This window comes from Carcharhinus amblyrhynchos, chromosome 9 (assembly GCF_965287045.1).
Source record: "Carcharhinus amblyrhynchos chromosome 9, sCarAmb.v2.hapA, whole genome shotgun sequence".
Classification (NCBI taxonomy): Eukaryota; Metazoa; Chordata; class Chondrichthyes; order Carcharhiniformes; family Carcharhinidae; genus Carcharhinus; species Carcharhinus amblyrhynchos.
The window spans coordinates 18,185,330-18,257,418 of NC_137332.1; positions in this window are offsets into that span (position 1 = coordinate 18,185,330).

Sequence of the window (72,089 nt, forward strand, 5' to 3'; positions counted from 1 at the left end):
GGTCCAGAGGGGCAATTTTTTCATACAGAAGGCGGTGAGTGTCTGGAATGAGCTGCCAGAAGCAGTAATAGAGGTGGATATAATTTTGTCTTTTAAAAAGCATTTAGATAGTTAAATGGGTAAGATTGGTGTAGAGGGATATGGGCCAAACGTGGGCAATTGGGACTAGCATAGTGGTTAAAAGAAAAGGGCGGCATGGATAAGTTGGCCGAAGGGCCTGTTTCCATGCTGTAAACTTCTATGACTCTATGACCCTCTCCTTTTCTTCTCCCCAACGTACTCTATGTTTTGTCTGTATAATAAGAAATAAGAAATAGTACATTTCATGTACACCAATCCATGTGACAATAATAATTCAAATCAAATCAAAAATAGTGTTGGTGGGATTCACATGAAACTTAATGGACTGATGCTCATGACATGGACCTCTCTTCCATTGCTATAATTATCTTCACTCCTACCTGCTGAAAAAATGGTTAATCCTTTACAGTGGGAGAGCCATATAGGCCTCCAACAACCCACATGAGGAAAGGTTACCGACACTCAGGGGAAGCAAGTGTAGTTGTACTGGGTGTTAACCCAGAATTCAGAGTTGACATTTTCCCCATTCTCGATTCTGGATTCAATCAGGTCGGACACCTTGACTCGCACTGAGTTCTTCATCATCATCACAGGCACTTCACAAATGTCCTTTTCACTTAGTGCCAGAGCTGTGGGAACTTGTTCCTTTTTGAGTTCCTTTGCGTGGGCCATGTGAGCGCTGATGAGTCTACATTTTTGGATAAAGGACCTCAATGAGCTGACCTGGGGCTGAGGTTTTGCTTGTTGAGAGCCAAGCTGCAGCACAACATCAATGTGATTATTAACACCTGAATAGAAAACAGGTATCTGCTAACTTCATAATCAAACAGTGGAGCAAAGGTCAGCTTGTAAGGGGCAATCAGAACGAGATTGCCTTTGCACCTCTTAATTAGAGATCAAAAACTGTTTAAAATGAATGAGAGCATAAGGTAAGCAGCTCAGCCATCAGACAAAGAGTTATTAATATCATATGTGACAAACTGTATGAACTGAGGTCTGCAGTAGAACACATGCACACATACACCCACACATAAACACATGCATGCCCGCAGACACATGCACACAAACTGTTCAAGAAAGACTGAGTTGATTTTGAATTGCAACGCGTGGTTGGGTGTTGAAATTTGTTATCTTCACCATAATTCTAGGGCCACGAGCTGAATAATTTCCCTACAATTATCAACACAGTTGAAGTCAATGATTAGGCTGAGCCAGGGATGTGCGGTTTATTGCTCCTCTGAATCTGGAGTCTGTTTGTTCTCTGCTCTGCATGTCTGCATTATCTAAAGGACAATCTTTTCGTCATGAGTTTGCTTTTTATTTGAAATTCCACCCCCAAAGACACTACACTTCTCTCTCGATCTTTCATGCCTCCTATTCAATTGCCTAGTCAGATGCCCTCCCTATCCAATCCCCGTCCTTTTCCTTCCTCTCTGCCATCCTTCACTCAACATCCTCGCTGTTAAAAAGTGCCGATTCATAAAGAATGTTCCCCTTCAACATTGCAAATTCAGACTTGGAAGTAAATCAACATTCATCTGGGTTAATGAAAACCAGACACACTATTGGAGACTGTAAATCACTGTTCCTTAGTGACTACCTCCTGGCAGACAGGAACATGGTTTATGTGGTCCCAGCGCTCAGGCAAAGAAAACACAAAAGCCGAAAGTTACAATGAAAGAGGGAAAAAGATGTTGGATACTATCAACTTGACAGTAAGAGCACGTCTCCACTTAGGCCATCTTTTCATTCCAAAGCATCTTAAATCATGTGGCACACTTAATTACTTCAATGGATTACAATGTTCTATAGCCAAATTCAGCATTTCCACAGCAGGAGCATCCACACTCATCAGAGATATGAAAACCCATGCCTTTTTAGTGCATTTGTTATACTTTATAATGGAAAATAAACCAATTTTTGATTATATAAATAAATGTTATGGATTAACTTGCTAAGTGGGGTTCACATTTTAGTGACGTTTCTAAAGTGGTTAAGTAACAGAATGTCAAAAGTTTGCATCTGATTCGGGGCATCCCAAACTGGGGTGGGGAGGATGGGGAGAGGGGGGTGGTGGTGGTGGGGTTGCTGGTGGTGAGGAGGGGTGGGGTGGTGAGCGGGGGGGAGGTGGAGGGAGGGTGGGGGATGTGTGGGTGGTCGGGATGAGGGGGTGGAGGGGAAGTGGGGGGCGGGGGGGGAGTGGGCGGCATATGGGGGTGGAGTGAAAAGGTGGGAAGAGGCGGGGGAGTGGAGGGTTGGGAGTAGGGGGCTGTGAGGCTGGGGGGAATGGGGAGGTGGGGGGAGTGGGGGGCTGTGTGGGGGTGGGGGGGGGTGAGGGTGCAGGACTGGGGGGGTGGGATGTGTGGGGGGGGTGGGGGTGAGAGGGGGTGGGGGTGGAGGAAGGTGGGGGTGAAGGGGTGGAAGTGGGGGTGGAGGAAGGTGGGGGTAAAGGGGTGGAAGTGAGGGGGAGGCGATGGGAGTGGGGGGTGTGTGGGCAGTGGGGGGAGGTGGGGGGTGGGGGGAGTGGGGAGGAGGTGGGGGAGGGGGGGTAAGATGGGGGTGGGGGGTGGGGTGAGGGGAGTGGGGAGGTGAAGTGTGGGGGGGATGTGGGGGGTAAATAGGTGGGGTTACAGGGATAGAGCTTGGGTGGGACTGTCATCAGAGCAGACTGGATGAGTCAAGTGGCCTCCTTAAAGTAAATTTTAAAGTTTATTTATTAGTCACCAGTCAGCTTACATTCACACTGCAAGGAAGCTTACATTCACACTGCAGTGAATCCCTACAGAATCCCTTCTGCATTAATAATCATAATTCTACAACATTAATCATCAGAATCCTATTGGATTAATAATGAGGATTCAATTATATTAGCGCTCAGAGTGCTATAATATTAATAAACAGCTTCCTAATACACTCATAATGAGACTTCAATTATTTAAAGATTCAAGTAACTTCCACATTAATAATCTGGACCTAATGACATTATTTACAAAGTTTCCATTGCAATAATAACCAGCTGTCTATCGGATCAATAATCAAAATGCTTATATATTAATAATCAGAATTTAGCTGCTGGTCATCAATTAAAGGCATGTTGATGAAATAATTTGAAGTAAAATTGATACATTATATTGAAAAAGTGTTAATTTGGTTAAATCGATGAGGAAAGAAACATTCAGTTAATAATCATATTCCTGATTTTTAACGCAGGAAAATTGGTTTGGAATAATTTTTGCATTGTGAAGATTTAAAGGAATAATTTGATTGTCTTTTGCACTGTGAAAGGTAAATTCAATCCATGGATTGTATTTCAATTTAGGATAATTGAAGTTTTGCTTCAATGAGAAAGAGGCGCTCCACATTGCAACCTCTGCAGCAATTATTCGAGTCAGATTAATGAATCATTGTCTTACAGTATTGTCTAAATATTTACAGCATCTGCCGTCAATCCAAATATAAACTTCATATGGAATAGAACTGATCTTTTTGATTCATGCCGCAATTGCTTGTGCTGGGATTAGCAACTGAAGAAATCCCCCCCCACCCGTCTTCTTCCACTCCTGATGGTTATGGGCCATCTTCTCCTATGGGAGTCCACAGGAGGCTATCACCGGCATGAGGTGAGGGTCTGATACCAATGATTGGGGGCGGGGGGAGGGGGGGCAATGTTGGTGGTGTGGGGTGGGCAGCAGTACACCTCCTAGTATGCCTCACTGCTGGCGAGTATCACATCCTGGCTCTTTATTTGCACTAAGTGTCATAAGGCAGCGTTTTTAAACACGCCCAAAAAATGAGTCTGAAGTTCTCCTGTTTTCTCACTCGCTCAGCACTGAGAATTTGTTTTGTAAGATCACTCAAAATGTTCACATATCGGACCTTTGCATGAGCTTGGAGCACCTCCTCCTTTCAGACCTCTCTTATGTCTTACTCATGTGATCTGACACCTTTACATCAACATCATGGATGCTCTTAATGTTAACTCTTTACTCTATATCTCCCCCTGCCCCAAGACTTTATCCCCCTCATGTTTATATCCTCTGACTGGAGGAGTTCATAAAAGCCCCAGCCAATTATTGAATTACTGCTTGGGATGGGGGCTGTGCTCAGCTTCTCTTTACAAAGCCCAGGCTGTGGAGAGGAGAAGGCAGGCATGAGGCTGGTAAGTGGAACTTTATTCTGTTTTCAAAGGTGTCTTGGTCTAATCAATGAGGAGCGCCAATGTAGCTCTGGGTTTAATTTCTATTGGAAATGAATCAACACAATTCCTATAGTGATAGTCCGTAAACTGTGGACACAATGGGGTTGGGGCACTGCCCCAGGATGGGACTGGGGCTTTGCACCAGGCTAAAATGGGAGTAGGGGAGTTTGTACTTGGCTGGGACAGGGTTGCTCCTGGGGGCTCCAGATGTTCTGTTTTCAGAAGGGGAAATCCAGCCTATAATTGTTGTAGTTACACCCAAGGACCCTTCTCTTGGTTTAAATGGATCTCATGCACTGTTTCTGACCACAGGACAATGACTGGCCTTGTGATAATTAAAATGGAATGTGAGGGATGATGTAATGTCAGGGAATATGGCTACCCTTATTCCCATAGTGCATCAAAGTGACACATGATTGTGTTGACTCTTGGCTGAATCGGTCAAGATCCGAGGCATTGCCCCTCTCCCATGGACCATGGTTGAAGTGGTGGAGGCTGCCTCGCTAAATATTTTTAAGACGCGGGTTGATGGGTTTTTGATAGGAGAGGGGATTAAGGGTTATGGGGAGAGGGCGGGAAAGTGGAACTGAGCAGCGACAGATCAGCCATGATCTTATTGAATGGCGGGGCAGGCTCGAAGGGCTGGATGGCCTACTCCTGCTCCTATTTCTTATGTTCTTATGTTCTTATGACCTCAGACCCTCTTCTCATGCTGCCAGTTGCTTCCTCCCGGACATCATGAGCCCCTCCCTTCATACCACCGATCATCCCTTATACATCAGGACGCCACAAGCCGCCCTCTGTGTCAGTCTCCCTCCCCCCACTACCTGCCCCATGGATGTCAGCCCCCTCATCCGTCAATCGCCCCTGTCCTCATTTGGCCCATATCCCTCTATACTCATCTTAACCAAGTGACTATCAAAGTGCTTTTTAAAAGTCAGAATTGTACCCGCTTCTACTACTACCTCTGGCAGCTTGTTCCAGACACTCACCACCGTCTGTGTGAAAAAATTGCCCCTCTGGACATTTTTGTATCTCTCCCCACTCACCTTAAATCTAGGTGAGAGGGGAGAGTTTTAGACTCCCCTATCTTTGGGAAAAGATATTGACTATCTAGCTGATCTGTACCCCTCATTATTTTATAGACCTCTATAAGGTCACTCCTCAACCTCCTACGTTCCAGAGAAAAAAGTCCCAATCTATCCAGCCTCTCCTTATAACCCAAACCATCAAGTCCCACTAGCATTCTAGTAAGTCTTTTCTGCACTCTTTCTAGTTTAATAATATCCTTTCCATCATAGGCTGACCAGAACTGCATACAGTTATCCAAGTGTGGCCTTACCAATGTCTTGTACAACTTCAACAAGACATCCCAACTCCTGTATTCAATATTCTGACCATTGAAACCGAATGCCTTCTTCACCATTCTGTCCACCTGTGACTCCGCTTTCAAGGAGCTATGGACATGTACCCCTACATCTCTTTGTTCTGTAGCTCTCCCCAGTGCCCTGCCATTAACTGAGTAAGTCCTGCCCTGGTTCAATCTACCAAAATGCAACACCTCGCATTTGTCCAAATTAAACACCATCTGCTACTTGTCAATTGATCAAGTGCCCAAGAGCCTCCTTCTGCATTAGGGATTCTATGATTCTATGATCAGTCCATTCAGCGGAGAGGAGCAATTGAATCTGGGAATTTCCTAACTGATGAGACTAGTGCCTTTGGATCTTGATAATTACTTATCAGTGAATAAAACTGTGGTGCTAACGGCTATAGGAGGTGATGACAAATGATGAACAACTCAGAAATTTATTTGGCCTGTTCCTAGCTGATATAAACTGTTACTTACGCCTGTCAGCTTCTCCTTCATTGTGTCAAGCAATTGGAATTTGAGACTAATCTTTCTCATGTAAGCTGGAAATTATATCTAGAATCCAAATGTGAGAGAAAACACCAAGAAAATAAGGAAGTGTGGTATCCTAACTCATAACTGCTTTGAAATGACAGAGATTGAAACACCTTGTCTTCATAGGAGATGAACAGAGACATTTCAGATGGTTCATCGATGGTGACACCTATCCCCTTTATTAAACCTTCCCTGTCTGCAATATATATAATTCAGCAAGGTCATGTTATGTTATTAGTGCAGACTTCATCCTGTATTACATGTATTAAATACATGGGAAGGCTAAAATATTGAAACACTGAGGTCACTTGGTTAATTTTACACAAATGCATCAGTCCACAGTCCTGCCTCTAATCAAAGATAAACAAATGGAAAATTAACTTTTCCACCCACTTAAGTTTGAATAATTCCCCCTGTGGAAGTCTCACAACACCAGGTTAAAGTCCAACAGGTTTATTTGGGATCACGGACTCTTGAAGCGCTTCATCACTGATCTAATGAAGGAGCAGTGCTCTGAAAGCTTGTGATTCCAGCTAAACCTGTTGGACTTTAACCTGGTGTTGCAAGACTTCTTACTGTGCCCACCCCAGTCCAATAAAGGCATCTCCACACCCTGTGGAAATGGTTGAGAAGTATTTTCATTTCACTATATGGATTATATAACGTGCTATAAGTTTATAGGGAATGTGCTGCTTTGAGCTCTCATATCTGGATGATTAGTTATCAGAATTTTTTGTTTTGACCTTTTTGTCTTTGTCCACTCGCAACCTGAATTAATAATCAAAATTCAAAATCCACAATCCAGAGTTCAAAGATGTTCAGGTTAGATGGATTCGCCACACTAAATTGCCCTTTAGCGTCCAAAGATGTGTAGGCTAGGTGAATTAGCCATGGTAAATGTGTGGGGTTACGGGGATAGGGCAGAAGGGGGTGGCCTGGTTGGGATGCTGTTTTGGAGAGCCTGTGTAGACTCAATGGGCCAAATGGCCTCCTTCAGCACTGTAGGGATTCTATGATTTAATGAACGGGTCCTTTGTTTGAATAGAGGGGAGTATGGTAGGATGAGAGAAGAATTGGCGAATGTGGACTGGGGGAGCACGTTGGAAGGTAGGTCTGCTGAGGAGCAGTGGAGGATCTTTAAGGAGATCTTTCTTGGTGCTCAGCAGAAATTTATTCCGATGGTCAAAAAGGACCGTAGGAAGAGAGGTAATAAGCCGTGGATAACGAAGGAGGTGAAGGAAAGTGTTAAATTAAAAGCGGAGGAATTTAGAGTAGCTAAGAGCAGTGGGCGAGAAGAGGATTGGGAAAGGTTTAAATGTCAACAAAGATTGACAAAGAAGTTGATAAAGGAGGGTAGGAGAAGCTATGAAGCTGGGCTAGCGCTTAATATAAAAAAGGATAGCAAGAGTTTTTATAAATATATAAAAAGGAAGAGGCTGGCTAGGGTGAACGTTGGTCCTTTAGAGGATGAGAAGGGGGACTTAGTGGTAGGGGATGGGGATATGGCTAAGGTCTTGAATAACTTTTTTGTTTCTGTCTTCACGGAGGAGGACGTGAATAATTTGCCGGGTGTTAGAGATGGAAAGGTGGTAGGACTGGAGGGTCTTAATGACATTACTGTTACTAGAGAGGTGGTGCTCGACAGACTGGAGGGGCTGATTGTGGACAAGTCCCCAGGACTGGATGGAATGCATCCGAGGGTTCTGAAAGAAATGGCGGAGGTGATAGTGGATGCCTTGGTGGTTATTTTCCAGACGTCGCTGGATTCCGGGGAAGTGCCGGAAGATTGGAAAACGGCTAATGTTACGCTGTTGTTTAAGAAGGGTGCCAGGCAAAAGGCGGGGAATTATAGGCCGGTTAGTTTAACGTCTGTGGTAGGTAAAATGTTAGAATCCGTCATTAAGGAGGAAATTGCGAGGCATCTTGAAGGGAATTGCTTGATAGGGCAGACGCAACATGGTTTCATTAAAGGGAAGTCGTGTCTGACAAATTTACTGGAGTTCTTTGAGGATGTGTCTAGGGCAGTGGATAGAGGAGAGCCGGTGGATGTGGTCTTTCTGGATTTTCAGAAGGCGTTTGACAAGGTACCTCACAAGAGGTTATTGCAGAAGGTCAGGGGACTTGGAGTTGGGGGTAGGGTGTTAGCGTGGATAGAGGATTGGTTGTCAAATAGGAGACAGAGTGGGGGTCAATGGGTGCTATTCGGATTGGCGGTTGGTGACTAGTGGGGTGCCCCAGGGGTCGGTGCTGGGGCCTTAGCTATTTACCATTTATATAGATGATCTGGAGGAGGGAACCGAGTGTAGGGTGTCAAAATTTGCTGATGACACCAAGATTGGGGGAAAGGCAAATTGTGCGGAGGGTGTGGAGAGTATGCAGAAGGATCTAGATAGGCTGGGCAAATGGGCCAATAAATGGCAAATGGAATTTAATGTTGGCAAGTGTGAGGTGGTCCACTTTGGTAGGAAGAATGGTAGGAAGGACTATTACTTACGTGGCGAAAAACTGCAGCAGGCGACGGTGCAGAGGGACCTCGGGGTCCTTGTGCATGAGTCGCAAAAACCCAGCTTGCAGGTGCAGCAGGTGGTCAGGAAGGCAAATGGGATGCTGGCCTTCATAGCGAGGGGGATTGAATATAAAAGTAGGGAGGTCTTGCTGCAGCTGTATCGGGCATTGGTGAGGCCACAGCTGGAGTACTGTGTGCAGTTTTGGGCGCCGCACCTGCGCAAGGATATTTTGGCCTTGGAGGGAGTGCAGAGGAGGTTTACTAGGCTGATACCGGAGTTGAGGGGGTTGAGCTATGAGGAGAGGCTGAATAAACTAGGCTTGTACTCGTTAGAGTTTAGAAGAATGAGGGGAGATCTCATTGAGACGTATAAGATGATGAATGGGATGGATAGGATAGAGGTGGAGAGACTCTTCCCGCTCAAAAAAGACAGTAGGACTAGGGGGCACAGCCTCAAGATAAAGGGGAGGCGGTTTAGAACGGAGTTGAGGAGGAACTTCTTCACTCAAAGGGTGGTGAATCTCTGGAATTCTCTGCCCGTTGAAGTGGTGGAGGCTGCCTCGCTAAATATTTTTAAGAAGCTGGTTGATGGATTTTTGATAAGAGAGGGGATTAAGGGTTATGGGGAGAGGGCGGGAAAGTGGAACTGAGCCACGACAGATCAGCCATGATCTTATTGAATGGCGGGGCAGGCTCGAAAGGCTAGATGGCCTACTCCTGCTCCTATTTCTTATGTTCTTATGTTCTTATGAACACTATTACATTAATAATCAAGATCCTATTACCTTAAATAGCCCCATAGTGTCCCAAGATGTGTAGGTTAGGGAGATTGGTGGAGTAAATACCCCAGGTCTACAGGGATAGGGCCTGGGTGGGATGATCTGATGGAAAGCTGGTGCAGATTCGATGGGCTGAATAGCCTCCTTTTGCACTGTGAGGATTCTATGGATTCTAGCCCAAGGATACTGAATCCAATTGTGTTACGGTTGAGGGAAGGTATAGACTGGGGATGTAGTTTAGGGGTTGGGTCTGCTGCTGCATCAACTGTTGCCCATTGAGTGAAATAACGATTTTTCAATGACGAACAGAAGAGTGACCGAGTGAGCAGTATTCACTACATGTTAGATCTTGGAAACCTGTCTCGTCCATTTTCTATAGTAATGCAAGCGAGAAAAGATCGCAGTCCCAGTAAGAACACTGTACAAATGAAACCAAACAGCACTGAAGTGGTCAGGAATCAGGAGAACCTGACCTCTAGGGCAAAATGAAGTGTTTATACTCCCCGTAAGGAGGAAAAAAGCCAGACAGGATATTATAGAGAAAATTAATAGTATGTTATTAAAATTGAACAAAGGGAGGATTCAAAATTAATGGCACTAACTAGAAAACAAAACATAACTCCTGGTGTTCTAGGAATATTAGAAACTAACATCAGAAGAGAGAATGGCTTGACCTTGACTCTGAGGCCTTCAAGAAGACCGGAAGGGATGAGAGGACCAAAATTTTTCCTTGTCTGATTCCCAGGGTTAAAATCTGATGGGGGTGTGAGAATTGTCGAGTGGAGAGGGGAAGGCTTCAGTCATTGAGGAGGGGGAGGGGACTTTATACCTTGACCAGTGTGAGAGGGGGAACAGGAGTTAGCATGTGGGCTTTTGAAGAAAAGACATGTAATAGTAACTTGAATTATAAAGTAACAGGGCCCTTATAATGAGTCACACCTGGAGTGAAACATCTTATCCTCAGACTAAAGCCGAGATACAGAAATTACTGGCATTTAATCAGGCTTCATAACACAATTTGGGGTTTCTGACCCATACCTTAAGGGTCAAAAAAGACAAATCAAAGGATAACTGCATAAAAGCAATTTACTGCAGATGTTGGATGCTGGAAGCAATTTACTGTGAGTGCTTTGGCAAAGGGCATCTGGACTCGAAACATCAGCTCTTTTCCCTCCTCAGAGATGCAGCCAGACCTGCTGAGATTTTCCAGGATAACTGCATTCTCTACAATATCGATAATCTTCATATCAAAACAAAATTGTTAGTGAAAACATGAATCCTGTGTAAGTTTGCTAGGCATTGTTTTATCGGCTGATAGATCATTTTTGAATAGACATCATGCCCAATGTAGTGACAGTAAATACATAGAGTCTATAACGCAAAAGGAGGCCATTCAGTCCATCGATTCTGCACCAACTCCAAACCCACCCAGACCCTATCCCTGTAACCCCATGCATTTACCCTAGCTGGTCCCCCTGACACTAAGGGACAATTTAGTATGGCCAATCCACCTAACCTGCACATCTTTGAACTGTGGGAGGAAGCCGGAGCAGCCGGAGGGAACCCATGCAGACACAGGGAGAATGTGCAAACTCCACATAGAGAATGACCCGAATCGGGAATCGAACGCAGATCCCTGATGCTGGGAGGCAGCAATGTTGACCACTATGCCACCGTGCCACCCCGTGGCACAGAATGCAAAGCACATGGTGAAGTAGACAGTGTCGGCAGTTCAATAAGAAACTGAATAATTATTTTTCCCCCCTGAAATCGTCCACTGAGGGGAATAAGAATAACAGCATAATATATAATTCTTGCATTCTTCAGCAAGACTGCAACTATTTTTTTCAGCCCAGTGCATTCTCATTTTTCTGCAGTTATAACATGTACTTGCTATGGCAAGTGAGAGGCCAATATTGAGATGCAATGTGTTTTATGTTTTGATTTGATTTGATTTATTATTGTCACATATATTAGTACACAGTGAAAAGTATTGTTTCTTGCGCACTATACAGCCTAAGCACACCGTTCATAGAATGTGTAGGGGAGAAGGAAAGGAGAGGGTGCACAATATAGTGTTACAGTCATAGCTAGGGTGTAGAGAAAGATCAACTTAGTACGAGATAGGTCCATTCAAAGGTCTGACAGCAGCAGGGAAGGTGCTGTTCTTGAGTCAGTTGGTACGTGACCTCAAACTTTTGTTATCTTTTTCCCAATAGAAGAAGGTGGGAGAGGGAATGTCCGGGGTGCATGGGATCCTTAATTATGCTGGCTGCTTTGTCAAGGCAGTGGGATGTGCAGACAGTCAAAGGATGGGAGGCTGGTTTGAGTGATGGACTGGGCTTGGTTCATAACCGTTTGTAGTTTCGTTAGTGTCTTATGGAATCAATGCTCGTTGCAAATGACATGAGTTAACTAAGTGCAAATGGGTTCAGTAAAATCAACTTTGTGTCATTAAAGTATACACAATGAATAGTGATTCTGGAGAAATATTTTCTTCTTGTTATGAATTCTTAATGTTTACTCGTAATGTTATATTTGTAGCAGTTATGGACAGGAATATATTTGTCTTGTGTGTAAACTTAAATTTTTTCTCAGTGGTTCTTGGCCACAGTACTGTGGATGATAAGTTTAGAACCCCATCAACCTGACTTCACATTTATTTATTTATGGTTTGAGGCGATCCCTCTGGAGATGGACGAAGCTGCATTTCTACTAAAATAACTAAATGACTGAACAAAATCTTGGAGATCATGGTTTCTCTGAAGTACACAGATGATGTCCCTTGTTTGCGCATTTGATGGTATTTCAATCCCCCTCTTTAACTCAGTCTCGCAGGGCTTGGCAGCCTGGCGCCCTCCCCCCCAACACACACACACACACATACACACACACACATGCACACGGAAGCACACACATGCACATGCCTGTACACACACACATGCATGCACACACACGTACACACACACACACGCATACACACACATATACATGTGCATGCACACACACATAGACGCACACACATACATGCACACATGCATGCACATATACACTTGCATGCATACACACATGCAGACACATGCACGCACATGCACATGCACACATGCGCACACACACATACGTGCACACAAGCACATGTACACATACACACACACACTCCCTGTGTTATCCACTGCTCCAGCAGTGCTGATGGGAACAAAAAGCTGCTGTGCCACCTGATTGGCTGACGGCTCCTGACAGTAGGACGTCCTCCCCAGATAGGGTCTCAAGGTGATTAGTTTCCTAATGGAGCTTAAATCTCTGCGTGGTCAGAGGACTGGGCAGGAACAAAAGATATGTTTTGCTTCTGTATCCATCCATGGTACCTTCTTACTGGACATTAAAAACAGCATTATGATTGAATTATCGTTAGCTGTGACTCGCTAAACCATCTGACACCAAGCAGCTCCAATTGTGTTTTCTGTGAATAACAACCCATCAGCATTTCCAATTGTTAGAATCATCAGATAACACCAAATCATGAACAACAATTGTTGATTAATCTCAAAATTATGAATTGCAGCACTGAGCTTTAAGCACAGAGTGGATAAATAATAAGTAGTTCAAGGAAATGAGCCATAGTCCACACTGGAACCAGAGTCATATTTCTCCATTTGAGAAACAATTGATTACATAGCTTGAGGGATACCAGTCTGTATGCATGGAGTAAGGTAAGGAGATAGGCATCTGTGAACTTCCACAACCAGTATGGGAATTGTAACCACGCCACTGGCATCATAGTGTAGCCAACTGAGCTAACTGATCCTCACTGGTAAATGTGCAGATAAGATTAACTGATGAACAACGTTACAGAGGCAATTTGATCCTATCACAATAATTAAGCTTTAACTACTCAATTATTTTAAATTTACAAGTGAGATCAAGACTTGAGATTGTTGGTAAGATTTATTTGGCACTAGAATTTTTACAGCATTAAACAGCTGGTCTATTGACTAGTTTAAAATCTGTAGACTTCCCATCGGGGAACTATCTTTTGGGGCAGCACAGTGTCACAGTGGTTGGCATTGCTTCCTCACAGCTCCAGGGACAGAGTTCAATTCCAGCCTTGGGTGACCACCTGTGTGGTTTTCCTTCGGGTGTTCTGGTTTCCTCCCACAGTTCAAAGATGTGCAGGTTGGGCAGATTGGCCATAATAAATTCCTGCTTAGTGTCCTGAGATGGATTAGCTATGGTATATGTGTGTGGGGTTACGGGGAGAGGGTTTGGGTAAGATACTCTGTCAGAGAGTCAATGCACACTCAATGGGGCGAATGGTCTCTTCTGCTCTGTAGGGATTCTATGATGATTCTGTGTAGTTGGTAATATTTCCAGAACATATATAACCTTGCCTACAGTGGATGAATTAGTTGCCTCCTCTTTCTTTGGGAGGATAGCTTTCTAAGGTGTCAGAGTGATCTATAAGGTGCTATAACTTCCTCCTGGATCCTCTATTCCTGGGAACATCTGTCTTACCTGCTCATAGCTGTATTTGGACTAACTGGCTTCAACACCACTTCCCTTCATCCCAAGGAAATGTCTGCATTTAAACAATACACATTCAGCTGCCTGTACCTAGTCAGTGCAGTTGGAAAAGCAGCCAGCATAATCAAGGACCCCATGCACCCTGGGGCATACTGTCTTCCATCGTCTTCCATCAGGAAAAAGATACAAAAGTTGGAGGTCATGTCCCAACCGACTCAAGAACAGCTTCTAATCTGCTGCCATCAGACTTTTGAATGGACCTACCTCGCATTAAGTTGATCTTTCTCTACACTCTAGCTATGACTGTAACATTACATTCTGCACTCTCTCCTTTCCTTCCCTATGTACAGTATGCTTTGTCGGTATAGCGTGCAAGAAACAACACTTTTCACTGCATGGCAATACATGTGACAATAATAAATCAAATCAAGTCAAAGCTGCACAATTTTAATTCTATATCCTCCCTCTGACTGTCAGTCAGCGATGAATGTTTCACCCTTTACTGAAACACCCTTTTACATATACCAGACAGGAAACTCCGACTGCCAAAGTCTGACAAAGATGACTGGAATTATGAACTAAAATAATAAACACGAGAACAGGGAAGAAATAACCAGTAAGATATTCATCATGTCAAAACACCAGCGTGTGAGTGGACCAGAGATCACCTGATTCAAGAGGTTGGTATCCTTTGGAACGAATGAGTTGGATTTTATTGCCTTTGGTTGGGCTATTTGAAGGTGGAGGAGCGGGGTGGGACTAATAAAATGGCCTTCCCACCACCCGCCCCACCATTGATCGATCTCCCATATCATAATGAGCAGGGAAGACATAAGGCAGCCCGCCAGCCCTTGGGCCTATCAAGACTCTTACATGGCCAATTAATCACAGCCTGGCAGAGGGTGCAAAACACAACAACTGCAGGTTCAGGAACCACTTTCTGTCCTGGCTCTGCAGACCCTTTGTAAAATTCATCTTATGATCCAAACGACCATGGCTGTCAACTTTCTTCATTCTTCTCTCATCCTTTACTTTGCCCCTGATATCATGGCCAGAATTTTACTGCCTCGCCAGACCCCAATTCTGGGGTGGGCAAGGCTTGTAGAACAGCATTTTCTGTTGGCCTCGGGCGGGATCTTGCGAGCCCTCGGGTGGGCGAGGTGGTAAAATTCTGGCCCACATGTAGAATGCTGCTCTAGGAAATTGACCCAATTGCATTGATCCATTGTGCAACTGATGTGAGTTAATTAACACACTCCCACAGGCTCCAGTCAGATTAACTGGGGGAAAGTTGCAAAACCCTGAAAATATAGATGACAGACAGGCAGTACATAGCAACTCACATTGTTTCCTCTTGCCCAGATGCAGACTGACCAAAAAGAGAAATTGCTTACCTTTGTTGTGGGAAATTAAGAGTCAGACTGGGGGCGCAACAATATTTAATAAAGCCTTGTGGAGAAAAGGTACTGGCACCCCGCAGTACTGGGCAGCTACCTTCTTTACAATCAGAACTCCCAGCCACCTGACAAAGGGACAGGCTGTCCCGAAAGCTTAAGGCTTTTGCTACAAATAAACCTGTTTGGACTTTAAACTGGTGTTGTGGGATTTCTTTGTGTTTTACCCCAGTCCAACACTGGCATCTCCACATCATCAGCTACCTTCTCTCAACGATGCAATAGGAGCGGTCCATCTTTATACCTTTTACACAATAGATGGACCAGACACCATTAACACATCGTTGTATCAAGTAGGTGAATGATTGTTTTACACATCATTATGGACAGATTCAGACATGAGCATTTTAACATCGCATTGTTCACATTTCCTCTTTATCAATGACTTAGTCTCACTCTATTCATACAGTAATTGGTTTTCCTGCATTTATGTATTCCCGTTCCCACTTGTGGCTAATCTCTCTATCAGAGCCCATTGTCCCAGGACTATCTTTATCTTTTAAGGTGCCTGGCTTCCTGCAGTATTTGTTCCCTGTATGTTTAATTCAAATAACTGTCTGTCGTGTATGTTTAAATTTCAAGTAGCTGTCTGCATTAAAAGTCAGTGCCTGCTTAATGTCTTTTAACCCTTCATGTGCCGGGCAGCTATTTTATGCCAGGTATCCATCTTTATGGTTTTTCCCCACCACACCTTACAGATATTCCTACAGCATAGAGTGAGGGGGTAGGGGTGGCATTCAGCCCATCATGTCAGTGTCAACCCTTGGAAAGAGTGATCCAATTATACCCATCCCTTTCCTCACAGGCCCACTATTTTAATGGAACACTGGTTAATGGATGTCCTAACATGTTTCGCATCCGATAAACGACACCACAAAGCATTTGCAGCACTTTTTGTCGGCACGGTAGCACAGTGGTTAGCACTGGCGCTTCACAGCTCCGGGGACCTGAGTTCGATTCCCGGTTTGGGTCACTGTCAGTGTGGAGTTTCTCCCCGTGTCTGCGTGGGTTTCCTCCGGGTGCTCCGGTTTTCTCCCACAGTCCGAAAGACGTGCGTGTTAGGTTGATTGGCCATGCTAAAATTGTCCCTTAGTGTCCTGAGATCCGTAGGTTAGAGGAGTTAGCGGGTAAATATGTAGGTATATGGGGGTAGGGCCTGGGTGGGATTGTGGTCGGCGCAGACTCGATGGGCCAAATGGCTTCTTTCTGCATTGTAGGGTTTCTATGATTCTGCCCTAAAGAATTATTCGTACAAATGCAAGTTTTAGAACATAAGAACGTAAGAACATAAGAAATAGGAGCAGGAGTAGGCCATCTAGCCCTTCGAGCCTGCCCCGCCATTCAATAAGATCATGGCTGATCTGTCGTGGCTCATTTCCACATTCCCGCCCTCTCCCCATTACCCTTAATCCCCTCTCTTATCAAAAACCCATCAACCCGCGTCTTAAAAATATTTAGCGAGGCAGCCTCCACCACTTCAACGGGCAGAGAATTCCAGAGATTAACCACCCTTTGAGTGAAGAAGTTCCTCCTCAACTCCATTCTAAACCGCACCCCCATTTATCTTGAGGCTGTGCCCCCTAGTCCTACTGTCCTTTCTGAGCGGGAAGAGTCTCTCCACCTCTATCCTATCCATCCCATTCATCATCTTATACGTCTCAATGAGATCTCCCCTCATTCTTCTAAACTCTAACGAGTACAAGCCTAGTTTATTCAGCCTCTCCTCATAGCTCAACCCCCTCAACTCCGGTATCAGCCTAGTAAACCTCCTCTGCACTCCCTCCAAGGCCAAAATATCCTTGCGTAAGTTTTGACATTGCCTACTAGTTAAGATGCTCTGATTACATTGTTATGTTGCAGAAAATGTTAGTGAGGGTTATGTGTGGATCCTACTGCAGATAGTCATTGCAAATTTGGCTGCCTGGTTGTTTTTCTGTTTTAAGTCTCTGGCCACCCACTGTGCTTTGTTTTGCCTTGAGAGTGGTTTAGAACATAGGGTGTGGGATGGAGGGGAGGGGGTCAGTGTGGGAAGCCAGTACTCAGTACTGCCCACTATTAATAGTGCTAGCTACAAAGTATTATCTGTGGTGTAAGAAGAGCATCAGACCATGAGTAAAGGCAGGGGGAAAAAAGAAGCATTTTTGACTTCGCAATACCGTACTGAGTATTCTTCCTTCTTCCTTTTTTCATTGAGAAAAAGAATCAAAAGTCTGTGGTCACGTACCAACCGACTCAAGAACAGCTTCTTCTCTGCTGCCATCAGACTTTGGAATGGACCTACCTCGCATTAAGCTGATCTTTTTCTACACCCTAGCTATGAATTTAACACTACATTCTGCACTCTCTTCTTTCCTTCACTATGAATGGTATGCTTTGTCTGTATAGCACACAAGAAACAATAGTTTTCATTGTATGTTAATACATGTGACAATAAAAAATTAAATCAAATCAAATCAAATGTCTCTGGTCTGTATAATCGTACATGTATGTCTGATGTTTTGAAAATTGGAGTAAATTATTTCATAAAGTCTAATATCCATTGACAGGGTAATAGGGTCATTTGAAATCCCAGGGTGCGGTTGAGTCTGGCCTTTTACGACTCACCTCAGGCCCAGTTAAAGGTCCCATTGCTCAGGGTTACAAGTCATTGCTATAGATGGAGTCAGCTAATTTTTGGTGGTGATGGTAGAGGACTAAAACCTCGAGAGAGACCATGGCTGCTTAAAGGCAGAGGACTCTCTGGAATGCTCTCCATTTGCCTGGATGAGTGCAGCTTCAAAAGCTCCCATCTACCGCCGTCACCATTCAGTCCCTCTACCACCATCACAGAGTGGCAGGAATGTGTACCTACCATCCACCAGACAGATTGCATCAACTCACCAAGATTCCTTCCACAACATCTTCCAAACATACAACCTCTGCCATCTTAATAGACAAAGGTAGCAGATGCCTGGGAACATCACCACTTCCTGGCTTCCCTCCAAGCCACTCAGCATCCTGACTTAATGCTGCCATCAGACTTCTGAATGGACCTACCTCACACTAAGTTGATCATTCCGGGGAGGTGCCGGAAGATTGGAAAACGGCTAATGTTACTCCATTGTTTAAGAAGGGTGCCAGACAAAAGGCGGGGAATTATAGGCCGGTTAGTTTAACGTCTGTGGTAGGTAAAATGTTAGAATCCGTCATTAAGGAGGAAATAGCGAGGCATCTTGAAGGGAATTGCTTGATAGAGCAGACGCAGCACGGTTTCATTAAAGGGAAGTCGTGTCTGACAAATTTACTGGAGTTCTATGAGGATGTGTCTAGGGCGGTGGATAGAGGAGAGAACATAAGAACATAAGAAATAGGAGCAGGAGTAGGCCATCTGGCCCTTCGAGCCTGCCCCGCCATTCAATAAGATCATGGCTGATCTGTCGTGGCTCAGTTCCACTTTCCCGCCCTCTCCCCATAACCCTTAATCCCTTCTCTTATCAAAAACCCATCAACCCGCTTCTTAAAAATATTTAGCGAGGCAGCCTCCACCACTTCAACGGGCAGAGAATTCCAGAGAGCCGGTGGATGTGGTCTTTCTGGATTTTCAGAAGGCGTTTGACAAAGTACCTCACAAGAGGTTATTGCAGAAGGTCGAGGGACATGGAGTTGGGGGTAGGGTGTTAGCGTGGATAGAGGATTGGTTGTCAAATAGGAGGCAGAGAGTGGGGGTCAACGGGTGCTATTTGGATTGGTGGATGGTGACTAGTGGAGTGCCCCAGGGGTCGGTGCTGGGGCCTTTTACCATTTATATAGATGATCTGGAGGAGGGAACCGAGTGTAGGGTGTTGAAATTTGCTGATGACACCAAGATTGGGGGAATGGCAAATTGTGCGGAGGGCGTGGAGAGTCTGCAGAAGGATCTAGATAGGCTGGGCGAATGGGCCAGGAAATGGCAAATGGAATTTAATGTTGGCAAGTGTGAGATGGTCCACTTTGGAAGGAAGAATGGTAGGAAGGACTATTACTTACGGGGCGAAAAACTGCAGCAGGCGACGGTGCAGAGGGACCTCGGGGTCCTTGTGCATGAGTCGCAAAAACCCAGCTTGCAGGTGCAGCAGGTGGTCAGGAAGGCGAATGGGATGCTGGCCTTCATAGCGAGGGGGATTGAATATAAAAGTAGGGAGGTCTTGCTGCAGCTGTATAGAGCATTGGTGAGGCCGCAGCTGGAGTACTGTGTGCAGTTTTGGGCGCCGCACCTGCGCAAAGATATTTTGGCCTTGGAGGGAGTGCAGAGGAGGTTTACTAGGCTGATACCGGAGTTGAGGGGGTTGAGCTATGAGGAGAGGCTGAATAAACTAGGCTTGTACTCGTTAGAGTTGAGAAGAATGAGGGGAGATCTCATTGAGACGTATAAGATGATGAATGGGATGGATAGGATAGAGGTGGAGAGACTCTTCCCGCTCAAAAAAGACAGTAGGACTAGGGGGCACAGCCTCAAGATAAAGGGGAGGTGGTTTAGAACGGAGTTGAGGAGGAACTTCTTCACTCAAAGGGTGGTGAATCTCTGGAATTCTCTGCCCGTTGAAGTGGTGGAGGCTGCCTCGCTAAATATTTTTAAGAAGCTGGTTGATGGGTTCTTGATAAGAGAGGGGATTAAGGGTTATGGGGAGAGGGCGGGAAAGTGGAACTGAGCCACGACAGATCAGCCATGATCTTATTGAATGGCGGGGCAGGCTCGAAGGGCTAGATGGCCTACTCCTGCTCCTATTTCTTATGTTCTTTCTCTACACCCTAGCTATGACTGTAACACGACATTCTGCACTGTCTCGTTTCCTTCTTTATGAACGGTATGCTTCGTCTGTATAACATTGCAAGAAACAATACTTTTCACTGTATACTAATACACATGACAATAATAAATCAAATCAAATCAAACTTGGAACAATATTATAGGGTTCCATCCCTGTCGCTGAATTTAAGAACTCCCTCAAAACAGCACTCTGGGTGTACCTAAAGCACATGGGTTGCAATGGTTCAAGAAGGCAGCTCATCACCACCTTCCAAGGGGCAATTAGTGATGGGTAATAAATGCTGGCCTAGCCAGCGATACCCACAGCCCATAAATGAATGAATTGTAAAAAGAGGATTTGTGTTTTCTGTAAGTATTTGTGAGAAAACTATCCTCTTTTTTCTAACATAAAAGCAAAATACCGAGGATGTTGGAAACCTAAAGTAAAAGCAGGAAATTCTGGGAAAACTCAACAGGTCTGCCAACTAGAGATGGGCAATCAATGCTGATGTGGGAATGTCGGCGTTGGACTGGCGTAAACACAGTAAAAAGTCTGACAACACCAGGTTTTATCTAAAACCTGGTGTTGTCAGACTTTTTACAATCAATACTGGCCAGCCAGTGACACCCATGTCCCACAAATGAATTTAAAAAAATCTTTAACCATTTTAGAATTTATTTTTCATGGGGTGTGGGGGTCACAGACAAAGCCAGCATTTGTTACCTGTCCGTAATTTCCCTAAACCTGGGTGAATTACTAAGCCATTTCAAATGGCATTGCTGTGGGTTGAGAGTCACATGTAGGCCAGACCAGGTAAGGATGGCAGATTTCCTTCCCTTAAGGACATTTGTTGTTAACCAGCTGGGCTTTTAAAACAATCAATAACAGTCTAGTGGTCACCATTACTGAAACTAGCTTCCTATTCCAGATTTTATTGACTGAATTTAAATTTCACCAGCTGCCATATTGGGATTTGAACCCAGGTCCCTGGGGCATTAGCCTGGGCCTCTAGATTACAAACCCGGTGACAATACCGTTACACCACTTTTCCATTATACTGTGTGCCAATCTTTCTTCAGAACTCCTTGGTCTTTCTAAGCATTTTGGTTGTTACTTGGTAGCACAGTGGCACAGTGGTTAGCCTTACAGTGCGAGGGACTGGATTCAATTCCAGGCTCAGGCCATGTGTGGAGTTTGCACATTCTCCCCGTATCTGCATGTGTTTCCTCCGGGTACTCCAGTTTCCTCCCACAGTCCAAACATGTGCTGGTTAGATGCATTGGTCATGTTAAATTACCCCACAGTGCACCCAAACAGACACAGGAGTGTGGTGATGAGGGGATTTTCACAGTGTTATGTAAGTCCACTTGTGGCACTAATAAATAAACTTCAATCATCCTTTATATTTTCTGCATTCTGCATGACTTTCTTGTGCTATTAGTCATGATTTGTCATCTCTGTTTTTTTTAAGGCTGATTTTTATTGGACTTGCTTGACTCATCCAAGAAAGTCCAGTCTTTGCTACACTTTTATTTATTTTATGCGGGAATACCTTTTTAGTTTATACACTAAACAACTCATCCTAGAATCATAGCCCAAACGTCACAAGTGGAGGCCACTCAGTCACTCGTGCCTGTGGCGAATCCTTGGAAATAACTAGCCAATTTGTCACATCCCTGCTCTTTCCCATAACTCTGTAAACATTTCCTGTTCAGGTGGAAGTAGTAGCTTTTGAAAGCTACTACTGAATCTGCTTCACTCAGGCAGTGCACTCTTAATCATACCAACTCATTAAACATGTTCAACTTGTCTACCCCTGGTTATTTTACCAAGCATCTTCAATCTCTGCCCTCTGTTTATTAATCCTCCGCAATTTCTCTGCATTTACTCAATTAACCTCCCTCACGAGAATTTGAATGCATCTTACTAAATTTGATTCAGAAAGGAACTTAACCTCAAATTTCAGTTTGTTTCATTTCCTCAGTGTTTTCTATTCATATTTTCATTCTCATGTCATGGTTCAGGTCAGAAACTCCAAAGTGTTTTACGGAGCCTGCCTGAATTGTACATTTTGCATCTTGAATTTTGCTAGGGTAATCATGATAGATTTCACTTCATGTATGATACAAATGAGCCACTAGGGCGCTTTTATCAAACAAAGTTTATTTAAGGACATAGTTAACATATATAGTAAGACTATTAGCAATAACTTCTATCAATCACAAATACCAAATCAAGCACAATAATGTATAAGCTTTAATAAAGAAAGGAGCTGTCCCAATCAAACCAATCCCATAAACAAGACCCTTCAAGCAGGGTCAATACAACATAGACTAATGCTCACATGATACTAGAATTGAGACCTTTGGGTGAAGTCTGTAGTTCTCTGGATAGACTCAAAACAGTTTGAAGTTAGAACAGCTTTCCAAAACACCAGGGACTCTAGGCAAGCCAGATTCCCCCCTTCAGGCAGGCAAGACCTTAATTTCAGATGACCAGCAGAATTTCCAAAACCAGGGAGAGAGAGAGGGAGGGAGAGAGACTCTTCAGCTTGATGCCCTTCTAAAACCAAATCTCAAACTGCTGCTCCAAGCTGAAAATGAAAAAACTCCAATCACCCAACCTGCCAATCAGTTTTTTCTCCCACCAATGTAGAGTCATAAATATCCTAGTAAAAATAAACAAACCCCCATTTAAGCAGCAATTAAAGGACATCTCCAGTCAAAACAGTGTCATAATAAAAAAAATCAACTAGAATCAGAGATGTAGAAGGAAGCCATTGATCCATCAAGCCTCCACTGACTACAATCCCACCCAGGTCCTATTCCCACAATCCTATTTACCCTGCTAGTTCCCCGACACTAAGGAACAATTTAGCATGGCCAATCAACCTAACATGAATATCTTTGAACTGTGTGAGGAAACCTGAGCACCTGGAGGAAACTCACACAGACACAGGGAGAATGTGCAAACTCCACACAGACAGTGACCCAAGTCGGGAATTGAACCCGGGTCCCTAGTGCTGTGAGGCAGCAGTGCTAACCACTGTGCCACCTTGCTGCCCCTGAAGCCAAAAAGGCTTGCTTACAAATGCGGAAAAGATGATTTAGAAAATAAATCTCTTAAAGGCGCACTAACGTCACACCCGTTTATTTGTGCTGTTTCCTTTTGTCACCTCACTGGTGCTATTTTCCAGTTCAGTAAGGGACATTTCCTTTCTAGTTTACCAGATCTTCCCCAACATTGCACACTTATCCCACTTAATTTCCCAAAGCTACTTCACTAGTGCCATCTAGACTGATACCTGGAATGAGCAAGTTGCCTCAATGAGGAAAGGCTAGATAGAGTGGGCTTGTTTCCACTGGAGATCAGAACAGGGGTGACTTGATTGTAGTATATAAAATACCGAATGGTCTTAACAAGGTTGATGTGGAAAGGATGTTTCTTCTGTGAGTAAGTCCAGAACAAGGGGCACTGTTTTAAAATTAAAAATCACCTGTTCAGGACAGAGGTGAGGAGAGATTTTTTTTCTCTCAGAGGGCTGTGTGACATTGGAACTCTCTGCCTCAGAAAGTGGTGGAAGTGGGGTCACTGAATATTTTTAAGGGGAAGAAGACAGATAGATTCTTGTTAGGTAAGGGAATCAAAGGTGGATGGGAATGTAGAGTGAGATTCTCCAGCCTCGCAGCTGCGTGTTGCCCACCAGTGGGAGGAGGTGTGTTGTTTTCTGGCAGTGGGGTTCTCTGGTCCCACTGCTATCAATGGGAATTCCCGTGAACATCACCCCACGGGAAACCTGCGGGTGGGGACGCACGGCAGGACCGGAGAATCCCACCCGTGTGAATAGCCGGAGAACTTCAGCTTTAGGAACTGAAACATAAATAGTATGGGTGGCACGGTGCAACAGTGGTTAGCACTGCTGCCTCCCAGCGCGAGGGATCCGGGTTCGATTCCTGGTTTGGGTCACTGTTGGTGTGGAGTCTGCATGTTCTCCCCGTGTCTGCGTGAGTTTCCTCCCGGTGCTCCGGTTTCCTCCTACGGTCTGAAAGACTCACTGGTCAGTTTCAATGACCATGCTGAATTCTCCCTCAGTGTACCCAAACGGAGTGTGGTGACTAGGGGATTTTCACAGTAGTTTCATTGAAGTGTTAATGTAAACCTACTTTTGACTAATAAATAAACTTTAACTTTATCTTACGGGATGGTGGAGCAGGCTCGAGGGGCTGAATGGCCTTCTTCTGCCCCTATTTTGTGTGTTTTTAGTGCAGCACAGAGCTTGGGAGTGGGAGAGTGAGAACGTCAAATAGATTTGGCTTTGACATCGCTTACGACTCAGCATTGATGAATCCCATGGAGTGAATGGGTTGACTTGCATTGCTTTCCCCAGTACTGCTCACATCAGGCGAAGCTCCCATTGACTGCTGGCCGCTGAATGACTCTGATACATGCAGGAAGTAAAAGTGGGACAAAGTGTTTCAGTCTTTGAGAACTCTGCAGAGACTTTCCTCAGTGAGGTTCATGACATATTGCAGCAATTGTACATAAGTAGCTTACCCACCTGGAAGCGTTTTATTATGGAATGCAGCCTCCAGTCTGTTTGGCTGTTGCTGCGGCTGACATGCCAGAGGCATGTGGATTAGCCCTGACTGTGACCTCCTTCTAACCCAGTACATAAACACTGAAAATATTTCACACAAAATAATTCTGTCAGTTACGGATACGCCCAAATTTGCAGAGAAGTAAGAAAATAAGAAATAGAAGCCTGCGTTGGCTATATGGTCCATCCCGTCTGCCCTGCCATTCAGTAAGACCATGCCTGATTCCTACATTGTGCAGAAGACGGTGGAGACCTTTCTACCTTCCCTACTTCCCAGGATCAGGTTCCCGGTGAGAGGACAGCTTGCCTGCTGAATCCTGTTGCTGCTGCTGATATGCAACTTTGATTTGATTGGCTTTATTATTGTCACATGTATTGCAGTACAGTGAAAAGTATTGCTTCTTGCAGGCTATACAACATACCCTTCATAAGAGCAGATAGGGGAGAAGGAAAGGAGGGGGTACAGAATATAATGTTTCACATTTAAAATCAGCTTAACATATGGTAGGTAGGTCCATTCAAAAGTCTGATGGCAGCAGGGATGAAGCTGTTCTTGAGTTGATTGGTACATGTTCTCAGACTTTTGTATCCTTTTCCCTGATGGTAGAAGTTGGAAGAGAGAATGTCCAGGGTGGGTGGGGTCCTTAATTATACTGGCTGTTTTGTCAACGCCGCAGGAAGTGTAGACAGAGTCAATGGATGGGAGGCTGGTTTGCATGTTGGACTGGGCTATGTTCACATCCCTTTATAGTTTCTTGCAGTATTTTCAGAGCAGGAACCACACCAAGCTGCAATACATCTGGAAAGGATGCTTTCTATGATGCAACTGTAAAAATTGGTGAGTTATAGGGGACATGCTGAATTACCTTAGCCTCCTGATAAGGTAGAGGCATTAGCGGACTTTCTTAATATTGCATGGAGGGACCAGGTCAGGTTGATCAGTAGCTGGTGGAGAACTCACCATGAGGGACAACCGTCCACCAAAATCATGCAGCAGGAGCAACCACTGAGAGCAAGGCACATTTCAGCTGCAGAGAGAGGTAAGGACAGTGCGCCCCAAAGGGGAAAAAGCACAGCTTGGTGTGTTAGAATGTAACTGGTGACAACTTTGTATTGGATGTAATGTGACCAATGGGAACAGGATGTAAGGGTCAGCTGACCTAGTAAAACATGGAACCAATTATAGAGTGATGTAATAGTCAGCTGACCAGCTGATTCACTATAAATAAGGAACTACATAGAATTGTGGGAAGCTTGAGGTGGCCCAGGCTGAGGCCTCAAATTTGGAAAAATGATGTTTCTTTATGAAACCCTTTCTTTGATTTATAAGTTGGAGTAAGTTTTGTTGTATTTTCATTAGCTGCGTTTTGAAGAGTTCCTTGTGAAGGAGGATGGTGGGCAGGCCTGTCTCACACTCACTATTCCTGGGATTGACTCTCCTGGTACTGGGCTGCAGAGGGAAAGGTGATAAATGTGAAATTATTCACTATAAATGCGTGGTTTTTCACTTTGGAAGCAAAAAAACAAGAAGACATGTTACTACCTGAATGGCTGTAAATTGGGAGAGGGGAATGTGCAGTGGGACTTGGGTGTCTCTGTACACCAGTGGCTGAAGGTAAGTATGCAGGTGCAGCAGGTGGTAAAGAAGGCAAATGGCATGTTGGCTTTCATTGCGAGAGGTTTTGAGTACAGGAGCAGGGATGTCTTGTTGCAATTATACAGTGCCTTGGTGAGGCCACACCTGGAATATTGTGTGCAGTTTTGGTCTCCTTTTCTGAGGAAGGATGTTCTTGCTCTCGAGGGAGTGCAGCGAAGGTTTACCGGGGATGGTGGGACTGATGTATGAGGAGTGATTGACCAGGTTAGGGTTATTTTTGCTGGAGTTCAGACAAATGAGGGGGAATCTCATAGACACTTACAAAATTCTAGCAGGACTAGACAGGATAGATGCAGGGGGGATATTTTGTGATGTGGGAGAGTCCAGAAACAGGAGTCACAGTCTGAAGATTCAGGGTAACCATTTAGGGCAGATGAGGAGACATTTCTTTACCCAAAGAGAGGTGAGCCTTTGGAATTCATTGATGTCAAAACATTGAATAGAGGCAGCTAGGTATGGCACTTGGGATGAATGGGATCAAAGGTTATGGGAGAAAGCAGGATTAGGCTATTGAGTTGGATGATCTGTGATGATCATGATGAATGGTGGAGCAGGCTCAGAGGGCCAAATGGCTGCCTCCTGCACCTATCTTCTATGTTTCTATTTGACGGTAACCAGAGACAACTGCAGTCTGTGATGGAAACGCATTATGGCATTGGTGAGGCTGCAGCTGGAGTACTGTGTGCAGTTTTGGGCGCCGCACCTGCGCAAGGATATTTTGGCCTTGGAGGGAGTGCAGAGGAGGTTTACTAGGCTGATACCGGAGTTGAGGGGGTTGAGCTATGAGGAGAGGCTGAATAAACTAGGCTTGTACTCGTTAGAGTTTAGAAGAATGAGGGGAGATCTCATTGAGACGTATAAGATGATGAATGGGATGGATAGGATAGAGGTGGAGAGACTCTTCCTGCTCAAAGGACAGTAGAACTAGGGGGCACAGCCTCAAGATAAAGGGGGGGTGCGGTTTAGAATGGAATTGAGGAAGAACTTCTTCACTCAAAGGGTGGTGAATCTCTGGAATTCTCTGCCTGTTGAAGTGGTAGAGGCTGCCTCGCTAAATATATTTAAGATGCGGGTTGATGGGTTTTTGATAGGCAAGGGGATTAAGGGTTATGGGGAGAGGGCGGGAATGTGGAACTGAGCCACGACAGATCAGCCATGATCTTATTGAATGGCGGGGCAGGCTCGAAGGGCTAGATGGCCTACTCCTGCTCCTATTTCTTATGTTTTTATGAAAAGGGGGGCATGTGAAGCTCTGCTGGGGAAGGTGGGTGGCCGTGTACACAGCCTCTCGATGGGGTGGGTGGAGATCTACGTGGGACACATAGGCAAGTCACAAATGATGGTCTTGGGGAAGGAGTAGGAATCTCCACCACTGCAACTATAAAATCCAGTATTATTAGGGAGACTGGAGAATAATGTGAGGAAGCTCTACCTCCCCATCATGAGGCTCTAGGTGTTTATCAGGCACGATTTTCCAGCCACACTCACTCCAAAACCCCAAAATCCTGCCCAAGGTCAATGGACCTTTGCATAGTCTACCCCTTGCTGTCCCCGGCCTCCAGCCTGTTATGATTTCTGGGAAAAGTCTCCCCACCCCCAGACAGTGAGAGAGAGGGCATTGAATTCCCTTTGGAATTAACAGGGAGGAACTGCCATCTTGTTCTACCAGTGTTGATGCTGGTTCAAAATGGAAGTAACAGCCAATCTGATTGGGAGGAGCCTGAGGCAGTGTGGGAGAACTGAGGGGCTTCTGCTGGAGGTGCCCTCGAAATTGTTGGTGACGCAACAGTGAATAAGAGTCAGCATAGTTAAAAAGGTGGAAGATCTTCTCGGGAACAAAGCTACTGAAAACTTCCATTGGCGCTGTTAAAGGGATACTCAGAATTCAGTAGCTCCACATCAAGGTTGTTGTATCTCAAGAACAACACACATTAACGTAGCAGTCTTTGTGAATGAAGATAGTACAGAAGGAGGCACAGCTACACCATAAATGGCATTCCACCCATCCCAGCTGCTCAGACTGGCTGGAAACCCTCCAGGCCTCAGGACACCAGAGGATGTCCGCCAAGGTTACCACTGTCATCCAGACTGGACAGTCAGTACGCTGTCTCTACCTCTGCTGTGGATATCAGAGCTGCACCCAGCCGTGGCAATAGGGTTAGGGGAGTTGAAAAATATTCACGTCCCCTCTGGTTCACAGATGGCACGGCTCAGTGGTTCGCACTGCTGCCTAACAGCGCCAGGGACCCTGGTTCAATTGCGGCATCGGATCACTGTCCGTGTGGAGTTTGTACATTCTGTGTGACTGCGTGGGTTTCCTCCGGGTGCTCCGGTTTCCTCCCACAGTCCAAAGATGTGCGGTTTAGGTGGATTGGGCATGTTAAATTGACCCTTGTGTCAGGGGGATTAGCGAGGTAAATATCTGGGGTTGCAGGCAATGGATCTGGGTGAGATTGTGGTCGGTGCAGACTTGATGGGCTGAATGGCCTCCTTCTGCCACTGCAGGGATTCTGTGATTCACCATGAATAAAATGCACTTTTGTGAACACTTTTGATGGGTACGTGAATGTTTTTGGTCAGCTGAAGGTGTTGTGGATTGCTGGCGTGGATAGTGAGTGAGGAGGCCAAGGAGAAGATGGCTTTGAGATTGTGGAATCCACTGCGAGGATAAAGGCAGGAAATTCTGCGCCGCAAGAGCCATAATCCCTGTTGTAGGTAAAATAATACCTCTGAGACAGTGAGTCAAAATACAGTGGTTTTTATTCCAAAGCTTTGGGGAGAAACTGGCTCCGATTACCAGACTTCTCATAGAACATAAACACAAGTGGGCATTTATACATTTATGAGCTCCAGCAGGAATCATGATTCAAAGTTCCAATTCCTGCCAGACCTCCAGTTCTTCCTTCCTGGGTCGCGATGACTTAACCAGGAATTACAGTCCTGCAGGCAGGACAAAGGAAAGCCCTGCAGCAGTACCCGCATCCCTGTCTTTGAAGTTACTTGTGCGATCCCGGCTGTCCCAGCAGGACTCTTCCTGTTAAAAGCTGGTATCGGGATCTGCCATCAGCAGCCGGTATCGTAAACTACCATCTGTGTAATGATTCCCACTCATACAAACAGGTAAGATTTGCAAAGTCTACAAAATAACAGTCACATTTAACTATCAGCTATTATAAAAGTTTCACATACTTTAACATGAACAAATAACTTATATTGCTGCCGGGAACAGTATAAGCTTAAGGAGATCAGTCGTGATGAAGGGTTATCTTTGTGACATATTCTCGGTACAAAATCCATTAACCCTTTCGCTGCAGGTACAAAATGCATTCAGCTTTTCCCTGCTTCGTCCCTCATTATAATATAGGTTAATCAGGTGGCTGGGAACCCAATCAACAGAATGTGCCGGAAAATGCCGAGAGGCAAAATCCTTTGTGTGGAAAACTGATGAAAGCCAACACTGGCTCCAGCTTTCTGCTCATAAGACCCTGATTTAATCGTTCAGAAATGATGAAAAAGAGTGAATGCAGGCTTACTGTCTCATGTTGGGGAAGGAATTTATTTTGAGGCTTAGTGATGTTTACTGGAAGTTCAAATTGCACTTGTGGTGCTCTCTGGGTTGCTGCTTGTGTGTTCAAAGAAGATTGAGGGTGGTATGCTATTGTGGCCCACTGTTTAATTCCCTAAACCTCCGGACAGAACAGTGGTTAGAAATCTACTTTTTGTCCCCAGCTGTGTGTTGTTGGAAAAGCAACTCCTCAGAATGCCCCCATTGAACAGAACTATTTTGCTTTGGTCTGTATATAAGTTTACTTAAACCGATTCCAATTTGGCTTTTCCCAACAATTCTGGCTTTTTTTTGTCTGCAAGTGTCAAATGTCCTTAGGGAAAATCTGTGTTTGGATAAAATTTATGGTATAACAGGAGAGTTCAGGCCACTTCATGGCATACAACCAACTGCACACATCCAGTAACCAACGTGGCATTATTCACATGATGCTTTAGTAATGAAAAATACAAGAAGATTTTTAAAAAGTGAATACAGGAGGTTGGTGATTAACTTTATTCATTCATTCATTTATGGGACACGAATGTCGCTGGCTGACCAGCATTTATTGCCCATCCCTAGTTGCCTGAAGGCAGTTGAGAGTCAACCACATTGCTGTGACTCTGCAGTCACCTGTAGGCCAGTCCAGGTAGGGACTGCAGATTTCCCTCCCTAAAGGACATTAGTGAACCAGATGGGTTTTTCCAACAGTTGACAATGGTTTCATGACCATCAGTAGATTCTTAATTCCAATTTTTTTTAAAAAACTGAATTCAAATTCCACCACCTGCCCATAATGTCAGGGGAATTAGCAAGGTAAATATGTGGGGTTAGGGGGATATGACACAATAAGGGTGGGATTGTTGTCTGTGCAGGCTCGATTAGCCAAATAGCCTCCTTCTGCATTCTATGATTCTAGTCAGCCATGGATAAGATTGCATTAGTCACTGAAGTGTGAGTGATGTAGACATCATCAAGGTATTTTGTGGGACCATTTCAAAGTCTCACAGTGAGTGTGTGAAAGGTAAATGTACAGAACAGAATGACAGAGTCAGAATTTACTGGTACTACTGGGTCTATCTACTGATGTGATTGTAAAGTATTTGTACAGACTGCCACAACAATGATTCCTAGGCACCACCCAAATTCCAACAATGTATATAAGTCAGTTAAGTGAGGTGGTGGCATAGTTGTGTTGTCAATGGGCTATTAATCTCAGACACGTGGTAATGTTCTGGGGACAAAAACAGAAAATCTCAGTAAGACTGACAGCATCTGTGGAGAAAGAATAGAGCCAACGTTTCGAATCTGGATGAACCTTCGTCAGAGCTGCTCTGGGAACTGGGGTTCAAATCCCACCATGCCAGATGGTGAAATTTGAATTCAATTTTTTGAAATCTGGAATTAAAATTATAAGTCAAATCATGATCATGAAATGATTGTCATAAAAAAAACCCATCTGGTGAAGGAAATCTGCCATCCTTACCTCGTCTAGCCCACATGTGACTCCAGACCCAAGGCAAAGTGATAGGCTGTTTCAGAGCCTACCAAGCCGCTCAATTCAAGGAGGCAGTTAGAGAATGTGTCCCTGTTTGTGTGAAGGTTGCACATTCTCCCCATGTCTGCATGGGTTTCCTCTAGGTGCTCCGGTTTCCTCCCACAGTCCGAAGCTGTGCAGGTTAGACTGATTGGCTATGCTAAATTGTCCCTTAATGTCCTGGGGTGCATGGGTTAGAAGGATTAGTGGGGTAAGTATGTGGGGTTATAGGTGGGATTGTTGTCAGTGCAGACTCAATGGGCTGAATGGCCTCCTTCGGCACTGTAAGGATTCTACGGAAGGACAATAAATACTGGCCCAGCCAGCGATATCCACATTCCCATGAATGAATAGTAAAAAGCAACGTTTCAAGACATTGATTGAAATAAACTGTTCAAATGACGCAGAACATAAATGTGATTAAAATCAATCCAATGAACTTGAGGAACAAAATTTCACTTCGCCATCTCCCAGCACTGACTCTCTAATCTGCTCCTGCTGTGTGTGGAGTTTTTCTTGCTGTCAGGATATATGAGGTTTACCACAGTCCACTTGCAACATCGAATCCTCAGCAGTAGAACACTTCACTGGAATTACCAAGTAGTATCCAAGAAGAACCTTTCCCTTCTATTGAACAAACACGCTAAGAGCCACAGTAGACGTCATCTCAGTGCAGCCACTCACGTTAGCATTTCAGGATACTCTTTCATTCCAAGAATCAGAGCTATTTCAGGGAAATAGTTTGCTGACACAAGTTGCTAAACCATAAAGAGAATTATTTTACAACCATTTACAAAAGTACTTCCTTTCTATCGTTTCCCATTTTAAAAAAGTTACCCCGCTGTTTTGGTTGCTGTAACTTCAATGTCTCATATAGATTCATTGAAGTCTACAGCATACAATGAAGTTTGACTTGTTATACCAATGCTGTTTAAAGTTTGTGTATTAGTGTCACAAGTAGGCTTGTGTTAATGCTGCAAAGAAGTTACTGTGAAAGTCCTCTAGTCAACACACTCCTGTTCAGGTACATTGAGGGAGAATTTAACATGGCCAATGCACCTAACCAGCACGTCTTTTGGACTGTGGGAAGAAACTGGAGTACCCGGAGGAAACCCCCACAGACGCAGGGAGAACGTGCAGATTCCACACAGACTGTGACCCAAGCCAGGAATCGAACCCAGGTCCCTGGCGCTGTGAGGTAGCAGTGCTAATCGCTATGCCACCATATGCTTGGTCTTTGAAAGAACATGATCTGTAAATGCCTCAGCCTCAAATATCTGCCCAACTTCATTTTAGAATCACTTATGGGGTCAGTTTTTATTGTATTTTCCTATAGACTGTTCCAAATTCTGTGAACTTCCTGTGTTTCCTTTCTTCTATTCCCTCTCAATGTTTTGTAATTATTTTTAAGTCTATGACCTATTCACCAGAGGAATTAGTTTTTTTCCATCTACTCTATCAAAAACCTCTGTCACCTTCCAAAGCCTCTGCTAGGTCATTTCCTAACTGTTTCTGATCCACAGTACGAACTTTGCCAACCTCTCCTTGACAAAATGCTTCATTCTGGTGCCATCCCGCTGAAACACCTTTCAGAGATCCCTGTGCAAGCTACCATTTTAATATAACAAGAGATTACCCCCCCCCCCCCACCCCCCATCCCCTCTCTCCATAAGTCCTGGGGTCAGTTGATTAATATACCAGCCATATGTAACATTTTGATTTATTATTGCCACATGTATTGAGATACAGTGAAAAATATTTTTTCTTGTGCGCTGTACAGACTAAGCACACCATTCATAGAGAAGGAAACGAGATAGTGCAGAATGCAATGTGCAGAGAAAGATCAACTTAATATCAGGCAGATCCATTCAAAAGTTTGATGGCAGCAGGGAAGAAGCTGTTCTTGAGCCGATTGGTACATAATCTTAGATTTTTGTACCCTTTTCTCAATGGAAGAAGGTAGAAGAAAGTATGTCCAAGGTGCGTGGTCTTTGATTATATTGGCTGCTTTTCCAAAGTAGTGGGAAATGTAGACAAAGTCAATGGATGGGAGGCTGGTTTGAGTGATGTACTGGGCTGCGTTCATAATCCTTGTGTAGTTTCTTGCGGTCTTGCTCAGAGCAGGAGCCACACCAAGCTGAGATACAATAAGAAAAGATGCTTTTGGTTGGTGCATAAATCACTTGGACTCAGTTAAACAGAAGATATCAGTCTGGTAGCAACATACATTGGAGCAAAGCCCAGAACACGAAACTGCTTCATTGAGAAAGAGGAAGTTATCAATGTTTGTGTCCTTGCCTTTACGGAACAAGAAGGAAACTGCATTAGATATGCCGTGCTGTAGGCAGGCTATCAGGATTACACTCAAGGTGAGCAAATGCATCCAAATATCTGTTGAACTTTTGATTCAAGTGAATCACACAGCTCAAGTATGGAGTCATGTGTAACATGATCTTGGGATTCATACGTCTGTAAATATTAAACGCGGGTGAGCCAGCGTGAGCAAAGATGATATGTGAAGCCCTCTCATTCTGGACTTCTAAGAATTCTCACTGGTGGCTGTGCTTTGAGTTGCCAAGATTGCTCTGGAAATTCCCTCCCTCAAACTTGGTCTCTTGACTCCTTTCACTTGACAACAGCTTGGAATGGTTAACAAAGCTCAGGACTGTGGGAAAATGTTCTAATCCAGACCTTGGTGCATGCTACAGCAATGACTAAACAATATGGAGGGCTGTGACTTCTGAGGACAGTATGAAGTCTCACAACACCAGGTTAAAGTCCAACAAGTTCATTGGATAGTAAACCCACAAGCTTTCGGGGTTTGACTCTTCTTCAGGTGAGTGGAGAGTTCTGAGGACCTCAGACTTGTGATACTAATACACAAACTTTAAACAGCATTGGCATAACAAGTCACTTCTGAGGAGAAGCAGTCTCAGTCGGATAGGCACTCCCTTCCCAGTTACTGAAAGGAAGCTGCTCCTTTCCCGCTTGACCACATGACTCGGGTCGGGCGAGAACAGTACAGAGCAGCAAGTTCCTGAGGCCTACTGCTGAAGGCTGCAAGGTCAGAGGTCAGAAAGCCACACCCCTCCCCAGCTGCCGTGAAGCAGGGAGAAGGTGAGTTATAAGTTAAGTGGGTAGGATACAGCTGGAGGGATTCAGGTCAGGTCACCAGGCGGGGGGGGTTGGCATTGGGGGAGCGGTGGATTGGGTGGTCAGTGGGAGGTTGGTCAGTAGTAGTCAGGGTATGAGGAGGGCAGTGGGGAGGGTATAATCGGGGGAGGGGGAGCATGGTGTGGGTATTAGTTGGGTGCAGTGTTGTAGTCAGGATGTGGGGGGAGATGGATGGGAGTATGGGCTTAAAGTTGAGGGGGTGAGGAGGACATTGGAGGGGATAAGGGTGTAGTCATGGGATGAGGATATAGTCAGGGTCTAGGGAGGGTGGTTGGTGGGGAGTTGAGGTTGTAGTTGGGTGGGAAAGGCAGTCAGGAGCTGGGGGCTTAGTTGGGAGGAGCAGTTGAAGTCAGGACATGGGGAGGCAGGGTTGAGAGGTGGGGATATAGTTTGGGGGTGTAATCAGGGGAAAGAGTTGTAGTTGAGGTGGGGAGGTCAATAGGGGGTCGATGTGGGATTGAGGGTGGGGGTTCCTAAAGGTCAGAGAAGGGTTTGATAGTCGGAGTTGGGAGTTGAGGGTGTTAGTTATGGGAGGGAATTGTTGCTGGAAGACATGGAGAACAGTCAGGCATGGGGTTATAGTTGGCATGGGGAGGACAGTCAGGAGGGTGGGGGTATTTGGTGTTGGGGAAGCAGTTGGGAGGGGTAGGGCTGGTAGTCAGGGTGGGGGGGCAGTTGGGAGTTCCTCTGTGTGGTCAGGGATGAGGGTGTAGTCGGGGTCGGTATAAGGTGGTACTCAGTAATCTTGCTTGGGAGTCGGGAGTGGGGGGGGGGGGGGGATGAAATCAGTACTATAGTTATCTAGAAGTTAGAAGTGGTTTTAAATCTTCCAACTTTTCCTGGATAACTATTAGTGTAAGACAGTTGAAAGTATCCAAAGTTGGTGATTTGAATTGCATTATCAAATTGTTCCCAATACAAAGCTGGTCTAGCCCAATAAGCTTTTGCAATGTGATCGATTTTTGCCACAATTCTTGCATTGACTATCCTTCTCTAACATTTACTCGGTCAATAGCCCATTTTGGCACAGCTGTGACCTGCCTGTTGCTGTATTGACTTCTCATGGGCAGTTCCCAACTTATGGATTTTCGTCCCTGAATTGTGAAGTCTCTTTTGCAGCCAGTTCCATTGACACTGTGATTTCTGTTTCTCTATTTAAAGTCAAAGCGTGTTCAATAAGCAAGACCGCAAACTAGACGGTCTTGAAGAGTATCTTCAAATGACTCATCAAACTCTCAATGTTGTGCCAGTCTCTTTAGGGTTTCCATGAACACAGCAATGCCTTTGTCTTCCATTTGTTTCCTTCAAGGAATCATCGTAAGCTTTGGTCTCTTGCTTTGCTGGATGAACTAAGCTCCAGAGCAACGAAAGTTAAAACCTTCAATTGATGTGCAGTTGTTACATGGGGACATCAGGAGAGAACATAAGAACATAAGAACATAAGAACATAAGAACATAAGAACATAAGAACATAAGAACATAAGAACATAAGAACATAAGAACATAAGAACATAAGAACATAAGAACATAAGAACATGGAGCAGGCCATCTGGCCCTTCGAGCCTGCCCCGCCATTCAATAAGATCATGGCTGATCTGTCGTGGCTCAGTTCCACTTTCCCGCCCTCTCCCCATAACCCTTAATCCCTTCTCTTATCAAAAACCCATCAACCCCCTTCTTAAAAATATTTAGCGAGGCAGCCTCCACCACTTCAACGGGCAGAGAATTCCAGAGATTCACCACCCTTTGAGTGAAGAAGTTCCTCCTCAACTCCGTTCTGAACCGCCCCCCCTTTATCTTGAGGCTGTGCCCCCTAGTCCTACTGTCTTTTTTGAGCGGGAAGAGTCTTTCCACCTCTATCCTATCCATCCCATTCATCATCTTATACGTCTCAATGAGATCTCCCCTCATTCTTCTAACGGTAGTTTGGGACAGAACTAAACACTGTGGTACATTTCAGGGGAATTGAAATTAAAATGAAGAGGGACATAAAATTTGGGTTTCTGAAATTAGATTTAGGTGCCATTGAGATAACAATGAAATTGGGGCACACAGTGGCACAATGGTTAGCATTGTTGCCTCACAGCGCCAGGTTAAAATGTATGGGAAGAAACAGGGGAGAATCAGTTACTTCTCTTGATAACATTTGGTTTATAACCTTTATTAGTTCACATCATTTAGCAGTTCTGTTGGGAGTTGCTATAGAACAAACAAGCTGTATCTTCACGTTTTTCTGAGGTCCAAGTACTCCTAGTTCTAACAAAGCAAGAACTAACTCCATTAGTCATTCCTGTCTGAAATACTTGTGTGTTATTCAAAATCCTGTTAGCAGTAAGATTGCTGTTGTATATCAACCCCAATATTTTACAATTGCGGTGGCACAGTGGTTAGAGCTGCTGCCACACAGCTGCTGCCACACCTGGGTTCGATTCCTGGATTGGGTCACTATCTGTATGGAGTCTGCACATTCTCCCATGTCAGCTTGCGTTTCCCCCAGGTGCTCTGTTTTCCTCCCACAGTCCAAATGATGTGTTGACCATGCTAAATTCTCCTCAGTGTACCTGAACAGGCTCTGGAGTGTGGTGACTAGAGGATTTTCACTGTAACTTCATTGCAGTGTTTGTATAAGCCTACTTGCGACACTAATAAATAAACTTTGAATTGGGACAGTTAAAAGCCAAAGTGAAAAATTGTGTTGCAAGAATTACCTGTAAGATGGATAAGAATAAAAACAGATCCAGAGATTTTTTTAACTCAATGATTTCTTGCTAATATGTCCCATGTAATCTACTATGATGATTTATGAAGAGGAAATGGCTTGTAAAAGGTATATGATGTTAACAAGGTGAGGATCTGAGAAAAGGCAGAAAATCTAGAGGCTGTGGTAGGCTCAGGCCGAAAAGTAATAAATGCTATGTACTTAAGTGGTTGCATGATTGCTTTAAGAGCCTGTCACATGATTCTGTCTTGTGCAGTGCAGAAAATGTTGCTTTGAATAAACCTATTGTGTGTTAGTTTGAATCGGCATGTGTAAACCGTGACTGGGATTCTGCCAAAAAAATTCTAACTGCCCAACATGTGGGAAAATGAGCGTAAATCCCACTGTTTTCTTCAAGATGATTTCCAGAATGAATCCCCGACAATCTGTGCATCACAAAGTGCCCTAGTAGGATTCACTCGATGTATGGGCGGGGCTTATTCCACCCGAGAGGCTGGCAGCATAGCACTGAGTGGGCCACTGCACTTGCGCCAATCTGTCAGCACGGAGATCGGCACAAGTGCGGTGGACCCCCATTGCTGTCCTCCAGATTGCTGGCCAGCCCGATCATTAGCCAACCCAGTGGCTCCCCCCATTGCTGACCTACTGACCCCCCCCCCCCACTCTACCCACCCAACTGCTGGACTCCTGGACCTCCCCAAGCTAGCCCCTACACTCCCCCACCCCCTACCTTCATCTGCTAGCTCTGATCTTACCAACAGCCCCCTCCTGGGACAGTCCTGATCACCCCCCCCTCCCGATGACCATTCCCGACCCCCTTGATGGCCCCAAACACCCCACTCCACCCCCCCCGCCCATCCCCAATCTGGATAGCCTGCCATGATCACCCTCTCTCCCTCTCTCCCTCCCTCCCTCCCTCCACCACCGATTTCGACTGCAGAGTGGCTACTTGAGCAGTGCAGCAGGCTGGGAGAATCCTCCGATTTTTTTTTCCCCACCCCCACCAATCTTTTTCTTTTTGCTTAAAACCCACAACCCCCTAACATAGGCTGTTACCATAAACAAAGCCATTTTCTTGCATTACACCTGCAGTTCATAAACACTCAAAAGCTGACAATGCATTTGAAACAGTGGAATAACATTTTCTTTTAAAAAAGGAAGCTAATTCGATGATGGCACACTGGAGTTTGTTCGTCATGTAGGTCAGCACTTTGTGGTCTGTTTCAAATCGACAAAATTCCCAACACTGTGCTCAATGTGTAAGCAAAGTCTTTCGCAAGCTTCCACTCTAGAATAAACATCTGCATTAATCTTGTAGTTTATTATTGTTTTGTTGAGTCAACTCTGTGCGTGGGCCACTCCAAATAAAGAAGTCTCCCTTCATTCTTGCTATCCCCATGTTTTTTAGGTTGGATTAGGGAGATTTGGGTAATCAGGGACTGTGTACGTGGCCTCAGTCGAAGGGAGGGGACAGATTTAGGAGACTTATGTAAAGATGAGACGTAAAGGTTAGGGCACTGGAGAGTTACAAGTTAGCCAGGAAGGACCTAAAGAGAGTTAAGAAGAGCCGGAAGAGGACATGAGGAGTCTTTGGCAGGTAGGATCAAGGAAAACCCTAAAGCTTTCTATAGGTATGTCAGGAATGATTAGGCAAGATTAGGGCCAGTCATGGACAGTAGTGGGGAGTTGTACATGGAGTCTGAAGAGATAGGAGAGGCACTAAATGAATATCTTTTGTCAGTATTCACACACGAAAATGTCAACGTAGTCAAGGAGAATACTGAGATACAAGCTTTTGGACTAGACAGGATTGAGGTTCATAAGGAGGACGTGTTAGCAATTCTAGGAAGTGTGAAAATGGATGTCCCCTGGGCCGGATGGGATTTAACCCCGGATTCTCTGGGAGGCTAGGGAGGAGATTGCAGAGCCTTTGGCTTTGATCTTAATGTCATCATTGTCTACAGGTTTAGTACCAGAAGACTGGAGGATAGCAAATGTAGAGCATATGTGGGGAGTAGAGACCATCCTGGGAATTATAGACCAGTGAGCCTTACTTCTGTTGTGGGCAAAGTTTTGGAAAGAATTATAAGAGATAGGATTTATAATCATCTAGAGAGAAGTAATTTCATTCGGGATAGTTTTGTGAAGGGTAGGTCATGCCTCACAAACCTTATTGAGTTCTTTGAGAAGGTGACCAAAGAGGTGGATGAGGGTAAAGCAGTTGATGTGGTGTATTTGGATTTCAGTAAAGCATTTGATAAGGTTCCCCATGGTAAGCTACTGCAGAAAATATGGATGCATGGGGTTGAGGGTGATTTAGCGGTTTGGATCAGGAATTGGCTAACTGATAGAAGACAGAGGATGGTGGTTGATGGGAAATATTCAACCTGGAGTTCAGCTACTAGTGGTGTACCACAGGGATCAGTTTTGGGGCCACTGCTGTTTGTCATTTTTATAAATGACCTAGATGAGGGTGTAGAAGGATGGGTTAGTAAATTTGCAGATGACCTAAAGTCGGAGGAGTTGTGGACAGTGCAGATGGATGTTGCAGTTTGCAGAGGGACATAGATAAGCTGCAGAGCTGGGCTGAGAGGTGGCAAATGGAGTTTAATACGGAAAAGTGTAAGGTGATTCACTTTGGAAGGAGTAACAGGATTACAGAGTATTGGGCTAATGGAAAGACTCTTGGTAGTGTGGATAAGCAGAGAGATCTCGGTGTACATGTGCATAGATCCCTGAAAGTTGGCACCCAGGTTGATCGGGTTGTTAAGAAGGCATACGGTGTGTTAGCTTTTTTTGGTAGAGGGATTGAGTATCGAAGCCATGAGATCATGTTGCAGCTGTACAAAACTCTGCGGCCGCACTTGGAGCATTGCGTACAGTTCTGGTTGCCGCATTATAAGAAAGATGTGGAAGCATTGGAAAGGGTGCAGAGGAGGTTTACCAGGATGTTGCCTGGTATGGTGGGAAGGTCTTATGAGGAAAGGCTGAGGGACTTGAGGTTGTTTTCGTTAGAGAGAAGAAGATTAAGGGGTGACTTAATTGAGGCATACAAGATGATCAGAGGATTACATAGGGTGGACAGTGAGAGCCTTTTTCCTCGGATGGTGATGGCTAACACAAGGGGACATAGCTTTAAATTGAGGGGTGATAAATATAGGACAGATGTCAGAGGTAGTTTCTTTACTCAGAGGTAGTAAGGGCATGGAATGCCTCGTAGTGGACTTGCCAACTTTAAGGGCATTCAAATGGTCATTGGATAGGCATATGGATAACATTGGATTAGTCTAGGTTAGAGGGTCATTGGATTGGTACCACTGGTCGGTGCAACATCGAGGGCTGAAGGGCCTATACTGCGCTGTAATGTTCTTTGATAGCTGTGAGGATACTATAAAGATTAATTGATGGAAGGCTTCCAGGGAACCAGGATAATTAAGAATAAGACTGTCTTTTTTAACGTAGGTAGAGCAAGGTGGAATGTCTCAAGGATAAGAAGGTTCAGCACGAAGGCACAGTGGTTAGCACTGCCAGGGACCCGGGTTCAATTCACCGCTTGGGTCACTGTCTGTGTGGAGTTTGCACATTCTCCCTGTGTCTGTGTGAGTTTCCTCCCACAGTCTGAAAGATGTGCTGTTTAGGTGCATTGGCCACACTAAATTCTCCCTCCGTGTATCCAAACAGGCACCGGAGGGTGGAGACTAGAGGATTTTCACAGAAACTTCATTGCAGTGTTAAGGACTTGGTGTTTGATGAATCTGGGAAAGTGTGTGTAGAAAGTTTGAGTCATGTTGAGATCAAAAAGGAGGAGGTATTGGGGGTCTTGAGAAACATTTAGGTGGACAAGTCTTCAGGGCCTGATGGGATTTATCCCAGAATATGGAGAGAGGCAAGGGAGGAAATCGCTGGGGCCTTGAAAGGAATCTTTGTATCCTCACTAGCTATAGGGGAGGTCCTAGAGGATTGGAGAATAGCCAATGTTGTTCTTTTGTTTAGAAAGAATAGCAAGAATAATCCAGATTATTACAGGCCGTTAAGCCTTACGTCAGTGGCTGGGAAATTATTGGAGACGGTTTTTTGAGACATGATTTACCCACACTTGAAAATAAGAGGACATATTAGCAAGAGGCAACATAATTTTGTGAAGCAGAGATCATGCCTCACTAACTTGATTTTTTTTTTGATCAATTTTTTTCGAGGAAGTGGCAAAGGTAATTGATGAGGGTAGGGCAGTGGATGTTATCTACATGGAATTCAGTCAGGCCTTTGACAAGATCCCTCATGGCAGATTTGTGCAGAAGATGAGGTCGCATGAGATTGGAGGTGAGCTGGCAAGGTGGATACTGAACTGGCTCGGTCATAGAAGACAGAGTAGCATTGGAAGGGTGCATTTCTGAATGGAGGCCTGTGACAAGTGGTATTCCTCAGGGATCAGTGCTGGGACCTTTGCTTTTTGTAATATATATAAATGATTTCGAGTGAAATGTAACTGGTTTGATTAGTAAGTTTGTGAGCGACACAAAGGTTGGTAGATTTGCAGATAATGATCAGGACCATCAGAGGATACAGCAGGATATAGATCAGTTGGAGACTTGGGCGGAGAGATGGCAGATGGAGTTTAATCCAGACAAATATGAGGTAATGCATTTTGGAAGGTCTAATACAGATAGGAAATATATAGTAAATTGCAGAACCCTTAGGAGTATTGATAGGTAAAGGGATGTGGGTGTACAGGTACACAGGTCACTGAAAGTGGCATCGCAGATGGAGAAGGTAGTCAAGAAGACATACGGCATGCTTGCCTTCATCGGCCAGGGCATTGAGTTTAAAATTGGCAAGTCATGTTGCAGCTTTATAGAACCTTAGTTAAGCCACACTTAGAATATAGTGTTCAATTCTGGTCGCCACACTACCAGAAAGATGTTGAGGGTTTGGAGAGGGTACAGAAAAGATTTACCAAGATGCTGCCTGATATGGAGGGCATTAGCTATGAGGAGAGGTTGGAGAAACTTGTTTATTCTCACTGGGACGACAGAGGTTGTGGGGTGACCTGATAGAAGTCTACAAGAGCATGAGGCACAGACAGAATGGATAGTGAGAAGGTTTTTCCCAGTGCGGAAGAGTCAATTACTCGGGGACATAGGCTTGAGGTCCAAGGGGCAAGATTTAAAGGAAACATACGAGGCAAGTTTTTTTTACACAGAGGGTGCTGGGTGCCTGGAACTCACTGCTGGGAAGGTAGTGGAAGCAGAAAAAATAGTGAGTTTTAAGGGGTGCCTGGACAAGTGTATGAATAGGATGGGAATAGAGGGATGTGGTCCCCGGAAGAGTTAGGGGGTTTTAGTTTGGTCAGGTAGCATGGTTGGTGTAGGCTTGGAGGGCCAAAGGGCCTATTCCTGTGCTGTAATTTCCTTTGGTCTTTGTTCTTTGTTCTTTAATGTAAGTCTATTTGTGACAGTAATAAATCCATTTTAAAAATTAATTAAGGTTCTTGGGCTTGAACTGGAGAATTGCTAATGGTATACAAGGAGGATGGCAGATGAATTGAACGTTTTGTTTCAGGGTGCAAATGACATCCCAGAAGCAGCTGTAAAACCAGGAAGTGGAAGGGAGGCACAAACCCAGGAAAACTGCGGTCACCAGGGAAGTGGTACTGGCTAAGTTATTAGAGCAGTGGGCTGACAAGTTGTTGGGTCCTGTTGGACATCACCCGAGGGTCTTAAAAGGAATGTCTAGTGAGATACTTGATGCATTGGTTTCAATTTTCAAAAAGTCTCTGGATTTTGGGTTGGTCCAACCATTAGATTGGATGAAAATAAATGTAACCCCATAACTGGAGGGGTACCGGAATTTTCACAGGTATCGTAGGGAGCGGGGGAGGTGGACCATGCAAAGATCCATTGACCTTGAGCGGGATTTTCCGGTTTAGGGGCAAGCACAGCTGGAAAATCCCACCCAGGGATTCTGACCAAAAAATGGCAACTCACCATCAACCATCTCAAGGTCAACTTGGGATGGGCAATAAATGCTGGCCTAGCCAGTGGCGCCCATTCTCCAGAAAAAGAAAATGGCTGTGTTGTTTCTGGCAGTTTTCTGTCCAGATCTTATGACAGTCTGCTTAAAAAAAAATTAAGGGAGCATGTTTCACGCCATTATGTAGAGGGTGGGACCTCACTGTCAAACTCAGCTACACTGAGAGCAGGATACAATCTTTAAAGGGCTCAAAATCACCTGGTGAAGGAGCAGCGCTCCAAAAGCTCGTGATACCAAATAAACCTGTTGGACTCTAACCTGGTGTTGTGAGACTTCTTAATATAAGTTAGTTACTAATATCATCATACTTCCCACTGTAAAGTTACAGGAGGTTTATTCCTGTGGGCTCTACAGGAAATCCATTCCACACTTTTCTTTTAACCCAATTAACATTTATTTGAGGAATTAAAATCTAATCCTTTGCACTTTTTCGGTAATGAGCGCTGTAACAATGGAACCCTTCACTGAGTGCCCGACAGCTGTCTCAACCCTTTAGATTTATTGCACGATATCGTATCTTTCACAAATACCTCCCTGTTTCTCAACGCTTTGGGCATTTTGTTTTCAGCACTGCAAACCATGCATTTGCATGTTGTTTGCAACCTGATTGCTGGTGGCACTCTTTAACTATCTCCTTGCCATTTATAAATGAATATTTGCTTTGATTGCATTGTATGTAACTTTGTAGAACAAAATAACAATTTTTCACCTGACCGGGCGAGATTTATTGCCCTTCCTGCCGTGTTTTTCCCAGTGGTAGGAGGCAGTGCCCAGTTGGCAAGATCCTCTGGTCCCATTACTGTCAAGGGGACTTCTCATTGAATCCACCCCATGCCATGGCGAAACCCATGCCTGGTGGTGCAGACCCCACTGGCATGAACTTTGGAGAGTTCCAGCCAGTGGGACAATGTTGGTTTTCTCTCCCAATCTTACGACACTCTGCCAAAAAATCTGAAGGGGGCATGACCCAAGCTGTCAAGTAGGGGGTGGGCAACATGCTGGCAAAACCTGGCTGCACTGAGATCTGGGTGCCATCTTGAGGGATTGCCCCGACTATAATATGAATAAACCTCCCATCACAGGCCCAGCACGGTGGTCTCAGGGGCTCCCCTCCCCACCCCCGATCAGATCTGGTACTTCTCTTCCCTCCCCCTTCCCTCGATCATCATCATTTTTGCCCCAATCATCGGCCCCTTCCCAGCTTCCCCCGATATTGGGCCTTTCTCCCCATCCCTGAATCATCAGCTCTTCTCTTCCTTCCCCCCCAATCATCGGCCCCTTCCCTGTCTCCCCCGATTATCAGCTCTTTCCCCCTTCTCCGGATCATCGGTCCTTCCCTTTCCCCAACAATTGGAGCCAGCTCCTGTACTCACCCCCCACCCAATGGCCATTGCTGACATGCCCTGCTCCTCCGTTCCCCCCCCAAGCCAACAATCAAATGTGAATGAATCCTCCCCCTCTCCCTGTGTGCATGTCTGTGTACAATTTTGGGTTTACTCCCCATCTTTGTGACAACCCCAAATTGCAGCCGCACGAAGGATGCTCCCACCCTGAAACTGCCTCATTCTCTAAAGCCCCATTATACCGCATCAAATCTTCATCACCATCCACAGTTTTAAACAGAGATGTCTGAGTGGGAAGCTACAGTTGTAACATCCCACTCTTGCTGTTAACATAGAACACTACAGCACAAACAGGCCCTTCGGCCCACAAGTTGCGCCGATCACATCTATACCTACTAAGCCATTGACCTATCTATAACCCCCAATCACATTAGATCCCATATACTCATCCAGAAGACTTTTAAAAGACCCCACAAGTTCGCCTCCACCACCACTGACGGCAGCCGATTCCATTCACTCACCACCCTCTGAGTGAAAAACTTACTCCTAACATCTCCTCTGTACTTGCTTCCCTGCACCTTAGATCTGTGTCCTCTTGTAGCGACCATTTCAGCTCAGGGAAATAGCCTTTGAGAATCCACCCTATCTATTCCTCTCAACATCTTATAAACCTCTATCAGGTCGCCTCTCAATCTTCGTCTCTCCAGGGAGAAGAGTCCCAGCTCCCTCAACCTATCTTCATAAGGCATGCCTCCCAATCCAGGCAACATCCTTGTAAATCTCCTCTGCACCCTTTCAATAGCTTCCACGTCCTTCCTGTAGTGAGGCGACCAGAACTGCGCACAGTACTCCAAGTGGGGTCTGACGAGGGTCTTATAAAGTTGCAGCATTACCTCCTGACTCCTAAACTCAATCCCTCGATTAATGAAGGCCAGTACACCATACACCTGCGAGGCCGATTTAAGAGTCCTATGGACCCGGACCCCAAGATCCTTCTGCTCTTCAACACAGCTAAGACTCCTACCCTTGATATTGTATTCCTTCATCCCATTGGTCCTGCCAAAATGGACCACTACACATTTATCTGCGTTGAAGTCCATCTGCCACTTCTCCGCCCAGTCTTGCATCCTATCTATGTTCCGCTACAACTTCCGACATCCCTCCAGACCATCCACAACACCACCAACTTTCGTATCGTCGGCGAACTTACTAACCCATCCCTCCACTTCCTCATCCAGGTCATTTATGAAAATGACAAACAGCAAGGGTCCTAGAACAGATCCCTGGGGCACTCCACTGGTGACTGTTGAATGGGGAAAGTAGAACTCTCTGTACATGTAATCAAATGTGTGCTGGAACTGATGACTTTCTGATCTCTAAGCAGCAATGAGTTTTCTGATATTGGATAACAGCCCGATGAATCATCATAGAATCACTACAGTGCAGAAGGAGGCCATTCAGCCCGTCGAGTCTGCACTGACCACAATCTCACCCAGGCCCTATCCCCATAGCCCCATGCATTTACCCTAGCTAGTCCCCCTGACACTAAGCAGCAATTTAGCATGGCTAAGCCACCTAGCCTGCACATCTTTGGACTGTGGGAGGAAACCGGAGCACCCAGAGGAAACGCACGCAGACACGGGGAGAATGTGAAACCTCCACACAGACTGTGATCCAAGCTGGGAATCGAACCCGCGTCCCTGGCGCTGTGAGGAACAGTGCTAACCACTGTGCCACCGTGCTATCCCATTCAACATGTATTTTGAGGGAAAACTAGGCAAAAGTACAAGTTCAACTATTGTCGTACAGAAGTAGTAAGACATTATCATTCAGCAGTTAACCTACAACCAGGGAATCTTTATAAGAACATAAGAACATAAGAAATAGGAGCAGGAGTAGGCCATCTGCCCCTTCAAGCCTGCCCCGCCATTCAATAAGATCATGGCTGATCTGTCGTGGCTCAGTTCCGCCTTCCCGCCCTCTCCCCATAACCCTTAATCCCATCTCTTATCAAAAACCCATCAACCCACGTCTTAAAAATATTTAGCGAGGCAGCCTCCACCACTTCAACGGGCAGAGAATTCCAGAGATTCACCACCCTTTGAGTGAAGAAGTTCCTCCTCAACTCCATTCAAAACCGCCCCCCCTTTATCTTGAGGCTGTGCCCCCTAGTCTTACTGTCCTTTCTGAGCGAGAAGAGTCTCTCCACCTCTATCCTATCCATCCCATTCATCATCTTATATGTCTCAATGAGATCTCCCCTCATTCTTCTAAACTCTAACGAGTACAAGCCTAGCTTATTCAGCCTCTCCTCATAGCTCAACCCCCTCAACTCCGGCATCAGCCTAGTAAACCTCCTCTGCACTCCCTCCAAGGCCAAAATATCCTTGCGTAAGTACGGCGCCCAAAACTGCACACAGTACTCCAGCTGCGGTCTCACCAATGCCCTATATAGCCGCAGCAAGACCTCCCTACTTTTATATTCAATCCCCCTCGCTATGAAGGCCAGCATCCCATTTGCCTTCCTGACCACCTGCTGTACCTGCAAGCTGGGTTTTTGCAACTCATGCACGAGGTCCCTCTGCACCGTCGCCTGCTGCAGTTTTTCTCCACGTAAGTAATAATTCTTCCTACCATTATTCCTACCAAAGTGGACCACCTCGCACTTGCCAACATTAAATTCCATTTGCCAGTTCCTGGCCCATTCACCCAGCCTATCTAGATCCTTCTGCAGACTCTCCACACCCTCCGCGCAATTTGCCGTTCCACCAATCTTGGTGTCATCAGCAAATTTCGACACCCTGCACTCGGTTCCCTCCTCCAGATCATCTATATAAATGGTAAATAACTGAGGCCCCAGCACCGACCCCTGAGGCACTCCACTAGTCACCAACCGCCAATCCGAATAGCATCCATTGACCCCCACTCTCTGCCTCCTATTATACTACTGCAAGTTACTCATTTGGAGATTGTAAAACAGCCTCATTTGGAGAATGAGAAGAATCAACAGCAGAGTTCCTCCATAGGTTGGGTCAGTAACTATCATTTTGTTGGGCATCAAATTACAGGGAACAAGGAGATCTCAGCTCCTACTTTCGTTTTGTGCTGAGTTGGATTATTTCAGCTGAGAAAACAGAGTGGGTGGAGATGGAGTTTTGATAGTTTTTTTTTTAGTTTAGTCACTGGGGTCACAAGTAGGCTTACATTAACACTGCAGTGAAGTTACTGTGAAAATCCCCTAGGCATCACACTCAAGCATCTGCTTCGGTACACTGAGGGAGCATTTAGCATAGCCAATGCAGTTAACCAGCACATCTCTTAGACTGTGGAAGGAAACCAGAGCACCCAGAGGAAACCCATGCAGACATGGGGAGAACGTGCAGACTTTGCACAGACAGTGACCCAAGCCGGGAATCAAACCTGGGTCCCTGGCGTTGTGAGGCAGGAGTGCTAACCACAGCGCCGCCCTTATGTGCATGGTTTGCAGAATAACAGGATCGGAGAGACTTCATCAGCTAGTTAAGATTTTTTCTGATCCCTTTTCATAATTCTGCACTTCCATCAAAATACATGTGTTTTTTTAGTTCTTTTAATAGTGTTAGTTGACATCCAGTACATATTTAGTAATTTTCATTGATTTCTTTGAATAATCTTAGGGGCCAAAACTCCAAAAGCTTTTATTCTCTGCTACAAATCTTGCTCCTCCCATTTGCCACATTATCACATGACCCTGTCAATCTAAACCCAACTTCCATTCCTTTAATCAAAAACCCCAAGGGACCTTTTGTTTTGTAAATAAAGCCCATAAGATCTCTCCTAAGTCAACACTGCATGGCCAAACTGACGAACTATCCTGCTTTCCCAGCATCTGAGTTATATTCCTGCCAGGCATAACGAATACCTGTAGAAAAAAATTGAAATTTAATACTGCTCCCTTAAACATAAAAGATGATTTTATCTATATCTATAGCAATAGTACACTGTCATCATATCTGTAAGTGCTCATGTCAAGTGAATTTGGCTTTAAATCCAGTTCTGGCTGAATCCCTCAGATAAAAGTCCCATGTGAAATAGATTAGCAAAGTTTCAATCCAATTTCTAGTGAGTGGAATTTAATATCATAACATGTTATTATTAAGCTGTGTGGCTGTAAAATTGCCAATTGTATTCGGTGTGGCCTTTGGGATGAATTCACAGCAGTGCAGTGAGAGCGGTATTCATAGAATCATACAGTGCAGAAGGAGGCCATTCAGCCCATTGAGTCTGCACCGACCACAATCCCACCCAAGCCCTATCCCTGTAACTCCATGCACTTACCCTAGCTAGTCCCTCTGATACTAAAGGGCAAATTAGCATTGCCAATCCACCTAACCCACGTGTCTTTTTACTGTGGGTGGAAACCGGAGCACCCAGAGGAAACACACACACACACACACACACACACACACACACACACACACACACACACACACACACACACACACACACACACACACAGGAAGTGACCCAAGCTGGGAATTGAGTCCGGGTCTCTGCCTTCCTGGAAGCTTACCACCAATGCCTCCACAATTTCCTCAGCTATCTCTTTTAGAATTCTGGGGCATAGTCCATCCAATACAGGTGATTTATCCACCTTCAGACCTTTCAGTTTCCCCAGAACCTTCTCCTTAGCGATCGCCACTACACTCACCTGTGCCTCCTGACTCTCCTGGAGCTCTGGCATCCCACTAGTGTCTTCCACTGTGAAGACTGAGGCAAAGTAACTATTCAGTTCCTCTGTCATTGCTTTGTTTCCTATTATTACTTCTCCAGCCTCATTTTCCAGTGGTCCTATGGCTATTTTTGCCTCTCTCTTACCTTTTATATATTGAAAAAAGCTTTTCCTATCTTCTTTCATATTACTAGATGGTTTACACTCATATTTCACCTTCTCTCCCCTCATTGCTTTTTTAGTTGTCCTCTGCTCGCTTTTAAAGGCTTCCCAATCCTCTGGCTTCCCACCAATCTTTGCCACTTTGTATGCTTTTTCTTTTGTTTTTATGCTGTCCTTGACTTGCCTCGTCAGCCATGGATGCCTCGTCCTCCCCTTAGCATGTTTCCTCCTCCTTGGGATGAATTCCTGTTGTGTCTCCTGAAAATCATAATCCTGAAAACCTATCATCTGTGGATAGGTTTATGGACGAAATGGGATTGGTTTAGATTAGTGGGTTAGTGTTGTTTTTTTTAAAAGCTGGTCGGCGCAACATCGTGGGCCGAAGGGCCTGTTCTGCGCTTTAATGTTCTATGTTCTATGTTCTAATCCCCCAAAAACTCCTCCTATTGCTGTTCCATTGTCTTCCTTGCTAGGCTTCCTTCCCAATCAACTCTGGCCAGTTACTCCCTCACTTTTTAGCTACCTTTATTTAATTGTAATGCCATTGCATCTGATTCCAGCTTCTCCCTGTCTATCGTATTATGGTCACTGCTCCCTAAAGGTTCCTTCACCTTAAATTCCCTAATCAAGCCTGCCTCATCACAGATCACCAAATCCAGAATTGCCTGTTCCCTAGTAGGCTCTGTCACAAGCTGCTCCAAAAAAACCATCTCTTAGACATTCCACATTTTCAGTGTTTTCAATTTTCAATGTTTTGGCATCAACTATTTACTGTGATAATGGATTCCACAGGCTCACCACTCTTTGGGTGAAGAATCGTCTCCTCACCTCCATCCTAAACGGTCTCTCCTGAATCCTCAGACAGTAACTCTGCTTCTGGACTCTCCCACCAGCAGGAACATCCTCTCGGCATCTATTCTGTCTAGACCCGAGTCGCTGAAAGTAAGCACACAGGTACAGCAGGCTGAAAAGAAGGCAAATGGTGTGTTGGTCTTCATAGCGACAGGATCTGAGTACATGAGTACAGGACAAGGGGTGTTTTACTGCAATTGTACAGGGCATTAATGAGAACACATCTGGAGTATTGTGTGCAGTTTTGGTGTCTTTACCTGAGGAAGGATGTCCTTGCTACAGAGGGAGTGCGACCAAGGTTTACCAGGCTGAATCCTGGGATGGCAGGTCTGTCATTTGAGAACAGATTAAGTCTGTTACAATTATTTTTGTTGGAGTTTAGAAGAGTGAGAGGGGGTCTGATTGAAACTTGTAAAAGTCTAACGGGATTAGAGGGCTAGATTCAGGAAGAATGTTCCTGATGGCGGGGGAGTCCAGAACTAGGGTTCCTAGTTTGAGGATAAGGGGTAAACCTTTTAGGACTGAGGTGAGGAGAAATTTCTTCACCCAGAGGGTAGTGAATGTGTGGAAATCACCACCACAGAAAATAGTTGAGGCCAAAATGTTTGATTTCAAGAAGAAATTAGTATAGCCCCTGGGGCTAAAGGCTTCAAGGGGAAGGCAGGATCAGGATATTGAATTTGAGGATCGGTCATGATCATAATGAATGACAGAGCTGGCTCGAAGGGCCAAATGGCCTTCTCCTGCTTCTATTATCTGTGTTTCTATGTGTTGACAGAATGAAATCATTGCAACTTATTAAACGTTGTATTGCTTTGCAGACTGCACAATTCCTCAGTTAAACTTGTGCCAATTACTAAATCTGAAACTCTCGAGCATTGTGTAAGCATGACGCCCTGTTTTGACTCTGAACTTAAAGTATGCTGCACACGTCACCTATCAGAGAGAAGTTAGATTTCTCCATGATGTGTGGCAGACCTGACTAGGTGCTGTAGTTAAGTGAAGAATGTTTGCAATGTTCCTCATTCTATACCATTTAAGAACATAAGAACATAAGAAATAGGAGCAGGAGTAGGCCATCTAGCCCTTCGAGCCTGCCCCGCCATTCAATAAGATCATGGCTGATCTGTCGTGGCTCAGTTCCACATTCCCGCCCTCTCCCCATAACCCTTAATCCCCTCTCTTATCAAAAACCCATCAACCTGCGTCTTAAAAATATTTAGCGAGGCAGCCTCCACCACTTCAACGGGCAGAGAATTCCACAGATTCACCACCCTTTGAGTGAAGAAGTTCTTCCTCAACTCCGTTCTAAGCCGCCCCCACTTTATCTTGAGGCTGTGCCCCCTAGTCCTACTGTCCTTTCTGAGCGGGAAGAGTCTCTCCATTTCTATCCTATCCATCCCATTCATCATCTTATACGTCTCAATGAGATCTCCCCTCATTCTTCTAGACTCTAACGAGTACAAGCCTAGTTTATTCAGCCTCTCCTCATAGCTCAACCCCCTCAACTCCGGCATCAGCCTAGTAAACCTCCTCTGCACTCCCTCCAAGGCCAAAATATCCTTGCGTAAGTACGGCGCCCAAAACTGCACACAGTACTCCAGCTGCGGCCTCACCAATGCCCTATACAGCCGCAGCAAGACCTCCCTACTTTTATATTCAATCCCCCTCGCTATGAAGGCCAGCATCCCATTCGCCTTCCTGACCACCTGCTGCACCTGCAAGCTGGGTTTTTGCGACTCATGCACAAGGACCCTGAGGTCCCTCTGCACCGTCGCCTGCTGCAGTTTTTCGCCACGTAAGTAATAGTCCTTCCTACCATTATTCCTACCAAAGTGGACCACCTCGCACTTGCCAACACTAAATTCCATTTGCCAGTTCCTGGCGCATTCACCCAGCCTATCTAGATCCTTCTGCAGACTCTCCACACCCTCCGCACAATTTGCCGTTCCTTGTACCAACAATTGTATCTTTGAGATTGGTTGGGCTATTCTTATCCAATATTTATTTTTTACTCAACTTAATTTCAGACCTCGATCTGCCACAGAGGCTGAAAAAATTCTCAGAAGAAATATTAGCAGGTAACTCAGTTGGTTCAATGTGTGCATTGCTTTCTATAAGAAATTAGAAAACTCAGGAAACGTCAGATTATTTAATCCAGTGTGGAAAGCTGAAGATTTATTTTTCTTGCCCATGATGTTTATCAAATGTGAATAAATATCAAATAATTTAAGTTATTGAGAATGATCCTCTTTTTACCTGGTTTCCAATAGAGTGACTAATTCTTATTTCTATATTATTTTTACATATCCATTTCATGATAAACATGGTTTTACCTGACGATAAGGATGACCACATTTTTTAACAGCTTCTGTAAAAATAAACTCATTTAAGCATCACATAGCTTGTCACGACTCCATAGCAACCATACAAATGTCTTTTAGACAGGAGAAGTTCATTTGGAATGTGCTGATTTATAGTAAACATAGCAACCATTTATCACACAGTGATGGAGGCGGATTAGAGTTTTGTTTCATTTGTGGGCAATGGTCATTGGCTTAGGCCAGCATTTATTGCCCATCCCTAACTGCCCTTGAGAAGGTGGTGGCGATTGGTTTTCTTGAGCCGCCATGGTCCCTGTGGTGTAGGTACATCCACAGTGTCATTCAGGAGGGAGCTGCAGGATTTTGACTCGGTGAAGGAACAGCCAATTTATATCCAAGTCAAAGTGGTGAGTGGCTTGGAGGGAACTTTGCAGGTGGTGGTGCTGCCATATATCTGCTGCCCTTGATCTTCTGGATGGTAGCAATTTGGAAGGTTTGGGAGAGCAGTGGTATGGAACATACACTTGTGAATACATGTTATAGTCTGGTGCTATGGATTGTTCAGTTACAAGATCAGAAACCCCAGGATATATTATGAAGTCAGACTAGATCTCAACTGTCTGCTTTTTGACACTTGTATGAGGATAAGATGTTTCACCCCAGGCTTGATTCTACTGACACACTGGGAAGCTTTTATCAAAATAAATTTCACTAACAGCACAGTTTAACTCTAACAAGTGAATTAGCTTAACTTTTAACAATTGAACACTACTTAAACATGACAAGATACAATTCTTAACTGCTAACCTATCACTATTAGTTCCAATCCGAGCAATATTCCTCTTATAGACTTAAACCCCCTTCTTAAAATTAATTAGCAGAACACATGCATACTTGTTTGTATCAGGTTAACAGTCCTAGGGCTTTCAGGACACCTCTGGAGAGTGAGAGGCAGAGAGAGACACCTGTCTCTTCAAGAAGTCTAGACAGAAACTGCTTGTATTTTTCAAAATGAAACTGAAACCCTTCCTTGCTTGCAAGCTTAGCTCCCCCTATTAAGCACATGACTCTACCCCTGACAATCAACCTAATCAAAACTCTACTCTGAAACCCACAGGGGAGATTCAAATAAACACAAATGTATTAATTCTGCTTAAAACAAACAATACAATGAGTACTTACCCAGTGCTCCCAGCTACCAATTTAGAGATTTTGCTCAACAAATTGGCACCCTGCAATTCTAAACATACCCATTACAAGAAACATGATATCCATATATTTCTTAAAGGCAACTTATCATCTCAGGATAGTGATGGTGAGGGCTTCAACTTTCTATCCATCACATGACCAGGAATCTTTTGCAGCCCACCAGTGTGCAGTGTATGTCGGAAGGATTTGCAGGTTGATTCACAACCTGTTTGGCCACATCATGAACACATCTTCCTCGATTATCAATTCAAACCCAGAGTTTCTGTCTCAGAGGCAGGAAGGCCACCCACTACCCTCAACAAGGTCTCCACATTGTACACAGTAAGATCCCACAAAAACAATGAGATGAATGACTAGGACATCTTTGGTCAGGAAGGCGAATGGGATGCTGGCCTTCATAGCGAGGGGGATTGAATATAAAAGTAGGGAGGTCTTGCTGCGGCTGTATAGGGCATTGGTGAGGCCACAGCTGGAGTACTGTGTGCAGTTTTGGGCGCCGTACTTATGCAAGGATATTTTGGCCTTGGAGGGAGTGCAGAGGAGGTTTACTAGGCTGATGCCGGAGTTGAGGGGGTTGAGCTATGAGGAGAGGCTGAATAAACTAGGCTTGTACTCGTTAGAGTTTAGAAGAATGAGGGGAGATCTCATTGAGACATATAAGATGGTGAATGGGATGGATAGGATAGAGGTGGAGAGACTCTTCCCACTCAGAAAGGACAGTAGGACTAGGGGGCACAGCCTCAAGATAAAGGGGGGGCGGTTTAGAACGGAGTTGAGGAGGAACTTCTTCACACAAAGGGTGGTGAATCTCTGGAATTCTCTGCCCGTTGAAGTGGTGGAGGCTGCCTCGCTAAATATTTTTAAGACGCGGGTTGATGGGTTTTTGATAAGCGAGGGGATTAAGGGTTATGGGGAGAGGGCGGGAATGTGGAACTGAGCCACGTCAGATCAGCCATGATCTTATTGAATGGCGGGGCAGGCTCAAAGGACTTGATGGCCTACTCCTGCTCCTATTTCTTATGTTCTTATGCACGTTGGCTTTGAAGTGACATCTGACATAATTATGTCGATGAATACTTATACTTTAAAATGGTACAAATCAGAAGCAGTGGCCATTGCTATGTGTTATTATGCAGAGCAATCAGACAAACTATAACACCCCTCCCTTTCCTAATTGAACTTTTCATCTTGTTGTTTGTTCACAATTCTCGTTAAATCTAATCCGAAGCTAAACCCTCTGTTCTTGGGCAATTACCCAAGTCCATCCCAATTTGTGGTCCGACAGGTTTTGTTAGAAGATGGTTCACTGAATTTGTACATTACCATTCTGTGCATCTTGAAGCAGATCATAGTTACAGCTGAGGAGGCGAGACCCTGCAGATTGTTGCTGGCGACACAGTGACAAAGCTAGATGCTTATTAATGGAAAGTGTTTTACAACATAACGGGGGCGGTTCTCCCAGTCCACTGTAGCAGCGCAAAGCACCAGGAGACATCAGCGGAGGTCATTCCCCAGGCTTCCCACTGGGCACCTGGGCTTCCACATGTCTCCGAGCTGAAGACTTTCAGCGTGGTTAGTTCCATGCCAGGAGTCATTGTGGAACTGATACGATATGGAAATCTGGATTTCGATGTCATTAGCGGGCCCGGGACTAAAGTCTCTGGACTCACGGGGGACCCCCCACTCCTCTGGGAGTGATTCAGTCCAGCTGTGTTTACAACTGCTCCCCACAAACGGGGAGCAGGCAGCTGACCCTGCTGGAGTGGAGGGAGGCCATTGAAGGAGGTCAGAGGCAAGGGGGGATGCTCCTTGGGTAGTGCCAGCCTGGCCCTCAGGGGGCACCTTGGCACTTCCCACCAGGCAGTGCCAGGAGGGTGGGGTCGGGGGGGGGGCCCTATTGGGGAAAGCGTATTTGTGGGTGCCTGCTGGGGGAGCAATCAGTGGGTGTGGGAAGGTCCCAGGGCTGGGCAGTAACCGGGAGACTGGCAATATGTGGCCACTGTGCAATGCACCAACCATGGCGCTGACAGATCGGTGCATGCGCAGTGGCTCACTCAGCGATATGCTGCCGGCTTCTCTAGTGGGAATAGGCCCCGCCCATAGTTTTACAGAACGAATCCCGCTCGGGCACTCTGTGACGCATAGAGTCTTGGAGATTCAATCTGGAAATCATGCTTAAAAAATCGGAGGGAATCACTTCCGTTTTCTCGTGAATTGGGGACTTTGAATTTTTTGGGAGAATCCCAGCCAATATATCAGTGTGCAGGTGTGAGTGTGCAGTGGTTATACTTTAATGTGAGGAGTATCTGTCTGATTACCTTGTGGATGGTATATGAATGCCTGATTGCCTGACACGAGGAAGTAAGTAAGCGAATTGTTACAGTGAAAGATTGGCAAGTAGTGAATAATTTCTGGAAACTTCTGACAATAAATCTGATTGTTTTCTAGTGCAGAGTTACACAATTGTATGGTATGAGGCGTATCTCTTTGGGGATGGGTTCTGATCTCATGATATTGCTGAATTTAGGGCCCCATTGTTTCAAGCAACTTTCGATTTGCATGTGGATTCATAAAGTAAATAGTGGTGGACATTACCTTATTACACCCAAAAGGTAACGTTGCAACAAGATTTATAAGTCAATGTTAATTCTCCACTAAGATGATGATCATTAGGTGAATAGCTGGTTCTCTTTGCTAATACTGCTGCAATGGATTGGATTTTTCCAGCCTGAAGCAGGAAAGAATGGAGGCAGGATGGCTAAGAAAATGGCAGTAAGAAGTCTCACAATACCAAGTTAAAGCCCAACAGGTTTATTTGTAGCAAACACCACTAGTTTTAACCTGGTGTTGTGAGACTTCCTATTGTGTTTACCCCGGTCCAACGCCGGCATCTCCACAGTAAGAAAATGGCACCAGTGTCCTGTATAGCCACCTCCCTTCCTGATTCTGATGATTTTGCCAAGGATGGGGTGAGGAGAGTGCAGGTCCAGCGAGGAAAGCGAAATCAGTAATTGAGCATCTTGAGACCAGTTAGAGAGAGTTTGTTATGAGCTCACCTTCGCAATTCTGCAAGTGATTACCTGTTAAGGAGTTCTCTGAAGTTAATCAGCTCCAGTCTGGCAGCATCAAAACAGTTTTAATTAATGCCAAGGAGTTGAAGGAGTGGGCGGCACAGTGACACAGTGGTTAGCGTTGCTGCCTCACAGAGCCAGGAACCCGGGTTTGATTCGCAGCTTGGGTCACTGTCTATGTGGAGTCTGCATGTTCTCCCCATGCCTGCGTGGGTTTCCTCCGGGTGCTCCGGTTTCCTCCCACAGTCCAAAGACGTGCAGGTTAGGTGAATTGGCCATGCTAAATTCTCCCTCAGTGCACAGGTGCCAGAGTGTAACGACGAGGGGATTTTCCCATAACTTTATTGCTAATGGCAGCTTACTTGTGACACTAATAAATAAACTAAACTAGAACTAGTTTGAAGAAAAACTGCACAGCATTAATAATATTTTAGCGACTAACCTTTCCCTACCTTGGCTCCCAGCTTTCCATTTGCCCTGGCCTCTTTCAACACCAACGTGAAAATCCTTCCATTTTAGGAAGAACATGTACAGACAACAGCCCTAACAGCTGCTGATTCAGAGCTGAATGTCCCCAGTGTCCTGCGTCATTTAATATAGAACACAGAACATTACAGCACAGTACAGGGCCTTCGGCCCTCAATGTTGTGCCCAGCTATGTCCAATCCCAAGATCAGCTATCCCATCCCTATAATTCTGGAGTGCTCCATGTGCCTATCCAATAACCACTTGAAAGTTCCTAAAGTGTCTGACTCCACTATCACAGCAGGCAATGTATTCCACACCCTAACCACTCTCTGGGTGAAGAATCTACCTCGGACATCCCTCCTATATCTCCCACCATGAACCTTATAGTTATGCCCCCTTGTAACAGCTACATCCACCCGAGGAAATAGTCTCTGCATGTCCACTCTGTCAATCCCTCTCATCATTTTATAAATCTCTAAGTCGCCTCTCATCCTCCTCCGCCCCAAAGAGAAAAGCCCCAGTTCCCTCAACCTTTCCTCATAAGACCTACCCTCCAAACTAGGCAACATCCTGGTAAATCTCCTCTGCACTCTCTCCAATGCTTCCACATCCTTCTTATAATGAGGTGACCAGAACCGAACACAATAGTCTAAATGTGGTCTCGCCAATGTCCGGTATAGTTGCAGCATAACCCCACTGCTCTTAAACTCAAACCCCCTGTTAATAAACGCTAACACACTATAAGCCTTCTTCACGGCTCTATCCACTTGAGTGGTAACCTTCAGAGATCTGTGGATATGAACCCCTAGATCCCCCTGTTCCTCCACATTCCTCAGAACCCTGCCGTTGACCCTGTATTCCACATTCAAGTTTGCCCTACCAAAATGAATCACCTCGCACTTCTCAGGGTTAACTCCATTTGCCACTTTTCGGCCCAGCTCTGCATCCTATCAATGTCTCTTTGCAGCCTGCAAGAGCCCTCCACCTCATCCACTGCTCCACCAATCTTGGTGTCATCAGCAAATTTACTAACCCACCCTTCAGCCCCTTCTTCCACGTCATTGATAAAAATCCCAAAAAGCAGAGGACCCAGCACTGACGCCTGTGGTACACCGCTGGTAACTGGCCTCCAGTCTGAAAATTTTTCCTCCATCACCACCCTCTGTCTTCTATGATACAGCCAGTTACTTATCCAATTGCCCAAACTTCCTTCTATCCCACACTTCGTCACCTTCTTCTGAGCCTACCATGGGGACCCTTATCAAATGCCTTATTAAAATCCATGTATGCGACATCAACTGCTCTACCTTCGTCCACACACTTAGTTACCTCCTCAAAGAATTCAATCAAATTTGTGAGGCAGGACTTAACCCCTCACGAAACCGTGCTGACTATCCCGGATTAAACTGAATCTTGCCAAATGTCATAAATCCTATCTCTCATGACCCTTTCCATTAACTTACCTACCACCAAAATAAGACTAACTGGCCTATAATTACCAGGGTCATTCCTATTTCCTTTCTTGAAAACAGGAACAACATTTGCCACTCTCCAGTCCTCTGGCACTATCCCTGAGGACAGTGAGGACCCAAAGATCAAAGCTATAGGCTCCGCAATCTCATCTCTTGCCTCCCAAAGTATCCTACAATGTATCCCAACTGGCCCAGGGGACTTATCCACCCTCAGGTTTTCCAAAATTGCTAATACATCTTCCCTCAGAACATCTACCTCCTCCATCCCATCAGCCTGTATCTCACACTCCTCCTCAAAAACATGGCCCTTCTCCTTAGTGAACATTGAAGAAAAGTATTCATTCAACGCCTCACCTATCTCTTCTGACTCCATGCACAAGTTCCCTCTACTATCCTTGACTGGCCCTAATCTCACCCTGGTCATTCTTCTATTTCTCACATAAGAGTAAAAAGCCTTGGGGTTTTCTTTTATCTGACCCACCAAGGACTTCTCATGCCCCCCCCAGCTCTCCTAAACCCTTTCTTTAACTCATTCCTAGCTACCTTGTAACACTCAAGTGACCCAACTGAACTTTGTTTTTTCATCCTTACATACGCTTCCTATTTTCCTCTTAACAAGGCATTCAACCTCCTTTGTGAGCCATGGTTCCCTCACTCAGCCATTTCCTCCCTGCCTCCCAGGAACATACTTATCAAGGACATGCAGTATTTGTTCCTTGAAAAAGCTCCTCTTTTCATTTGTGCCCATACCTGACAGTTTCAGCTCCCATCTTATGCTCCCTAATTCTTGCCTAATCGCATCATAATTACCCCTGCCCCAATTATAAACCTTGCCCTGTCGTGTGACCCTATCCCTCTCCATTGCAATAATGAAGGACACCGAATTGTGGTCACTATCTCCAAAGTTCTCTCCCACAAACAATTCTAACACTTGGCCTAGTTCATTACCCAATACTAAGTCCAATGTGGCCCCACCTCTTATCGGCTTATCCACATATTGTGTCAGGAAACTCTCCTGCTCACATTGTACAAAAAGTGTCCCATCTGAACTATTCGACCTATAAAGGTTCCAAACAATATTTGGAAAGTTAAAGTCACCCATGATAACTACCCTGTGACCTCCACACCTATCCATAATCTGCTTTGCCATTTCCTCCTCCACATCTCTATTACTATTTGGGGGCCTATAGAAAACTCCAAATAACGTGACCAATCCTTTCCTATTTCTAACTTCAGCCCATATTATCTCAGTGGGCAGATCCCCCTCGAAATGCCTTTCAGCAGCCGTTAACCTATCCTGATTAACAATGCTACTCCTCCACCTCTTTTACTGCCTTCCCTACTCTTACTGAAACATCTATACCCCGGAACTGCCAACAATCATTCTTGTCCCTGTTCTAACCATGTCTCCATAATGGCTACAACATCATAGTCCCAAGTACCAATCCATGCTCCAAGTTCACCTACCTTATTCCGGATTTTTGCAGGGGATTTGATAAGAGAGGGGATTAAGGGTTATGGGGAGAGGGCGGGAATGTGGAACTGAGCCACGACAGATCAGCCATGATCTTATTGAATGGCGGGGCAGGCTCGAAGGGCTAGATGGCCTACTCCTGCTCCTATTTCTTATGTTCTTATGTTCCTATGCTCCTTGCATTGAAGTAGATACACTTCAATCCACCATCCTGTCTGCCTGTACACTCCTGCAACCTTGATACCTTCCTCAGTACCTCGCGATCCTCAACACTGGCTTTTGGACAACATCTCATTTTCCCAACTCCCTGACAAATTAGTTTAAACCCCCCGAAGAACTGATGCAAATTTTCCTCCCAGGATATTGGTGCCCCTCTGGTTCAGGTGCAAACCGTTCTGTTTGTACAGGTCCCACCTTCCCCAGAATGTGCTCCAATTATCCAAGTAAGTGAAACCCTCTCTCCTACGCCATCCCTGCAGCCACTTGTTTATCTGCACTCTCTCCCTGTTCCTCAACTCACTTGCATGTGGCATCGGCAACAAACCAGAGATGACAACATGCTTTGTCCTAGCTTTCAGCTTCCAGCCAAGCTCTCTAAATTCCTGTTTTAGATCCCCATCCCTCTTTCTACCTACCTCGTTGGTACCAATGTGCACCACGACCTGCAACTGATCCTCTTCCCCCTTAAGGATCTTGAAAACACATCCCCCCGGCCACTAATTGGACACTAAGCCAATCTCTAGCGTCATTAAGACCCCAACTCCCTGGAAATCATGTTTCACAGGCTATGGCAGGTGAAGCCATGTCTGTAAGTTAGAACCACCTCTAGTTTACCATCAAGCTGCTGTATAAATGCAACTTATGTTGAACTTGTACAGGAAGGAATTTCAGATTTTACGCACATTTTCATATATTTCTAGGGTGGAGGCTATTTCTCTGCCTCACCCGAGAAAGGAACCAAATAATAACTAACCTCTAATCCCATCTCCCAGCAGCTATAGGTTGGGCTTCCTCTGAAAGCTATCACTTGACCGTGAATGAATCACCTTCTTTCAGAGTATTGTTCCATTCTGTGTATAATCGCCACGGGCAGTTAGCAAACCAGAAATGCAACCATTCTCTTAATTTAGACAGTATCAATGAGAATATTGATTAAGAACAGTCATGTTTTTAAAAGGAGCTTTAAGCTTTCCACTCCCGATTTCCCATCTCTGCACGGTTTTATTTACTCAAGGAAGTCGGTAATCAGACTAAAATATTTTCAGTCCAAATCTTCTTGTACAGCCAGTCTAAGTGGCAATCTGCAGCACTTATTAAGCCAATACCCTTTGTGCTTGCAATTTTCCTTGCTTGTTTTCATTGTTTACAGCGCAATGTACACAGAGACATGTTTGATTCATTCACCAGACGGCTAATGCTTGAGTCAACAGATAGACATTTTCACAGATATGTTTAATCTTGGCAAATAAATCCATTCCGGTTTTTATTCAACAACATCAATTAGGGTGTGACAATAGGCAAAGCATATTTACCATCAGACCTGTACCCGACATTCATGGTGCAGTTATAGGCAGCATGGTGGCATAGTGGTTAGCCAGGGATTCGGGTTTAATTCCCGGTTTAATTCACTGCCTGTGCGGAGTCTGCACGTTCTCCCCGTGTCTCTGTGAGTTTTCTCCAGTCTCCATAGTCTGAAAGACGTGCTGGTTAGGTGCATTGGCCATGCTAAATTCTCCCTGAGTGTACCCGAACAGGCGCCAGAGTGTGGCGACTAGGGCATTTCCACAGTAACTTCACTGCAGTGTTAATGTAAGCCTACTTGTGACAATAATAATTAAATAAAAACAAAGAGAACAATTTACCCAGAGGGTGGTGAGGGAATGGAATGCCCTGCCTGCTGCAGTTGTAGATGCGCCAAGTTTGGGGGCGTTTAAGAGGTCTGTGGATAGGTTTATGGATGGAAAGGGATTGGTTTAGGTTAGAGGGTCATTGCTTTTTTCTTAATTGGTCGGCGCAACATCGAGGGCTGAAGGGCCTGTTCTGCGCTGTAATGTTCTATGTTCTATGTAAAAAAAAATTACAGCACAGGAACAGGCCTTCAGCCCTCCAAGCCTGCACTGACCATGATGCCCAACTGAACTAAAACTCCCTATCCTCCTGGGGACCATATCCCTCTATTCCCATCCTATTCATGTATTTGTCCAGACGCCCCTTACAAGTCACTATCGTATCTGATTCCACTACCTCCTCCAGCAGTAAGTTCCAGGCACCACACCCTCTGTAAAAAACTTGCCTTGTACATGTGCAGCAAAAGATAAACCTTACGTCTTATTAATGGACATGTGATTGGAATCAGAAAGTGAGTTCCTAATTGTGTATTTTACTCCCAACTAATGTTACAAACATGTAAAATGGTCATCCGTGTTACCATGGTGCAACTGAGTGTCACAACTGCAGAAAGCCAGACAGTCATGCAAGGTACATGTAGAATTCTCCTGAGTAAGTGGTGAGCAATGTGGTTTATTTATTTATACCTGTAGTTAGATAAGTCGAGTTGGGTAATCGTTATCACATGGAAAATCAGTCATAGGTTTAGAAAGATTCAAATGAGTGTGTGTCGAATATTTTAAAAGTTGTGTTCAACTGCATTACTCAATGGAAAAGAACTTGCAGTTTGAAAGGATCCTTGATAACTTGCCTTCAAGATAATTGCTTCATTTTTAGCATCACATTTTCAATGTGCTGACATATTCTGGATGTTAGTCAGGCAGAAAGAGTCCAATTAACTCACTCAGACTAAGCAGAGAGCTGTGTTTATTGACAGTGTGTATTGCAGCCCGAGTACTGGAGTTCAGTCAGAGTTGATGGAGCAGTTCTTGGTCACTGATATGGATCAGATCCCGATGATTTCAGAGATAAACTGGAAATGTATGGGCTGGAATTTTCCCAAAAGTCGGCAAAGGCCGATGGTGGGCGGGAGAGGCACCATTAGACCCGCCAACAGCAATGAGAGGTTTTTGCTCCATATTGTACGACACTTAGGTCAAAAAATATTAGGCCATGGGATTCATGCCAGCTGGGTGGCGGACATCCTCAGATTCTGCCACCCCACCTCAGCATTAGTGATAGGGCCCCTGCACTCACCAGCCACCTCTGCCTATATCTGACCGCTGTCTAAATATCACCTCCACTACCCTCCTCCACTCCCCTGCAATGCACCCCCTCCTCCACTTCATATATTATGGTACACATATCCACATAAACAGCAAGGGTTTGGCACTGAGTTCATGAAGGCCTGTACTCAACAATAATTCCTGACTTATAATCAGCCAGGAATTTAGGTAGTTATCAACACTCAATATCAGTCTCCTTTTTGGAGCATTTTTTCCCAGAACTGATGACAAACCCACAATGTAGCTCAGTTTCCAAGTTTCCCAGGTCATAGTCTATGAATCAGTATAGAAGTGTAGATTATATTCAGCGGACACATCACACTTGCGACATCATTCACAATTTGTTTGTGGCGGACTGAATCTTGCCGGTCGGAATTCGTAAAATCGCTCAGAATCATAGAGTCATAGAGGTATACTGTGCAGTAAAAGGCCCTTCTGCCCATCCCATCTGTACTGGTCAAAGACAAACCAGCTAACAATTCTAATCCCATCTCCCCCCACTTGATTCATAGTCCTGTATGCCTTTGCAACGCAAGTACAATCTAAATACTTTCTAAATGTTATGACGGTCTCTGCCTCCATCTTTCAGGCAGTCAGTTCCAGACTCTCCACCATCCTTTGGGTGAAAAATGTTTTTTTCTCACACCCACCCTCAGTTAAAAAGGATGGGGGTGGGGGGTGGGGGGGTGGTGGGAGGTTTACGGGGGGATGTGAGGAAAAACTCTTTTGCTCAGAGTGTGGTGACAGTCTGGAATATGCTGCCTGGAAGGGTGGTGGAGGCTGGATGCTTCACATTTTTTAAAAAGTACCTGGATCAGTACTTGGCATGCCATAACTTGTGAAACCATTATTTGCGAAAGGATATATTGTCCTTGGAGGGAGTACAGAAAAGGTTCACTAGGCTGATACTGGAGATGAGGGGGTTTAGCTTATGAGGAGAGATTAAATAGACTGGGCCTGTACTCGCTGGAGTTTAGAAGGCTGAGGGGGGAATCTTACAAGATAACGAAGGGGCTAGATAGGGTAGAGGTAGAGAGATTCTTTCCACTTAGAAAGGAAACCAGAACAAGAGGGCACAGCTTCAAAATAAGTGTTGGGGGGGGGAGCAGTTTAGATTGGAGTTGAGGAGGAACTTCTTCACTCAAAAGGTGGTGAATATTTGGAATTCTCTGCCCATTGAAGTGGTGGAGGCTACCTCGCTGAATATATTTAAGTCACGGGTAGATAGGTTTTTGACAGACAAGGGGATTAAGGGTTATGGGGAGAAAGCGGGAAAGTGGAATTGATTCACTTCAGATCAGCCATGATCTTATTGAATGGCGGGGCAGGCTCGAAGGGCTAGATGGCCTACTCCAGCTCCTATTTCTTATGTTCTTATAACATTCAGGGCTATGGGCCAAGTGCTGGCAAGTGGGATTTGGTGGGCAGGTCAAGGAATTTCATAAGAACATAACAAGAACATAAGAAATAGGAGCAGGAGTAGGCCATCTAGCCCTTCGAGCCTGCCCCGCCATTCAATAAGATCATGGCTGATCTGTCGTGGCTCAGTTCCACATTCCCGCCCTCTCCCCATAACCCTTAATCCTCTCGCTTATCAAAAACCCATCAACCCGCGTCTTAAAAATATTTAGCAAGGCAGCCTCCACCACCTCAACAGGCAGAGAATTCCAGAGATTCACCGCCCTTTGAGTGAAGAAGTTCCTCCTCAACTCCGTTCTAAACCGTCCCCCCTTTATCTTGAAGCTGTGCCCCCTAGTCCTACTGTCCTTTCTGAGCGGGAAGAGTCTCTCCACCTCTATCCTATCCATCCCATTCATCATTTTATATGTCTCAATGAGATCTCCCCTCATTCTTCTAAACTCTAACGAGTACAAGTCTAGTTTATTCAGCCTTTCCTCATAGCTCAACCCCCTCAACTCCAGTATCAGCCTAGTAAACCTCCTCTGCACTCCCTCCAAGGCCAAAATATCCTTGCGTAAGTACGGCAACCAAAACACATCTCATGTGTTGGTGAGACTCAATAGGCCAAAGGTCCTCTTCTGCACTGTGGTATTCTGTGATTCTGTGATTCCCTTTAAGCCTCCTGTCCCTTACCTTAAATCTATGCCCCCTAGTTTTGATCCCTCTGCCAAGGGGAAAAGTTTCTTCCCATCTTCTCTATCTATGCCCCTCATAATTTAATACATCTCAATCATGACCACCACCCCACCCCCCACTCCAATCTCCTCCGCTCCAAGGACAACAACCCCAGTCTACCCAATCTCTTTTCATAACTAAAACTCTGCAGACCAGACAACATCCTAGTAAATCTCCTCCGCACGGCTTCCCCGTGCTATCACATCTCTCCTATAATGTGGGTTCCAGAACTACACAAATTACTCTAACTGTCGCTTAACCAACATTTTATATAGTTCCAACATAGCTTCCCCGCTTTTAAACTCTATCCCTCAGCTAATAAGGCAAATATACCATATGCCTACTTAACCACTTTATCCACCTGTCCTGCTGTTTTAAGGGATCATGTACATTCACAGCAAGATCCTTCTGATCCTTGGTGCTTCCCAGGATCCTGCTGTTCGTCATGTATTCCCTTGCCTTGTTTCTCCTGCCTAAGTGCATCACCTCACACAAATGCAGACTAAATTTCATTTGCCATTGATGAGTACATCTGACCAGTCTGTCTATATCCTCCTGTAACTTGAGGCTGTTATCACTATTTACCACCTCACCAATTTTTGTATCATCCACAAACGTACTGATCAACCCTCCTATATTTGAGTCTAAATAATTTATGTAAAACACAAACAGCAAGGGCAGAACACTGATCCCTGCAGGACCCCGCTGGACATAGTGTTCCAGTCTGAAAAACACACCTCAACCATTACCCTCCACTTCCCAGGGCACTTCTGGATCCAATTACCAAATTTCCTTGGGTCGCATGGGCTCTTATCTTCCTTTTCAGTCTCCCTGAGTAAATGAGACCCGGGTAAATGGCCAAAAAGCCTTAATAATAAAAGATTGTTTCTATTGGTTGACAACTATATAATGAGCGCGTAGGATAATTGAAAGCAGAATTAAAACAGGTTAAGAGAAATATGCTTTCATGCAATTAGATATTTGAATGCAACAACTTGGCTGGAACATAAGTTGTATTGGAGTCATTAAGAAGGAAATTAGGTGGTTTTGTCAGAAAGAGGAATACTAAAGGACATGGGGAGACACGATGTGAGGGGTTTAGAAGAGGCTACTTAGCTGGAGAGAAACATCGGTGAGACTTAAATGATGCACAAGTCTTGTTTCACTTCTGTAATCTTAAAGGGATTCTGAACAACCTTCCTGTTTTACAAGAGGAATGCAGGACTATTGTGCTACTATAAAGGACTTAAAGCTGAATGAAATATTTAGCTGCTGCCCAATGCTTTGGTTTGCATTGGTCCCACACCAATATATAGTCTAAGTTATTGTGCCAGGTGGGCTAAGGACGAAGTTAGTGGAATTCTAGGGATGGCACAACGGTTAGCACTGCGTGGGTTTCCTCCGGGTGCTCCAGATTCCTCCCACAGTCTGAAAGACACGCTGCTTAGGTGCATTGGCCCGAATAGTCACCAGAGTGTGGCGACTGGGAGAATTTCACAGTAACTTCATTGCAGTGTTAATGTAATTAATAAATAAGCTTTTAACTTTTCTCAGTTGTTACTTTGATTTTCAACAACCTGCTGGGGAGAAACATCCACCTCTTCGTTCATGCATTACACTTCAAAAGTTCTTTCAAATCCGTTCATGAGATGTGGCCGTCGCTAGCAAGATTGGCATTTTTTTGCCCATACCTAACTGCCCTTGAACTGATTGTCTTGCAAGGCCATTCCAGGAGACAGCTAAGACTTGACTGCTTTGGAGTCACACGCAGGCCAGACCAGGTAAGGATGGCAAATTTCCTTCCCTAAAGGGCATCAGTGAAGTCTTTTTAGAAAAGGACTTAATGGGCAGGCTTTTCCAGCCCTTCCTGCCAATGGGAATTTTCAGTCCCACTGAAGGCATCCGACTGCTGCCATTTCCCTGGCGGCAGGCTGGGCGAACCATGTAAAACACCATAGACTCTGCTGGGGCCAGAGAATCCCACTGGCCGCCAATGGCGAGCTGCCTTCACCGCCAGAAGATATGTCACAGAGTGCCAGAAAATCCCGGCCAACATTCTGAGTCCGTATGACTTCTCTTCCTTAACAATCTTGTCTGAAATTCCTTACTGCCATTTTGGGCAGATGTTAGTCATTTTTAAATCGTTTAACTCTATTCAAATAATGAAGCATTTCTGTTCAATATACGAAGTGTTGACACTCTAGGGATCCTGGTTATCCTGAATCTGGATATACCTATCATTTCGTACTGACAGTTTTCTCAGATCTAATAGTACATCCAGGAAACCAAAGTGTAACTCCTCCAATGTTTGTGGCATGGCGGCACAGTGGTTAGCATGGCTGCCTTGCAGAGCCATGGGTCCCAAGTTCAATTCCAGCCTTGGGTCACTGTCTATGTGGAGTTTGCACATTCTCCCCGTATCTGTATGGGTTTCCTCCTACAGTCCAAAGATGTGCGGGTTAAGTTTATTGGCCATGGTAAATTGACTCTAGTGGCAGGGTAAATGTGCGCACTTGCAGGAATAGAGCCTGGGTAGGATTGTGGTTGGTACAGACTCAATGGGCCAAATGGCCTCCCTCTGTAGTGTACGGATTCTAGAGTAATTCTTTTTGAGGCTTTGATAATGTTAAGCTTATAATTGTTAAGAGTGATAATCAGAGTGGTTTGTATTCGGAACAAAATGATCTTAAGTGCCTTTCTATCACATGTAAAGGTCAAATAAATGCATCTAAAAATAAGTCAGCATATCAGCAGAAAAGAATTGAAAACATTTGCCAGAGTGCTGCAGTTTGAGCTGTAATACTCCTATTTTGCATTGTCAGAAGATCATGTTGTAGTTAACTGACAGGCTTTTGAGTTTTCCCTGAGTCACCTTGTTTAACTCGTTGGGAAGTTGTTGATGGTGTCACAGGTACCCAAAGACTCCAAGACCCATGGAGGGGCCCCCATGGTTAAGGTCATCCCCCACTGACCCAGTGCTGTAGGTGCTTCCCCTCTGATCATTGTGGCCTGTATACCTGGCTGTATACCTGCGATCAAGGGCATCTCAAAATGGAGGCATGCTCCCATTCTCCTCGCAATCCCAGCAGCAACCAACTCTTCAAGATAAAGGGGGGGCGGTTCAGAACGGAGTTGAGGAGGAACTTCTTCACTCAAAGGGTGGTGAATCTCTGGAATTCTCTGCCCGTTGAAGTGGTGGAGGCTGCCTCGCTAAGTATTTTTAAGAAGCGGGTTGATGGGTTTTTGATAAGAGAGGGGATTAAGGGTTATGGGGAGAGGGCGGGAAAGTGGAACTGAGCCACGACAGATCAGCCATGATCTTATTGAATGGCGGGGCAGGCTCGAAGGGCCAGATGGCCTACTCCTGCTCCTATTTCTTATGTTCTTATGTTCTTATGTTCTCGATGGCCCTGCCGAGGCTGCAGAGCTGCTGGCCCTCTGATTGGCTCAACAGTGAAGAGGGCAGCCAATTAAGAGGTTGCTCGGGAAAGATTGACCCCGTGGTCTTACTGCCGGCCTGCATTCGGTCCTGACATAGGGCCTTAGTCCCTTCTGAGAAAATCCCTGCCATCGCACTAAAAAGAAACACATTAGTGAATCTGTTGGATAATATACTTCCAAACCTGGCGAACAAAACAATCTCTGATGGGACTAAATACAAGATTCCATTGCAGATGCCAACAATTGAGTGAATGAACCCATTGTCCTGCTGGGTAAGTGATACAGGCACACCTCCAGGTGGAGAAACAAACGTTCCCTCAGGAAGGATGATATTTAATACGCCCTCCTGTGGCGAATTTGCTGACAGGAGGCATTTAATCTGCCAGGACGGTGGCAGATTTCCCGCCTCCACCCCATTGGTGTCTCTGGTCTTCGATATCTGCCTTTCACCAATTGCAGAGAAACTGGACTCAATCCTGAAAAAAGTCTGACAACACCAGGTTTAAGTCTAACCGATTTATTTGATAGTACGCTCACTAGCCTTCGTCAGGGGCTAACCCCGAAAGCTAGTGAGCGTACTATCAAATAAATCGGTTGGACTTAAACCTGGTGTTATCAGACTTTTTACTGTGTTTACCCCAGTCCAACACCGGCACATCCACATCATGACTCAATCCTGAAGCCCAGGTTCTCCAGATGTGTTTTTCTTGCGATGTTGAAAGCCCTGGAAATAAGGGCAATATAACTGGAAGTTGCACTAGTCTTGGTCTTGTATTCCTTACTGTTGTGTTTAGAAAAGGAACCCGATTCATTAGTGATGAAAACTGGTCTCGCAGCCCTTAGGTTTTTCACTATTTTCTTGGTATTTCAATCACCTTTACACCAGGTCTCCAGTGTTTCTTCACAGGATAATTATTAATGATGGAATGTGATAGGAACATAGGAAGTAGGAGCAGAATAGACAAGTTCAGCCCTTCGAGCTTGCTCCACCATTCAATCAGATCATGGCTGATCTCTCCCTCGTCTCAAATCCACCTCCCCACCTGTTCCCCACATCCCTTTAACCCTTTTTTTTATCAGAAATATATCTACCTCCTTCTTGAAACTGTTCAATGATTCAGATTCCACCACGCTATGGGGCAGCAAGTTCCACAAATTCACCACCCTCTGAAAGAAGTAGTTCCTCCTCATCTCAGATTCAAATCTACCGCCTCCCAACCAGTATCTGTGACCTCTTGTTCTCGATTGTCTCACAAGGGGAAGCCTTTGGTTCACGTTTACTCCATCAATCCCTTTTAGTATTTTATGTATCTTGATCCGGTTCCCTCATCCTTTTAATCTCCTGCCAGCATAAGCCCATCAGAACGTCATGAAAACATCAAATAATTAGAATTACTGACCATCTACCTTGGCACTTTATTTTGTAGGCCGTTCGAACAAATAAAGGATGATGACATTTTATGGGGCAATGGCCTGGAGGGGTTAAAGAGCCTGACGCTGAGAGGGAGAATGTTGAAATGACAAATTCTGTGAAGGATTGTTGATTAATGGCATATCTCTGATATTAGTCCAAACTCCCTGTGCTATTAGCAACCGCGACTACTCCAGCCTTCTTCCACACTGAGGTCATATGTACTTAAAAGTAATTTTTTTTTTCAAAATTGAATGAAAACTGACAGGAACAGGGCATCTTAAAAGGACTGCTGCTCAGGCTGCCTTTTGTTCAAGGCAACCTAGTCTAAGAGTGCCATAGGAGAACTATCAACTTCAAGTTTCCCTCCAAGCCAAGATAACCTCTCCTCCAATGCCATTGCAGGAGCAGCAGCAACATAAGGTCCACGGCCATCTTGTGTTAACCCTGACTCATTTTGAAGCTTCCTCTGCCCTGCTGTCAGAAGTTTCCACCTGACCACTGAACGTAGACTTAGGGCCCTATTTTACCATTTTAATTCAAAGATCTGGCGGAGTTGAAACTGGGACTGTTTACGATCTGACCTTTAGGCTTGTTCTCAGGCGTCCCCATATGCACTCTGCCTGAAGAAATAGCAGCGATTCTGAATCGCTCTACAGAAGTCTGTGGGTGCGCCCGAAACACGGCAGCTCCGATGGGAGCTTTCATCTGAGCACGCGCGGTAAAAAAAAATAGAAAAATGCTCTCCTGCCACATCGTTCCCGGGACAGATAATGCCTCCCTCCTGGCCCCCACAGACATTGCCCCACCCCCACGACAGACCCCCCTTATTCCCGCCCCCCCCAACCCCTCCACTACCCAGTCCGATCGCAGCCCCCTGCCCCTTCCCCCTCCTCACCAATCACATGCAGAGTGGCACAGACACCCCTTCCATCCCACTGATCGCACGGAGAGCAGTGGCAGGCTCCACCAATCGCATGCAGAGTGGCAGTGGATCCCTGCCCCGCGGCCCCCAACCCCCCCCCCCCCCCCACCAGAGAGCGAACTGACCCGCCTCCCTCCCCCCACCACACAGCAAACTGACCCACCTCCCTCCCCCCACCACAGAGCGAACTGACCCACCTCCCTCCCCCCACCACACAGCAAACTGACCCGCCTCCCTCCCCCCACCACAGAGTGAACTGACCCACCTCCCTCCCCCCACCACAGAGTGAACTGACCCACCTCCCTCCCCCCACCACAGAGTGAACTGACCCGCCTCCCTCCCCCCACCACAGGGTGAACTGACCCACCTCCCTCCCCCCCACCACAGAGTGAACTGACCCACCTCCCTCCCCCCCACCACAGAGCGAACTGACCCACCTCCCTCCCCC